General features: G+C 36.2%; 3 protein-coding genes across 5 annotated transcripts; 1 reads left to right on the forward strand and 2 right to left on the reverse strand.

Moving 5' to 3' along the window:
- Positions 1-15,775: 15,775 nt before the first annotated feature.
- On the reverse strand, positions 15,776-16,471 carry LOC113359984. Its single transcript, XM_026603539.1, has 2 exons — positions 16,330-16,471; positions 15,776-16,227 (listed from the first exon to the last, which is right to left on the reverse strand). Exons 1-2 carry the CDS (start codon positions 16,469-16,471, stop codon positions 15,776-15,778), a joined length of 594 nt encoding a protein of 197 aa, XP_026459324.1.
- A 9,831-nt stretch (positions 16,472-26,302) lies between these two features.
- Positions 26,303-27,821, reverse strand: LOC113359985. Its single transcript, XM_026603540.1, has 3 exons — positions 27,269-27,821; positions 27,058-27,162; positions 26,303-26,538 (listed from the first exon to the last, which is right to left on the reverse strand). The coding sequence occupies exons 1-3, from the start codon at positions 27,819-27,821 to the stop codon at positions 26,303-26,305; spliced, it is 894 nt and encodes a 297-aa protein (XP_026459325.1).
- Positions 27,822-28,698: 877 nt separating this feature from the next.
- On the forward strand, positions 28,699-32,981 carry LOC113357360 (protein BONZAI 1-like). Of its 3 annotated transcripts, none has more exons than XM_026600739.1 (16): positions 28,699-29,002; positions 29,060-29,114; positions 29,529-29,680; positions 29,815-29,863; positions 29,942-29,998; positions 30,180-30,362; positions 30,456-30,587; positions 30,687-30,748; positions 30,825-30,918; positions 31,003-31,114; positions 31,217-31,266; positions 31,371-31,508; positions 31,635-31,790; positions 31,872-31,985; positions 32,075-32,171; positions 32,362-32,981. In XM_026600739.1, exons 1-16 carry the CDS (start codon positions 28,971-28,973, stop codon positions 32,643-32,645), a joined length of 1,767 nt encoding a protein of 588 aa, XP_026456524.1. In that variant the 5' UTR covers positions 28,699-28,970; the 3' UTR covers positions 32,646-32,981. The 3 variants fall into 3 exon arrangements, with proteins under 3 accessions (XP_026456524.1, XP_026456522.1, XP_026456523.1); XM_026600737.1 differs by having other exon boundaries at positions 28,700-29,002; positions 29,073-29,114; XM_026600738.1 differs by having other exon boundaries at positions 28,700-29,002; positions 29,073-29,114; positions 29,945-29,998.
- The last annotated feature ends 39,108 nt before the right edge of the window (positions 32,982-72,089 follow it).

Genomic DNA, 72,089 nt, shown 5'->3' on the forward strand with positions numbered 1-72,089 from the left:
AGCATAGCTCGGTCGACCTCGCATGCGTTGCTATCTCAAGCATGTTTGTTAATGTTAGTGATCAAAACTATGAGTCTTGATTTCTAGCCTACATAGATAAGTCTCGGACTAGGATAAAAAAGTGTAGTTGAGCTCAAGGAATTCATGGCGATTCATCGTACAACGACGAATATCTACTCAAGGAACCGTGGAACTTCATCAACAAAAATGTATGTGGAGACTTGAACTTATTTATCACTCCAAAGGCTATCTCTTCTATTTCCTACTTCTTATGAGACAAAAGTCGTATGCTATATAGACTGGATCATACACATTTGATATTTCGAGCCGAGTATATCTCGCCTATCTATATCTCGAAATCATGTGTTGGTAAAGAGTTTCTCTTTGATCAAGTTTATCTTCACCTAGTGACGAAAGTCATGAAAAGTTTCAATCACTTTGAAAATTGGTTTGACGAGAAATAGTGTAACAACTATATAACGTCCTCTAACAATGTTTCAATGATTGGAATGAGAGTTTAGATTACATAACCATGTATTCCTTAATCCGAAGTTTTCGAACTTTGTTGATTGAGAGAAACCGGAGGAATTGGCTTTGCCAAGTCCGCGAACTGACGGAAGTTCTCGACCGAGAATTTCTGCTGGGATTTCCAAAAACTCGTTTGCGTGTTTAGTCTGCGAACTCAGTCCGCGAACTGGCGGAAGTCTCCTTGCCGAGATTTTCTGTTGAGTTTGGAAAACTCCGCCGGTTGTCTTAAGTCCGCGAACTTGTTTATGAGCTTAAGAGGTTATTATCTAAAGATGTGCTCTGAATATGAAACTTCAATTACTAAGGAATTATTTATGCAAACCGTGGATATAAAGTTCATGAGCCGACTCAATCGAATCGAATCATCTTTGTTTCAATTGTGTCTTGTGTAGTTACATAAGATCTCATTGCAATTGAACAACTCTTTAACTATTTCATTTGAGTCAATTGAACTAGTTATGGTGAAGAAGAACAAGTTTAATATGAAATGCTCATATGGTTAAACTTTTGGGTTACTATATTGAACCAACATACACGTACACGTTTGGGCATGGTTTCGCAAACCCATTAAACGTCTTCCCAAGTGTGTATGACAAGCTAAGTTTTCGATCTAACGGTTGAGAAATATTAGCTTGAATCTAAATCAGGTTTTTATCTAATGGTTAATATGGATTTCTATGTAACTAAGACGAAACCCTGATTTGAAGGCTATATAAAGGACACATCTAGCATTGTGCAAAACTAATACCCACACGTTTGTGTGATACTAGTGCGCTCGCTAGAGTCGATTCTCCTTTAACCTTTGGTTTTCTTTTCTAAAAACAGGTTAACGACTTAAAGACTCCATTGGGATTGTGAAGCTAGGCCGATACTACTTTTACCGTAGTTGTGTGATCTGATCTTGCATCTTCTATCGTACGAGTACAATCGATTGATTGGCTTGAGACGTGAGAGTTCTCCGATAGGCAAGATACAGAAGTCACAAACATCTTCGTCTCACTGTTTGTGATTCCTCGACAAACCGCCTGTGTAGTCAGGAAGGATTCTAGAGAGGTGATTGATTAATCTAGGCTGTTATTCAGGAATATAAGACCGGATTATCAATTGGTTCCTGTTCACATTGATTTCATATCTTAAGACGGAACAAAACCTAGGGTTTTTCTGTGGGAGACAGATTTATCCTCTTATAGACTTTTCTGTGTGAGACAGATTTGTTTATTATCAAGTCTGCGATTTTGGGTTGCAGCAACTCTTGGTTGTGGGTGAGATCAGCTAAGGGAATTAAGTGCGTAGTATCCTGCTGGGATCAGAGACGTAGGAGTACAACTATACCTTGGATCGGTGGGAGACTGATTGGGGTTCAACTATAGTCCAGTCCGAAGTTATATTGGAGTAGGCTAGTGTCTGTAGCGGCTTAATACAGCGTGTATTCAATCTGGACTAGGTCCCGAGGTTTTTATGCATTTGCGGTTTCCTCGTTAACAAAAACTTCTGGTGTCTGTGTTATTTCTTTTCCGCATTATATTTGTTATATAATTGAAATAATACATGTTGTGCGTTCGTGATCATCAATTGGAAATCCAACCTATGGTTGTTGATTGATATTGATTGATCCTTGGACATTGATCTTTGGTACAGTCCAAGTTATTCCTTGTATTTGATAAAGACTCGCTATTGTTTTTTAGCTTGAGTAAAAATCAAATCAAGAGATAGATATTAACTCCCTGAGATACTTTTATCTAGATTGAGTATGACTGTCTAGTTGATTCTCTAGCAAAGTATTTCGGAGTTAGTCCATACATATTTTTAATCGAATTATTGGGTGGTGTTGTTAGACCCCCGCTTTTTCATCTTGATTTCTAGTCTACTTATAGCTAAGTCTCGGGTTAGGATAGTAAGTGTAGTTGAGCTTTAGACTCCACGACGTTCATCGAATGAAGGCAAATAAATACTCAAGGGAACTTCTGGAACTTCATCAACAAAAGGTATGTGGAGACTTGAACTTATCTATCACTCAAAAGTCTATCTACTCTATCTCCTATTTGAGACAAAAGTCGTATTGCTATATAGACTTCAATTATACACATTTGCTATTTCGATCCGAGTTTATCTCGCTTATCTATTTCTCGAAATATGTGTTGGTAAGCTTTCTCTTTATCCAAGTTCATCTTTACTCGTGACGGAAGTCATGTTGATTATTTCAATAACTTGAAAGTCGCTTTGATGCTAATAGTTTGTGGATAACAACTATTTTGACATCCTCTAAGAAAGTTTCAATGATTGAAAATGAGAGTTTAGAACAAGTAACCATATTTGGATATAAACATAGTGTTTTCTCACATTTGTGTAAAAGTCCAAAACCGGGAACCTAAAGTATGCGTACCCGTACGCGTACTGGCGGTTGTTGGAAATCCGGGTAAGTATGCGTACCCGTACGCATACTGGCGGAAGTTTCACGTCCATGAATTTCTGTTGGATTTTGGAAGTTAAAAACAAACTCAATCCGGCTACTTAAGTATGCGTACCCGTTTGCCTACTTAAGAAGGTTACTTTCTAAAATCGGTTTGTTCATGAACTAAAACATTCATATAATAAGGAACACAATCTTTGCAAACCGTCGATATAATGTTCATGAATTGATTCGAATGAATCAAAATCTATTTTGCTTCGATTGTGTCTTGTATACTTCTATGAGATATAAGCAATTGAACAACTCTCTAACTAGTTTCATTTGAGTCATTTGAACTAGTTATGATAAAGATGAATAAGGTTAATCTGAAAGTGCTCATATGCCTAACCATTGGTTAACTATTGTTGAACCGACTAATTGTACACATTTAGGTACGGTTACTCTAACCTAAATGAAGTTACATTTCATTTATGTATAACAAGCTAATTAAGTTCGATCTAACGGCTAAAATATATTAGCTTGAATCTAATCACGTTTGCATATAACGGTGAATATTGAATGCTTTGTTACCAAGGTAACTTAGATTGCAAATCCTGATTTGCAATCTATATAAAGGAGAACTCTAGAAACTGGGAAACCTAATCCCCGCACCTCTTGTGTGATACTAGTTGCATAAGCTAGAGTCGATTCTCCTTTAACCTTAGGTTTTTCACGAAACCCTGTAGGTTAACGACTTAAAGACTTCACTGCGATTGTGAAGCCAGACCCAACTATTATTTTAGGCGTAAACGGTGTACATGAAAGGCTAAAAACCACGCATGTGAATGGCACACGCACAAACTACAAGTGTTACGACCCAAGTGTGAAAAAGCGTGTGAGTGGGATCAAACTGAAGGAGATGAAGAAAAGTTGCAGAGAAATTAAGTTAAAGAAGAAGAATTGTTGAAGTGAGAGTAATAATGCTTCAGAATATTCTAGGAGAAATATTCTTGTTATATAAAGAAGTGGAAACCGAAGAGGCAAGTGACCGGTCATAAAGGGGATATTGAAGATGTAGCAGTTACGTCCGAGGAATAAGGGACGTGGTGATGGTAACAAATTAAATTAAGAATATTTTTTTCCCATCTTACACTCGTTCAAATGACAAAGGAAGAGGCAATATATAGGTAAAAAATATCATTGCCGCTTGGAAGCATTTTGAAGTTCAAGCACAGTTAATCTAGATAGGAAGTGAAGCACCGAATACAATCATGATTGGTACTTTACCCTAAAACAAGATATCTACCACTGCTCAAAATGAGGCCATATGTAAAGGCTTAGCGAGATCAATGATCGATTTCGAAGTGGGTACATATGCATTGAATGAAAGTCAAAACAATTAGATTAGCAAAAATCTCATTAGGTATTTAAAAAGGGACTTGCTCGTAGATAAAAGGATAACAATAGCTTCGGCAAATATAACCTCCTATACTTTGTTGTTGTTATCTCTATGGCATATCCCCAGCAAGCGAAGGTAGCAATTATGGTTCGTTTAATACTCATCTTTTAAGTGCAATGAGCAAAATGAGCTGTCATCCATTATTTTTAGAGTTCTATATAAAAAAAGCGAGCATATTGGGAGATGGGTTGAGATATGTTAATGTTGAGAGACAAAGTGAGCTTGAAAGTATTTTGTTCTTTAGCACATGAATCCAATTTACTTGTAATCACCATCCACCATTTTTTTTTGCTCAATCAATTCAATTTTATTACTCATTTAGAGAAAATTACAAGATAAAGATCAACTGAAAATTATAAACTGGACTTAGACAAAGCCCATAAGCCCATAAGCTAGCAAAAACTATAGTAAATTCTGTCAGGTGATTCCATTGTAGATATAAAGCTTGCTCTGACTGTGAAAATCTGACTTGTCCCCCTCTCCAAACCTACACCTTTCTTTGCAAGAGAATCAGCTGAGAAATTTACTTCCCTCAAGCTATGTACAAATTGAATCCTCGATAGTATTTCTTTTATTATTTTCCATATTGCATGACAGATCCATGGTAGATTTCCAGAGGTGTATGCCTGTATTATTGCATTGGATTCAGAGTTTATACATATACTCAACTTACTATTTTACACTGCCCATTCTGCATCACCTATAATAGCCATAACTTTAGCGATGAAGTTAGTTGCAATACCCAAACCTTTATCTTCAGCATATATAAACTCACCTTGGTCTCCTACGCATATAAAACCATACCCATCTACCCCTGTGTTAGAGCATAGCTCGGTTGAACCCACCAAGCGTTGGTATGTCAAGTTTGGTTGTCATATTTTAGTGAATCAGAACTCATTTTAAGAGTGTACTAGAGTCAACTTCGTATAGGTTAGCTTGAAAGTATTAGGATATGAGACATTACAAGTATTCCGAAAACTTGAAGAAGTAAAGAAGTAAGAAGCTACAATGACAACATCGTCCTTCCACTTGAGGTTAGTGATATTTGACTTGAACTGTTTCATTCCCTAACGTATCTTTCAAATCGTGCATATTGCAAACAAAACTGTGAAGCATGAACACTCTAGATAGAAATAGTATTAAGGAATACAATATGAAGTTTATTGCTTAAACATTTAAATTTGTAGATAAGACATCGACATAATCCTTTAAATACTATTGTGATTATGTATGGGTATGAGGTGAGGATTTCATCCTAGGAAACAATGTTTTACATGTGTTTTAAGGAAGTAAGTTCATAAACTTGCTTATGAATCGAAAAGGAAATCTTCAGGCGTTATTGGGATTGTTATTCATTGCATATCTTGTGAAAAACTAATATGTGTTATTCAGTATAACCGCTCATGACTTGTTTTTGTTCTTGGTAAAACTATTCACAAATGCCTGACTTATGTATTGGTATAACTTTTATTAGCTAAACCGATCTTAAGTATTCACATGAGATGATATGATCGAGTTTGTGATTTGTGTATGACCGAATCTGGGTAAAAGGGAACCGATCCTAGTAAGAGGTGCAACACATCACAAAGGGGAGTCGATCCTTGTATGAGGTGCAGCAAGTTTGTAGCAGAAAGGGTAACCGATCCTATGGACATGTGCAACACGTTTTTAGGCAAAGGGGAACCGATCCTATGGACATGTGCAACACATATAAGTTAGATACCATATATATGTGGGTAACCGATCCTAGTACCTAGTCAACCGAATTTTTGAAAGCTAGTGTGACTATGCACAATACTCACATGGAGGTAGAACCGAAACTTGTTTTGGTAGAACCGTTAAACCCATGATTTGTGATTGAGTGTTCTTGATCAATCACATAGTTCTTGAAAGTCATATGAACCAATTCTAAACTTGTTTGGAAGTGTGGAAAATCGGTTTCAAGGTTGTAAGTATGAAAGAGGAATTACAAAGTAAGGATGTCGACATACTTTGAACACATAAAGTAATGTTTATCTTTTATTGTTCAAAGTTATCCTTAATAGCTAAAGGAAGAAAATCCCAGGATATTTTATTTAAGGTTGTTCATTTTATTTTAAAAATAAGAATTAGTAATGTGCATTTACTAGTTAAAGATTTTCCAAAGAGATTTTCGGTAAATATTTTGGACAGAGCATTTCCAGGAATTATGGAAATCGAATTTGGAATATATTGCATATCTTGATAATATTTTTGGTTTTGGAAATTCCTTGGTGTCCAAAATTCCTTGTCTATAAATACTTGAAGCTTGCATTTCTAGCAAACTAATCCTTCGTGACAGCAAACTTCCTCTGTTGTGTTGTTATTGGTGTGTAGCCGCCTATTCGGAGAGGAGAGTAACCTAATTAGGCGAAATCTCTTACGGCCGTTCAGTTTAAATTATTCTTTGGGATTGAGAAGCTTTATTAGTACCATTGGTGGGAAACTAGATAATTGCGGTTTATCTTGTGTTTTCAATTGATTTGATTGACTAACAGTGGTTGAACTTTGATTGCACCTAGTTTGTTTATGCTTGAGAATCTTCTCTTCTGATATAAGATTCACTCAAACTAGATCGAAGTTTCGACAGGGATCTTTAGACCTTTTTTAGTTCTAAAGACGATCTTGTGATAATCCATTGTTAACAGATTCCGTTCTGTGCGTGATTGATCACAGAAGATTCAAGTTGTTGTGTGCAGGTGTTTATTGAAGATCTAAGAAGATTTAAAGACAAAGAAGATATTGAAGATTTCTTATTTGGGGTTCATAATCTTTAGTGTTCACAATACTTGTTTCTGTATAAGAGGGTCCAACTATAATCGGTTTATCCTTGTGGTAGATTGGATTGATTAGTTGTGTAGATCGGCATCAATACAATTCTTTGTGATTAAAAGTATTGATTGCAAAATCTTAACAATTACTTCGGTAGTTGAGAATAAGATAGATCTAAGAACCCGAAGGAGTTTATTTGAGATAAATAGAAGAGCCTTTATCGAACTCACATCACTTGGTTGAAGAGAGTTAATACCAAACAGATTTGTTGTTCCTTTACTGTTTGGAATACGAACCAAAGGAATTGTTCCAAGTACGTGACTTATTCATAAGTTGGAGGCGTGGGAATACATACGGAACTAGGTGAACTAAAGGTTTAGTTGCTTGGTCTCAACTATACGAAGTTGGTTTATTTTTGTGTAGCGGCTTAATCCTGAGAGTATTCAATTCTGGACAAGGTCCCCGAGTTATTCTGCATTTGAGGTTTCTTTGTTAACAAAATCTTGTTGTGTCATTTACTTTTATTTTCCGCATTATAATTGTTTTATTATAATTAAAGCAAATTACACAAACGTTAATTCCTATTTACTTGATAAGAAATCCTATTATGTTTGGTTAAGTCTGAACCTTTTTATCAAGTAAACATACTTCGTTGTGGTATTGTCTCGATCTCGTATCCATAGACGATCACACGAAGTGTGAACCGGTTAGTTGCATTTTCTCGACTCAGTCCATAGACAATAAATTTCGGAGAAAAGGACTTATAGGTAGGAAATGTTTTAGATTGAGGAAGATTTGGGTACCCTCTCCTTTTCACTCTGGATTTCCTTTAAAAGCACCATCACAACATATCAATATTTGATTTATTTCAGGTAGATTAAATCTAATTTCCACAATCCTCTGGAATTTTATTGGAGGATTTTTCAGCTAAAAAAATACTTGAAGATCATGAAGTCATAACTACAATCCCACATAGAGCTTTTTATTTTTATAGCACAATCTTCTGTGTACCGTTTTATTCTCTGCTTGAACCTTCCCAAATCCACTTTATCATCTTCATAACATATTCTGTTTCTTAAGAACCAAAGTTCCACCATTGTTATTGAAGATGCTAATATCCACACTTCTTTTACTGCACCACTTTTCAGTTTTGCTAAACTCTTCACATCTTCATAAGATAAAGGATTATAGAATAGAAAAATATCCCCCAACCACTTCCAAATCAGTTGACTGAAGTTACAGTGTCGCAGAATATGTACAAGGTTATCAGTATTTTTCTTACAAATATAGCATTTTGAAGCCAAACTGAACCCTTTTCCTTGCATTTTTTCATCAGTTGCACAAATCCCTCTCACCAACTTCCATATGTTAGTAGAAGTTTTTGGATGAAGAACAGGGTTCCATACATATCTAGCCCATTCAACTTTATTATAATGTAATCTTATTAATTCTACAGCTGATAAGACTGTAAACTTACCTGACAATGTACCACTCCAAATCCTTGTATCCTCCTGCCTTGAGATAACTGGTAATTCATCTACCTGAAAATATTGCAGCATTCTTTGAGATATGAGCCATTTCCCATTCACTACTAGATCTTACACTCTCATGTTGTTATTCTGTTGAATAAATTCATCATTAGGAAATGGTTCAATGAGAGGTTTTTCTTTGATCCATGCATATTTCCATATTGATATTTGTTCTCCAGTTCTTGCAATCCATCTAGTGTTTTGATTTAGTTCTTCAATAACCCATTTCAATCCATGCCAAATTGAAGATTTCTTGTAACCAGAAACCCAATCACCATTTATAATGTGTTAGAGCATAGATCGGTTGAACCCACCAAGCGTTGGTATGTCAAGTTTGGTTGTCATATTTTAGTGAATCAAAACTCATTTAAAGAGTCGCTTGATTACATACTAGAGTCAACTTCGTATAGGTTAGCTTGAAAGTGTAAGGATATGAGACTTACAAGTATTACATGAAGACTTGAAGAATGAGAAGAAGTATGGAGCTACAACGACAACATCATCCTTCCTCTTGAGGTTAATAATATTTGAATTGAACTGTTTCTTTCCCTAATGTATCTTTCAAGTCGTGCATACTGAAAACATAACTGCGAAGCTGTGTATAAAACTTTAGTTAGACATAGAATACAATACGAGGTTTATTGCTTAACCATTAAACTTTGTATATAAGACATCGACATGATCATATGAATGTTATTGTGATTATGTATGGGTATGAGTGAAGATTTCATCCTAGGAAACAATGTTTTGCATTCGTTTAAAGGAAGTAAGTTCATAAACTCGTTTTGTGAATCGAAAGGGAAATCACTAGGCTTATTGGTATTGTTATTCATTGCAAATCTATTTTGAATTACCAATATGTGCGTTTAGTATAACCGCTCATAAGCTTGTTTATGTATCATGGTAAAACTATTCACAAGGCCTGACTTATATATTGGTGTGACTTTTATTAGTGAAACCGATCTTAAGTAATCACTCAAGATGGTATGATCGATGCCTTATAAATAGCAACTTTTATCTAGTCATTGGGGAACCGATCCTAGTAAGAGGTGCAACAAATTTTCAAGAGGGAATCGATCCTTGTAAGAGGTGCAACAAGTTTTTAGGAGATGGGGGAACCGATCCTATGAATATGTGCAACAAGTTTGTAGTTTTGGGGGAACCGATCCTATGGACATGTGCAACCGAATACAGGTAGTTACCATAAGTTGTGGGGAACCAATCCTAGTACCTAGTCAACCGAATTTTGGTAACTAGCGTGACTATGCATAGTACTCACATGGAGGTAGAACCGAACTTGTTTTGGTAGAACCGAGAAACCTATAATTGGTGATTTGATAGGATAATCAATCACATAGTTCTTGGAATTCAGACGAACCAATTCTAAACTTGTTTGGAAGTGTGGCAAATCGTTTCCAAGATTGTAAGTATGAAAAAGGACTTGCAAAGTAAAGATGTCGATATACTTTGAACATGTGCGGTAAATATTATCATTAATTATTCAAAGATATTCCTTAATAGCTAAAGGAGAATCCCATGATCGAAATAAATTGAGAATCTTTTAATTAAGGTTTGTTAGTTTTTATATGCTATTTAATCTCCAGCAATTAAATGCATATCTTTAGAAAATAATAATTAGTAATGTGCATTTATTGATTATAGATTTTTCTGTTGGGATTTCGTCAATATTTGGACAATGCATTTCCAGGATTTATGAAAACTGATTTTGTGTTTATTGCATATCCTTGAGAACATTCGGCTTTGGAAATTCCTTGGTGTCCAAACTTCATTGTCTATAAGTATTGAAGTTTGCATTTCTAGCAAACTAATCCTCAGAGCCAACAAAACTACCTAGTTGTGTTGTTACTGAGGGGGTCGCCTATTCGAAGAGGAAAGTAACCTAATTAGGCAACAAATCTTACGGCCGCCCAGTTTAAAGACTTCTTTGGGATTGAGAAGCTCTATTAGTACCATTGGTGGGAAAATAGATTGAAAAAGCAAAGGTCTAACAACACCACCCAATATTTCGCTTAACAATCTTTATGGACTAAATCCGAAATATTTTCTAGAGAATCAACTAGACAGTCGACTCAATCTAGGTAAAAGTATCTCAAGGAGTTAATATCTCTCTCTTGTTTTCATTTGCTCAGGCTAATATAAATCAACGAGTATTTAATCAAACACAAGGAATAACTTGGATGGTACCGAAGACCAACATCCAAGGATCAATCAATGACAATCAACAACCAAAAGTTGGATTACTCTAATTGATGATCTGACGCCCAACCTGTATTATTTCAATTATAAAGATAAAACAATATAATGCGGATATTGAAATAACACAGACACCAGAAATTTTGTTAACGAGGAAACCGCAAATGCAGAAAAACCCTGAGACCTAGTCCATATTGAACACACACTGTATTAAGCCGCTACAGACACTAGCCTAATCCAAGCTAACTTCGGACTAGATTGTAGTTGAACCCCAATCAGTCTCCCACTGATCTTAGGTACAGTTGTACTCCCTACGCCTCTGATCCCAGCAGGATATTGCGCACTTGATTCCCTTAGCTGATCTCACCCACAACTAAGAGTTGCTACGACCCAAAGTCAAAAAATTGATGATAAACAAATCTGTCTCACACAGACAAGTCTATCGAAGGATTAATCTGTCTCCCACGGATAAACCCTAAAAGGTTTTGTTCCGTATTTTGATAGTAATCAAGGTGAACAAGAATTAATTGATAATACGTTCTTATATTCCCGAAGAACAACCTAGAGTTATCAATCACCTCACAACAATCTTAATCGTATGGTAGCGAAACAAGATGTTTTGTTATATAAAATATAATGCGGAAAATAAATAACACGGACACCAGAAATTTTGTTAACGAGGAAACCGCAAATGCAGAAAAACCCCGGGACCTAGTCCAGATTGAATACACACTGTATTAAGCCGCTACAGACACTATTCTACTACAAGCTAACTTCGGACTGGACTATAGTTGAACCCCAATAAGTCTCCCACTAATTCAAGGTACAGTTTCACTCCTACGCCTCTGATCCCAGCAGGATACTACGTACTTGATTCCCTTAGCTGATCTCACCCACAACCAAGAGTTGCTACGACCCAAAATCGCAGGCTTGATAATAAACAAATTTGTATCACACATAAAAGTATATGAAAGGATAAATATGTCTCCCACAGAAAAACCCTAGTTTTGTTCCGTCTTTTGATAAATCAAGGTGAACAGGAACCAATTGATAATTCGGTTTTGTATTCCCGAAAAAAAACCTAGATTAATCAATCACCTCTCTACAATCCTTCCTGACTACACAAGCGGATTGTCGAGGAATCACAAACAGTGAGAGGAAGATGTTTGTGACTTCTTTATCTTGCCTATCGGAGAACTCTCACGTTCTAAAGCCAATCAAGGATTGTACTCCTACGATAAAAGATGCAATATCAGAACACACAGCTACGATAAAGTAGTATCGGTCTGGCTTCACAATCCCAATGAAGTCTTTAAGTCGTTAACCTGATTTTAGAAGAAGTAAACCAAAGGTTAATGGAGATCGACTCTAGCGGGCGCACTAGTATCACACAGACGTTTGGGGATTAGTTTTGCACAATACTATATGTCTCTTTTATATAGCCTTCAAATCAGGGTTTTGCCTTAGTTACAAAGCAATCCATAATCACCATTAGATGAAAACCTGATTTAGATTCAAGCTAATATTTCTCAACCGTTAGATCGAAAAACATAGCTTGTCACACACACTTGGTTAAACGTTTACTGGGTTCGTGAAAACCTCGCCCAAACGTGTACGTGTATGTTGATTCAACATAGTAACCCAAAAGGTCAACCATATGAGCATTTCATATTAACCATGTTCTTCTTCACCATAACTAGTTCAATTGACTCAAACGAACTAGATAGAGAGTTGTTCAATTGCTATGAGATATTATGTAACTACAAAAGACACAATTGAAACAAAGATGATTCGATTCACAGAATCGGCTCATGAACTTATAGCCACGGTTTGCATAAATCATTTCTTAGTAATTTAAGTTTCATGTTCAGAGCACATCTTTAGATCATAACCTCTTAAGCTCACAAACAAGTTCGCGGACTTAATTAAACCGGCGGAGTTTTCCAAACTCAACAGAAATTATCGGGAAGAGAACTTACGCCAGTTCGCGGATTGGGTTCGCGGACTAAGCACACAAACGAGTAATTGGAAAATCCCAGCAGAAATTCTCGGTCGAGAACTTCCGTCAGTTCGCGGATTGAGTTCGCAGACTGGGTTCGCAGACTTGGCAACCCAATTCCACAATCCTTCTGATTTCTCTTGATCAACAAAGTTCGAAAACTTCGGTTCAAGGAATACATGGTTATATAATCTAAACTCTAATTCCAATCATTGAGACATTCTCAGAGGATGCTATGTAGCCGTTATTCAAAAACTGATTCACGTCAGAACAATTCTCAAAGTATTAAAACTTTTCATGACTTTCTTCACTAGGTGAAGATAAACTTGATCAAAGCGAAACGCTTTACCAACACACGATTTCGAGAAAAGATAAGCAATGAATACTCAGTTCGAAATGTCAAATGTGTATGATTCATTCTATATAGCATACGACTTTTGTCTCATAAGAAGTAGGAGATAGAAGAGATAGACTTTTGAGTGATAGATAAGTTCAAATCTCCACATACCTTTTTGTTGATGAAGTTCCACGGTTCCTTGTATAGATCTTCGTCGTTGTATGATGAATCTCCATGAAGTCCTTGAGCTCAACTACACTTTTCTATCCTAGTCCGAGACTTAGCTATAATAGACTAGAAATCAAGACTTATAGTTTTGATCACTAACATTGACAAACATGCTTGATATAGCAACGCGTGCGAGGTCGACCGAGCTATGCTCTAACATCACCCTTCACTTTAGGTAATAAAAACAAGAAATTTGAATTAAGACCCTTAGGGATAAATCTACATCTCCAACAATGCTGAATTGCTTTTATCATATCTTCTCCAACTATTTCCCAAACAAATTTAAAGAAACTTCCAGGGAATCCATCTGGACCAGGTGAAGAATTTGCATCCATTCCAAAAAAAACATTTTTGATCTCTATACTTGTAGGAACAACATCTAATACTATATTATCTTCTTCAGTAAGTATTCTTCGGATTATATTAAAGATGTCACTTATAAGCTCCATTGTTTGTTTTTTAAACTTGTTCTGAAAATGTTCAACAATCATGTTAGCTAAAACCCTTTGATCAGTAACCACAATTCCATTCTTATCCTCCAGTTCACCAATAGTGTACTGAGCTTGTCTTATTTTCATATCAACATGAAAGAAGGCTGTATTAGCTCCACCACATTTAACCCATTTAACTCTAGACTTTGCGTGCATCAATTTATTGTATTGTTGTTCAGCTTTCTCCTGTCTCCCTCTGGCAGTACCAAATCATTTAAAAGTATAATATTCTTAGGATCTGCATCTGATAATAAAGAGGCATTAAAATCATCCTTCTCAGTAGTTTGAACTTTTTTCTTCAGATCACCAAACACATTCCAATTCCACATCTTCACACACTGTTTGAATCTTTTAAGCTTGTGCATAAATATAAAAGCTGCATTACCTTCACAAGGTTGGTCCCATGACTGCTTAATCAAGTGAAAGAAATATGGATGAGAAGTCCAAACATTTTGGTATCTAAAAGGAACATTTTGGGGTTTTGGAATTCCCACCACAGAACCCAATAAGACTCCATGATCTGAAACTCCTCTATTTCCAACCTGATAACTCCATCCTTCATGCAATTCCATCCACTTCACATTAACAAAATCTTTATCTAAGTCACATAAAATCCTTTTTTTTTCCAGCTCTATTATTACACCAAGAAAACTGAATCCCTGATCTTCAAGCTTGCATCAACTTGCATACATCTAAACATTCTCTAAAGTCTTGAATAGAAACTCTTAAAGGTCTTCTACCTCCCTTCTTCTCAGAATTAGTAAGAACCACATTAAAATCGCCAATCACTAACCAAGGACAGTCCCTATCACTTAAATCATCCAACTCTTCCCAAAGTTCCCTCTTATTAATTGTCAAACAATCAGCATGAACACCAGTGACCATAACATCTCCGATTGCGACTGTTATTGCTTGTTTGGTTACAGAAACCACAGTTGGAGAAACTAAAGAAACATGCATGAATAACCAAATATTAGCTTTTTCACCATGAGCAGAATTATGAATTATTGTCTTACACATACCATGTAACTTTAAGTCAGTGATAGATTTGCCTTTTACTTTTACTTTAGGCTCAACAATCCACACCAAAGCTGGAAAAAACTGATTAACTAAACTCTTCAATTTTTTTCTGGCCCTTAATCTTTTAATGCCCTTGAGATTCCAAAACAACACCTTCATTGATGAGAATTTGGTTGAGAAATTAAAGGACCTCTCACACCTTGTAAGTTAACTGAATTACTTGAAGCTGCTTGTTTCCTTTTTATTACATTAGGAATAGGTTTTGTATTCTTACCTTTAATAGTCCTTCCCATGTTCTTATTTTTTCCATTTCCAGCTACAGACATACTTGAGCCACTATCAGTTTGTAATTTCTCTGCCACATTCCTTAGTATTTGGAATTTGTTTGAAAATATTTGCATCTTACCACCATTACTAGAACTTTGTTTACCACCTGTAATTATATATTTAACCACTTCATTTCCTACTGCACTAGTATCTGAAATCTCTGGCTCTTGTATAGTCTGAAAAGTCACAGAAGCAACATTTACTAATTTTTCAGCTGATAAAAATGAGAAATCCTTTTGGATGTCAAGAGTAAATTGTTTATCCATTTTACTATCCAACTTCTCCTCAGAAGAGATTGTTGGAGGTACTAAAACCTCATTTATTTCATCTTCACCAAATAAAAGATTATCAACATTTTGATACATTGTTTTTTCAGCCTCATTGAAACAAATATCAAAACCTTCAGCATTTTTAACTTTAGGTCTCCATTGTTTTCTCTCCTTTTTCCCTTTCTCTTTGAAATATTATGTATTATCACGGTTTGATCTACATTCAGCTACCCAATGACCCACCACCTTACAATGATTACAGAACTTTGGTATATGAGGAATTTGCACTTCTTGAGTAAAACTCCCATACTTTGATTTTACCTCAATTTGGTTAGGAATATATCTTGACAAATCAACCTCCACAAGCACACTTGCATAATATCCTACCTCTTTTTTCAAAGTTGTTTCATCAACCTTGATAGCTCTTCCAAATCTTTCACCCAAATCCATGATAATCTTTTCCTTCCAGTACTCCATTCCCAGTCCAGGAAAATTAATCCACACAAAGTCAGTAGTAATTTTCTGAGCTGCAGGGTTGAAATTAGTCTCCCATTCTCTCAATTTTAAGACTTGAGTTTCCACAATCCAATATCCATTCCAAATATATCTCATATCAACTTCATTATCCAATTTAATAATGAAAAAACCTTTACTCAAAGGAATTATTTAACAATTACCAGTGAGCTTCCATTGATTCTTAAGTGAAGCTACATCAAAAGCAAATTTTAATTTCACTAAATCAAATATACCAATCAAACTAAACTTCCATTCATTGATACTTTCATCTATTTCCTCATCGGAGATGTATACCGATGGAGTTTTACTTGAAATATCATCATCAGATTGATTATTACCATTCCAAGAAGTAGATCCAAAAATAGCGTTATTCATTTCTACCCCAAACTTTTTTTCCAGAATTATCAGGTTTTTCAGAAGATATAATCATTAAAAACACATGAAAAACTACTTGAAACCATTAAGATGTAAGAATTAAAACAACAAAATCACCTGAAGATGATTGAATACGCACTGAAAACAAGATTCTAAAGAATATTTTTTTTCGCCGAGTTGTCGCCGATCCTCAGAGCTCGACTCGCCCGGTTTTAATCCAAATCCCCCGCAGCTATAACAATGAGAAAACATAATTCTCGATCATTGTTATACAGTGTCATAGTATTATTACACAATGTCAAAGTTCAATTGTATCACAACTTTAACAATAATACTATGGTGATATGTATCACTTCCCCTTAGTCAATACTCCATCTCACATGGAAACCACTCCCCCTTACACAATGATACGAAAACCATATGTATTTGTAGTGTGAACTACATATTAATTCTCCCCCTTTTTGTCAATAAAATTGGCAAAGGTACAAGAAAGGGATCATAATGAAATTTCCGTAAGAGACATTTCATGACTAAAAGAGAAAATACATACCAACTAATTTAGATGCAATCATAAAGCCGAATCTAAATGCATTCATCAATGAGTTTATAGATACAAGATAACCCCTCTAAAATTCCACAGCTGCACACCCCTCAAGATATGACCATTAAGCACAAGTTCAAAATAACTCTCCCTCATTTGATGTTATTCCCGAAAGAAGAACAACGAGCGACCTTAATTTCAAAAGAGAAGAAGGATTTTTATTGGACACAAAAACCATAAGAATGATTTTTATATCCAAAAACTCAATCAAATTAATCACAAGTGAACCCATGATTAATTTAATCGGAATACACAACCAAATTAAGCACAAAAAGTGATCAATTTAATTGATTATGCTCAACATAAGTAAACTTACGGATCTACGACTAAGTTTAACCATAAGGAAATGATTAGCTTAACCGTTCATATACTCAACACAAGAAAAACTTATGGAGTAAAAACTAAATAACCAAACAAGATGATTAATTTAGTTGAATATGCTCGACATAAAGTGCCTCACGGAACAACAACATAGCTAATCATAAAAATAATCAAATTGGTCGTTTAATGCTCAACAGAAGACACTTTACGGAGCCTCACAGTAATACATAAAATATGGATCAGGGAAGATCAATACTGCGGAATACACAAGGATTCATTCTATTTTCCATCACTATTCGCATAACGACATTCAATAGACATAATCCTTGCAAACAAAAGATTTTAACCTATCTTCCATCAATAATTGACATAATAGGCTTAACTTTTGTATTTGTCAAAAGTCTATTCATTTTTTTATCAATACATGCATATCGACATACGAAAGACTTTACTTTTGGCAAGGTATGGGACAATCATAGTTCGCGGACGCAAACACACATATCCCATAACAATACTGCAATATATAAAACCATAAAGATTAATACTGCAACAATCATCTTCCAAACAAATTTAGAATTTAAACCAATAAATCTAAAAACATGAAGATGAAAACGTTGGACATATCTATGTGTAATCACAATGATTATTATTCCAAACTCTAGTAATCCTTCTCAAAAACAAGAATAAATTCTTATAAGAAGTTTCTTAGGCATCAATACAAACTCGTAATGCACATATAAGATGATTTGTCCTTAGAGGGTAGAATCAATCTTTTTCACCCGGATTTACACCAAGAATATCTACCAAAGGTGTATAAAAATATTTTCTATTAACAAAGAAGAACATACAAAGTCAATAAAGACCATGCATCATAGTTCACACAAGATGATTGTGCACATTCAAGAATCTCATAGTAATACGTACTACGGACCATCTTAAACTTTCTTCTTTGTGATTTACCAACAAAATTATTGTAAAATCTACAAATGAGCTTATAAGAGTGGTACTACAAGAATCCAAGTGGCCAAGTCCAAGAGAAGTGGAACAAGTGCAACAAAATGGAGTAAAACACTCAAAAACAAGAGACAGGACAAATACCAACCTTAACTCATTCAAAATCAGGAATTCTCATATCCATTTTGAATAGAATTCAAATAGTAAGAGAATTCAAAAGGAATTAGGTCATTCCGAGTTCGGACGAAGAAGTTGCATCCAAAACAAATTTACTGAATATCGACGTCTACAGCCCAGTATGCATACCTGATATATGTATTATGAAGTCCAAACATCCCGAACTACTATTTTCAAACCTAAACATTTAAGAACCTTAAACACAGATCAAGTTAGGTAGAAATGAACGATAAGCAAGGGACATGGATCATTCTAAGTACTCTAAGCAAATAATAAATCTTGCTCAAGTTTATAGACATACCTTTTTTAGAAGAATCCAATAGAATTCTACAGCCTTACCGAACATAATTTGTGCGCCCCAATTCTTGTGCATTCCTCACCGTATACATATCAGGGCGTTCCTTGGTGAGGATGCACTTACAACACACTCAAGTTGTGTTGAGGTGAACAATGTCTTGCTCACCACAAGTGACTTTTGGAATATCATGAAAGATATTGATTTTAGAACCTTCCATATCCAAATCCAATTTTTCAAAGAACCTTTTAAGTTCCAACATCATGGATACTGCCTTCTCCATAGTCATGGAATTTTCTGGGAGATCATTCTTTTTCACACTCAAAACATCCTTGATTTTCTTTGGTACCCACTTCTGAGTGCGTTTAGGAACAATCAGAACCTTCTTCCCATTACTTTCTTCTAGATTTGTAGAAAGACAATTGGATTGACTATTCTTTTGCAAGTTAGTCTTTCTCCAATTGGGATCATCGGATCTTGTCTTCGTATTTACAAAGTTATTCTTTTGATAATCATTACAATTGTGAAAAGACTTCGTATGACGTTTATAGGCAAATCTAGGATTATCACATCACTGATTCCTTTGCCTAAAGGTTGGACGTTTACAACCCGTAATTTCATGAGTGTTATCCTTAACATATGATCCCGGTTTAATCACTTCTTTTGACACCCAAACAAGAATATCATGAAGTTTTTCATTCCTAATACGAAAACGACATCTCCTTTCCAGGTGACCTTTGTTTCCACAATAATGACAAATATAAGGAATGTTCTTACCCGGATTCACGTGTGCTGGTTTTGGAGGTTGATATACTTTGGTCTTTTGAACCTTAACTGCCGGTGAAGGTATTTCACTTTTTCCATCATTGGAAACCTTTTGTTGATAAGAATCACTAGCCTTGACAAATTTTACCTCTTTGCTAATATTTGGAGCATCTATTCCCTTATAGCCCAATCCTCGTGTATCACGATGATTTTTACTTGATCCTAGCATAGTGGTTAATTTGCTTGAACTAGTATTGAACTTTTTCAAGTCATCTTCCAACATCTTGATTTTATCAAGAGCGGTAGTTAAATCAACCTCAAGGAGTTTTTCTCGAACGAGACAAGCACTTTCTCTGTCATCAGAACTAATTTGTTGAGAGTTAAACCTTGCTTCAGATTCTGCAAGTTTCTCCTCCAACAAAAAGTACTTTTGATAAAGATTATCACATTAAAGTGAATTCATACATAGGGTATCCTCAGAATCCTTGAGGATCGATTCGTTAGAACGATTCGAAAAATAAACACATGCGTAACATCTTCTCAAGTTCTTGTTTTCTCGACAGAGAGGAGTCAGAATAGGTGAGACATGAGAAGTTGTAATCATCTTCATATTCCACGAATCCAAAAACTTAACATACTCTGAGACTTCCTCATCGACATCTCTATCAATATCTGAATCACCTTCATCAGAAAGTTCATCCAACTGTTCTTCTAGGAGAGTTTCCAATCAACAGTTTTTACATCAAGAAAATGTTTAGATATTGACTTAGATGTGACAGTTCTCTCAGGTGAATCCAAGCTTTTAGAATCATCTGGTAATTTCTGAACTGGTGCGTTATTAGAGATAGACTCGTCCATAATCATATCGCTACAAGCACATACTTATAAAGTCTTTCACATGTTTGCCTTCTCTGATACTAATTGAAAAAGCGGGGGTCTAACAACACCACCCAATATTTCGCTTAGCAATCTGTATGAACTAACTCCGAAATACTTTCTAGAGAGTCAACTAGACAGTCAGACTCAATCTAGGTAAAAGTATCTCAAGGAGTTAATATCTCTCTCTTGTTTTGATTTACTCAAGCTAATAGAAATCAGCGAGTCTTTAATCAAACACAAGGAATAACTTGGATGGTACCAAAGACCAATATACAAGGATCAATCAATGACAATCAACAACCAAAGGTTGGATTACTCTAATTGATGATCTAACGCACAACCTGTATTATTTCAATTATAAAGATAAAACAATATAATGCGGAAATTGAAATAACACAGACACCATAAATTTTGTTAATGAGGAAACCGCAAATGCAGAAAAACCCCGGGACCTAATCCAGATTGAACACACACTGTATTAAGCCGTTACAGACACTAGCCTGCTCTAAGCTAACTTCGGACTGGACTGTAGTTGAACCTCAATCAGTCTCCCACTGATCCAAGGTACAGTTGTACTCCCTACGCCTCTGATCCCAGCAGAATACTGCGTACTTGATTCCCTTAGATAATCTCACCCACAACTAAGAGTTGCTACGACCCAAAGTCGAAGACTTGATGATGAACAAATCTATCTCACACAGACAAGTCTGTCGAAGGATTAATCTGTCTCCCACAGATAAACCCTAAAAGGTTTTGATTCGTATTTTGATAGAAATCAAGGTGAACAGGAACCAATTGATAATCCGGTCTTATATTCTCGAAGAACGGGCTAGAGTATCAATCACCTCACAACAATCTTAATCGTATGGTAGCGAAACAAGATGTTGCGGAATCGTAAAAAATGAGACGAAGATGTTTGTGATTACTTTTTATAGATTGCCTATCAGAGATATCATTCTCAAGCCAATCAATATGATTGTACTCGTACGATAGAAGATGCAAGATCAGATCACACAACTATGATAAAGTAGTATCGGTCTGGCTTCAGAATCCCAATGAAGTCTTTAAGTCGTTAACCTGGTTTTAGAAGAAGAAAACCAAAGGTTAAAGGAGAAACGACTCTAGCACGCAAACTAGTATCACACGTAAGGTGCGGGGGATTAGTTTCGCATTGATGCTAGATGTCCCCTTATATAGTCTTTCAAATCAGGGTTTGCCATTAAGTTACCTTGGTAACAAAGCAATCAATATCCACCGTTAGATGAAAACCTAATTTAGATTCAAGCTAATATTTCTCAACCGTTAGATCGAAAACTTAGCTTGTTACACACAATTGAAATGCACGCTTCTAGGTTTGTTAACCGTACCCAAACATATGCACTTGTCGGTTCAACAATAGTTAACCAAAAGGTTAGCCATATGAGCATTTCATATCAACCATGTTCTTCTTCACCATAACTAGTTCACATGACTCAAATGAACTAGTTAGAGAGTTGTTCAATTGCAAGGAATTCTTATGTAACTACACAAGACACAATTGAAGCAAAGATGATTTGATTCACTTGAATCGGTTCATGAACTTTTATAGCCACGGTTTGCAAACTGCATTCCTTAGTCTTTTTAAGTTTAAGTTCAGAAATCATCTTCAGATATATAACCTTCTTAAGTTCGTAGACTTGGTTCGCGGTTTTAAGTTACAAGGCAGGGTTTACAAAATCCAGCAGAAATTCTCGGGATGAGAACTTTGCCGGTTTGCGGACTGGGTTCGCGTTCTGAGTTCGCGGACTTATCTTCACGCACTAGTTTGCCAACTCCAGCAGAAATTCTCGGGTTTGAGAACTTCGGCAGTTCGCGGACTTGGCTCACGCCATTCTTTCGGTTCTCTTGATCAACAAAGTTCGCAAACTTTGGTTCAAGGAATATGACTTATACATAAATGTGTTTCCACAACAATGCTTATGTCCACCATTGGTTATGTAATCTAAACTCTCATTCCAATTATTGAAACATTCTTAGAGGACGTTATATAGTTATTACACCATTTCCCCTCAAAGCAATTTTCAAAGTGATTGAAACATATCATGACTTTCGTCACTAGGTAAAGATAAACTTGGTCGAAGCGAAAAGCTTACCAACACATATTTCGAGATATAGATAGGCGAGGTATACTCGACTCGAAATACCAACTGTGTATAATCAAAGTCTATATATAGCATACGACTTTTTGTCTCAATAAGTAGGAGATAGAATAGATAGAATTTTGACTGATAGATAAGTTCAAGTCTTCACATACCTTTTTGTCGAGAAGTTTCATCGGTTCCTTAAGTAGTTCTTCTTCTTGTATGATGAATCTCCATGAAGTCCTTGAGCTCAACTACACTTTATATCCTAGTCCGAGACTTAGCTATAGTAGACTAGAAATCAAGACTTATAGTTTTGATCACTAACATTGACAAACATGCTTGAGATAGCAACGCATGCAAGTTCGACCAAGCAATGCTCTAACATAGATAATTGCGGTTTATTATTAGTTTTCGATTGATTTGGTTGACTAACGGTTGTTGAACTTTGATTGCACCTAGTTTGTTTATGCTTGAGAATCTTCTCTTCTGATGTAAGATTCACTCAAACTAGATCGAAGTTTCGACGGGGATCTTTAGACTGTTTTTAGATTTAAAGACGTCTTGTGATAATCCAACGTTAACAGACTCGGTTCTGTGTGTGATTGATCACAAGAGATTCAAGTTGATTGTGTGCAGGTGTTAATTGAAGATTAAAGAAGATTTGAAGACAAGAAGACTTTTTGGGTTCATAATCTTTGGTGTACAAAATACTTGTTTCGGCTGGAAAGGGATCCAACTATAATCTGTTTATCTTTGTGATAGATTGGATTGATTAGTTGAGTAGATCGACATCAATACACTTCTTTGTGATTAATAGTATTGATTGCATAGTCTAACAATTAATTCGGTAGTTGTTGAGAGATTGATCTAAGGACTCGACAAAAGAGTTTATTGGTTAAACGAAAGAGCCTTTGTCAAACTTATATCACGTTGTTTGAAAATAGTTGTTACCGAACAGATTTTTGTTCCTTTACTGTTTGGAATACGAATCAAAGGAATTTTTCAAGTGCGTGACTTATTAACAGGTTGGAGGCGCAGGGATACTGAGGAAACTAGGTGAACTATAGGTTTAGTTGCTTGGTCTCAACTATACGAAGTTGGTTTGATTTTGTATAGCGACTTAATTCCGAGAGTATTCAATTATGGACTAGGTCCAGGGGTTTTCTGCATTTGCGGTTTCCTCGTGTTGTGTCATTTACTTTTATTTTTCGCAATTATAATTGTTGTTATTACAATTTAAAGTAAACTACAAAAATGTTAATTCCTATTTTACTTGATAGACAATCCCTAGAGTTTGGTTAAGTCCGAACCTATTATCAAATGAACATACTTCGTTGTTGTATTGTCTCGATCTTGTATCCATAGTCAATCACACAAGTTATCTTGTTGTCGTATTGTCTCGATCTTGTATCCATAGACGATCACACGAACTGTGAACCGATTAGCTGTATTGTCTCGACTCAGTCTATAGACAATGACTTTCGGAGAAAGGACTTATAGGTGGAATTTTTTTAGATTGGGGTATATTTGGGTACCCTCGTCTTTTCATAGTTTAGAACTTTGCTCTCATAAATCTTGCCCATTCAGCATTTGAATTATGTATTTTCCATACTAACTTCATTAGTAATGCTTTGTTAACAACTTCCATTCTTGTTATGCCCAAGCCCCCTTCCTCCATTGGAGCACAAGTCTCATCCCATTTTAGAGTTACACATTTTCTTTCATATTCTTAATGAGTTTTTCACAAATCTTTATTACACTCACATGCCATTTGTACACTGACATGTTATATATTGGTATTCTGCATAATATTGACTTGATTAGAGTAAGTCTATCTTTGAAAGAAAATGTCTTACCAATCCAGCTAGCCAACCTATTTTAAAGCATTTCAACTACACCCCAAACAGTACTTGATTTTACTCTCCCAGGTTGAAGAAAGACTCCCAAGTATTTGTCAGGAAAATTAGATAGACTCATCTGACATTCACTTGCAATTTGTTGTTTCCTTGCTTCACTTACTCCACCAACAAAATTTTTACTCTTTAGTTGATTAACCACTTTCCCAGAGGATGATTGATAATCTTGTAGCAGTTGTAGCACCTTTTGGATATTCTTTTTGTGACCATTAAAGAATAAGAAAACATCATCTGCAAATAATATATGAGTAGGGTGAACCCCTCTGAAATTTACCATTGGTATTATCTTATTTTCCTCTACCATCTTAGTTAAGCACCTACCCAGAACATCTTCAGATAAAACAAAGAGAATTGGTGACAGAGGGTCACCTTGTCTCAATCCTCTGCTCACTTCAAAAAAGCCAACTGGTCTACTATTTACTAAGATTGAAATTCTAGCCGATATAAACAATTGGTGCAACCACTTCACACAATCTTGAGAGAATCCAAATTTTCTCATAACTTCAAATAGAAACTCCCAACTCAGAGAATCATATGCTTGTGTTATATCCAGTTTAAGCCCTACATTTCCTCCCCTCCTCTTTGTATCAATTTCATTAATCATCTCAGATGCCAATAAAATTTGTTCCTGTATGCATCTACCTTTCAAGAATGCTCCTTGCTGTTCAGATATGATCTTGCTCATCAAACTATACATTCTTGTTGTCATAATCTTTGTGAAAATTTTAAAAACTGAAGTTACTGGGGCCTATATGTATGAATTGGTTTGGTCTTCTAGCACACTTAACTTTTGTAAGTAAGAATAAAAAGTTAGAATTAAGACCTCTTGGGATGAAGCCTTTTCTCCAACAATATCTTATTGCATTTATAACACCACCTCCAATAATCTCCCATGCATATCTGTAGAAAAAACCTGGGAATCCATCAGGCCCAGGAGCACTATTTGGATTCATTGAGAAAACTTCTTCTTTGATCTCTTGAGCAGTAGGAATTTCTTCAAGCATTATGTTATCTTATAGAGTTACTATTTCAGGAATGGCACCAAAATTCCTTCAATGAAAACTGTTTCTTTAAATTTAAATTTTTCTTTAAAATGGTTCTCTAAAGAACAAGCAATCATACTCTAATCAGTTATGATAGTACCAGAATCATCTTCAAGCTATGTTATAGCATTTGCAGTTTGTCTCATCTTTATAGAATTATGAAAGAATCTGGTATTGGAAGCTCCATCCTTAATCTAGTGTTCTCTTGATTTTTGGTGAAGAACTGACTGATGTTGTTGTAATAATATTTCCTTCTTCTCTCTAGCCACCACTAAATTATTTAATAAAGTGATATTGTTTGGATCTTTATCTGAAATGATAGTAGCATTAATAACTTCCTTTTCAGCTTCTGCCAATTTGATTCTAACATCTCAAAAGATATTCCAATTCCAATCCTTTATTTTTATTTTCAGTTTCTTCAATTTCTGCATAAACACAAAAACATGATTACCATTTATCTCCTCATTCCATGCCTCATGAATTAAGTTCTTGAAATCTTCTTGTTTAAGCCAAACTTTTAACACTCTAAAAGGAACATTTTTTGGTTTTGGAACCATTGCACATGAACCCATAAGTGGATTATGATCAGAAATGCTTCTTACACCCACTCTATAACTCCAACCTGGATATTTCTCAATCCATTTTAAATTATTTAAAGCTCTATCCAAGGTACAAACAATCCTTTTACTACCTGCTCTGTTATTACTCCAAGTATATTGTAACCCTGAGTTTGGAGCTTGAATTAAGCTACAAGCATTCAACACTTCATGGAAATCTTGTATTGCCACCCTAAAGGACCCCTTCCACCTATCTTCTCTTCAATACTCAATACAATATTAAAATCACCAATTAAAAGCCATGGTAAATCCATACTACTAACATATTCCAATTCAGACCATAATGTTCTTCTATCAACAGTAAGTGAAGCGGCATGTATCCCTGACACTAAAACTCCTCCCAAATTCACAGTAATTACTTGCTTTGTAATAGAAACTATTGTAGGAGCAATAATTTGAGGCATTCCAGTACAACCAAATATTACCCTTCTCACTATTTTCTGGATTGTGAATTAACTTCTGATTCATACCTACTAACTTCAAACTTTTACAATCCTTAGAATTCCATCTGATTTTAGGCTCAACCACAAAAACTAAAGTAGGGTTAATTTTTTTTACTAAACTTCTTAACTTATCCTTGGCTCTAGGTCTCCTTAAGCCTCGGATATTCCATAAAAGAATCTTCATTTGGAATTGTGAGATTGAGAAGCAGAAGGACTTCTCACCCCTTTCTTCTCTTTCACTAAATTTTGATTACGTTTTCTTGTAGTTATTAGACTGATAGGTTTAGGCTTAATAATTTTCTTCACAACTTCTTGTATACCCACTTCCTTTTCAGGTTCCACGTTAACAACATTTATGATTGAAGTTCTACAAGATGCCAACTCCAGTAACTTATTCACACTTAAAGGAGGAAATTATTCATTAACCAAATCTTGTAGTAGATGAAATTTACCTGTATTATTACTTGCAGGATCAATAACTTTCTCAGCATCCTTCTCCAAGGGAGTGATAGCATCAACAATTGCCTCTTCATTATAGCTTTCATCCTCAACTTCCACTGGCTTTTGAGATGTTGGAGTATTACAAATATCAAACCCAATTGGTTGAAGTATCTTATTCTCCTTCTGTTTCCATTTTTTTTTTCTTTACTACATTAGGATTACCGCCTTCAACCTCTTGTTGTAATGGATCACTTCTCAACACTCTACATTCTGTGACCAAATGACCAAGCACCTTGCAATGGCTACAAAAACTTGGTAATTTTGGAATTTGTACCTCTTGTTCAAAACTGCCATATTTTGATTTAACCAAAACATGATGTGGAACAGTATTTGGTAAATCTACTTCAACAAGAACACTAGCATAATACCCTACTTCCCTTTTAAGACTTGTTTCATCAACCTTTATAGCTCTTCCAATTGCATCACCCAAAGACATAAGAATTTTTTCTTTCCAGTATTCAATACCTAAATCAGGAAAATTAACCCGCACAAAAGATGTAGTGGATTTTCGAGCAGCAGGATTAAAGTTAGGTTCCCAGAGTCTCAATTTAAAAATTTGTGATCCAATTTTCCAAAAACCATTCCAAATATACTTCATATCAACTTCATTAGCAAGTTTTATGATGAAGAAACCTTTACCAAGAGGGATTAGTTGGTAATTACCTGATGTCTTCCATTGTTTTCTCAAAGCTTCTTCTGCTACTGCAAATTTCATCTTGACGAAATCCAATCTCCTAATTAAACTAAACTTTCATTCATTCATACTTTCATCAATATCCTCATCTGGAATATATAATGATGGAACTACAAGGAATTACATTCTCACCACTTTTCTCTCTTGGATCAGAAGAAAAGTAACTAAAATTATTATTGTTCATCTTCGATCCAGTTTCCATGATTCGATAGAACACGAAAATAATCGAAATAATCTATAAAAAACTTATTCAGACAATGAACATAGTAGAAATCACCACCAATCATTGAAAACTGAACGACGAATTCTCCTGAATTAATGAAGAAAGAGATCGAAAACCAGATACAGACTGAGTTTGTCGCCCGATTCGCAGAGCTCAACTCAGCCCGATTCACTAAGGAGCCTTCTTATGTTTAACAAATTCATGCAAACCATCCACCATCAATACTTAGTGAATCGCTCCCGTGGATATAGGTTTTAACACTGAACCAAGTAGGATTGCTTGTGTCTCTTATTTTGATTAACCAACCAAATTCTTAGTGTTTAGCTTTTAGTTTTCACTTGAATCAACAAGTAAGATAACATTAGAGGTGGTCGTAGGATTTTCTGCAATTTATAGTGATACTAAATTTGTATCTAGGAAATTCACCGGTAAACCATGTATTTGAGGCTATTAAGCCCAAAATTCGGATCGTCTCGGCAAGTCGTGATAATTCGAAAACCTCTGTGAACTATGGTAGACGGGTTTTTATTACGCAAAACCGTGTTACACCGTTACCTTTGTGCACGCGGAATATACACGTTAAGTGCATTGGTGGATCAAAATTTGGTTGCTGTTTCCAGGAGAGTAAAAAAGAGGAGGTGGAGGGTTTCTGGAGCCTTCTACTTTCATTTGACTTTCTCTCACTGCTGCTCATAAATACTACTGCAGCCAAAATATTGTCTTCTTTTATCGAAACAAAAACAGTTCATTCACAATCACATCCATAACTTCTTCTCTGTTTGCCCTAAAATAGTGGGAGTGTGATAAATATTTGGATTTTTGTCATAATCAAGAGGAAAAAAAAAGTACAAGAATGGGCGGGCGTTCATCATCTCTGAGCAATAGAGGAAGTAATCAAGTGGCAGCAGCATCTATTCACCACAGTGCATATGATTACATAATGTCAAATGGTTCTCATCAAAAAGCAACCAACATTCAGGTATATTAGCATTGATTTCGTTTTGATGGATAGATATATTATCATTCTGATTCAAAGATTATCTTTGCAGTTCATCTTATCTGCTAAAGGTTTACGGAAGCAGCTCTCACAGGTACCTATATATATATATATATTTTGATTCAATTTTGAACTTTCTGTTAGGAGTGAGAAATACTATGGAGCTATGATTCAAAACTAGATAGTTGATTTGGGATTTACATTTCATCAAAATAAAATTGGGATTTACATAGTTGACTTGGACATAGTTAGCCCCAGGGTAGTCATCTGCTAATCTCGGCGAGATGAGATTCAGATGAAAAACTCGCCGAGGTCTCGCTGAGACTCCTGTTTGTGTTTTTTTATCGTGTTTGTTAATCACGCCTGGTAGACTTCTGCTATGGAAATTACACCATCGGTTCCTAAAAAGAGTTGCTAAAAATATAGGCCAAATTGAAAAAGCTATAGTAACTCTTTTTAGGAACAAGGTAGTATATTTTTCTACTTACTAATAATACTTTGATTCTAGAGTGGTGTCATGGCAGTTGTATACAAGAAGAACAGCGATGGAAACCTTAAGGAAATTGGCCGTACAGAGGTGATAAGGAATTCATGTAATCCTAATTGGATAGGAAATGTCTTCACGTATCATCAGTACTACTTTAGGCAACCACAATTGGTGTAAGTATCGCTTTCTTTATAAATGAACTTATTATATGATGTGTTTTGATGGAGTATTTCATTTTTAGAGTAACCTTCAATTATTACCTCTTCTGATTCTTTGCATTTCACTGCATATATATATACTTTTTTAGGTTCTGTGTGTATGAAGTTGGCAGCAAAGATGCTGGTTTGCCTGCTAATGTATACTGCCATCCTTCACTGTTTCATTTTAGAAAAATCTCGACGGGTGAATTTTTCACTAATGTTGGAAATTTGCAGCAGTTGAAACTGGACGAGCAAAACATCATTGGAGAGGCCAGTCGTTGTCTGTCAGTTGTAAGTTACTTGAATTCTAGTAGATTAAGATGGTGAAGTGCGTTCTTCTACTTCTTACTCCATGAATGAATCTGCAGTAATACTATTGGTAGCATGACTTGAGGTTCTGATAAATGCATACAACTGCTATTTGGATTTTTAGGAGTTAAAACTCTTACTTTAATATTTTTTTTGGCGGTAGATTATTAAGGAATGCGACGCAGATTTGAAATTTCCATTAATTCAAAGAAATGCACAAGGAGATGAGAAAAGTCGAGGGGACCTGATTCTCTGTGTGGAAGAAACAGTCGCTGCAAAGCAATCTGTTAAGATGGTTTTCCGTTGTTCCAAGTTGGTGAACAAAGATCTTATTATACCTAAAAGAGTAGGTACTTGTAGTATTTTTTTTTTGACATCTAACAGATAATCAAACATTTGGGTTTGCTTAACAGCTTCTTTGCCCCTTCTTTTGTTTTAGGGCCGTTTCTTACGAATTTCTAGATTTAAAGAAGGTGGAAATATCGCAATTCATCAAACAGAAGTAGTGAAGAACGAGCAGAATCTTACTTGGAACCCTATGTGTCTGACCACACAGCACTTTCGAAGAAAGGCAAGTCTGCCAATTCCAATCTTTCACTTTTGCACGTTTGCACCAATTCTATCTTAATATAAACTTTCTGGCAACCTGAAATATGTTAATATGGTGCAGGACACCCATTTGGTGATTGAGTCTTTTGCTTCCAGTAGCAGCGGTAGTCATGCTCTTATAGGGTAAGAGTGATATTTTGCTGTTCTCCATTCACCCGGGGTACAAATGCTATAACTTCGCTTACTCTCTGTTCATCAGAAAAATCGAAACAACAGTTGGTGACTTGGAAAAGCTTCACAACGAAAAAAGAGGAATGAATTTTCTGAAATTATCCTCTCGCAACCAACCGAAGGTAGTATCTGTGTGTTTGCTGCAAAGCGTCCAGACAACGTATTTATGTGTTGAACTCACCATCGGTTCAACCATTTCTCTGCAGGAACTGGAGTCACAGATCTTTGTCGAAACTTACACTGAGGAGACACTTTACACATTTTCGGACTACGTTGAGAGCTTGAAGCTTGAGTTTATTGTTGCTGTTGACTTTACAAGTAACAAGATCTCTTTGGTTTAAGAATCTATTTGTATTTCTTAAGCTTTAGTTAGTATTTAAATGATCGCGCTCATATTTAAAATTTTCCCCATTTGTGCAGCTTCAAATGGAAATAGTGATCCTTCACATCAATTGAATGCTTACCAGCAGGTGAACTTATGTCGCCGGAATTTACTTCTATTTATGAGATTAGACCCCAATTTCCAAAATGTCTTTCAAACTGTTACCGTTACTTATTTCATTGGTCTGCACAGGCTATATCTAAAGTTGGAGAGGCCATTAAGCCATTTGATTTTGATAAGCGCTTTTCTGCATGGGGTTTTGGTGGAAAACCAACTGGCGGTGTGGTTTCACATTGTTTTAATTTGAATGAAAGTCCTGGAGAAACCGAGGTATGCATCCTGCACAGTTTAGGACGTTGTTTTATCTCTCTTTTTTCTGCTAAAAGTTTATCGTACCGTCTTTGAGCAGTATTGTGCTTTTGTTCTCTTCTTCAATTTTCATAATGTCTCTTTCAGGTTGACGGGGTGGATGGTATCTTGTCTGCTTATTCACATGCCCTACAGAGGATCACTCTGGGTGATCATGCTGCATTTGGGGAGGTTATAACAAAAGCTGCAGAACATGCTTCCAATTCCATGCCTGATACACATTCCGTCTTAGTAATTATCACGGTAAGTAGAGGAAACTCTCCCAGTTTATCCTTTAACCCGTAATTCCTTAATTAAGCACCGGTGAACTGCATTGCTTTCTAGGCTGGTATACTTGCTGATATCCAGGAAACGATAGATGCTTTGGTGGGGGCTTCAGCATGTCCCCTATCAATTGTCATAGTCGGTGTTGGTGAAGCCGACTTCAAAGACATGCAGGTAATTGGTACTAGTATACTTACCTTTCTAATGCTGACTGTAAATTCATAGAAAAGACTGCTATATCCTTAGACTTCTGATGTGGGCAGATCCTGGATGCTGACAATGGAGGACGCTTAATCAGTAGTACGGGGATCGAAGTAGAACATGACATTGTGCAATTTGTGCCTTGGTGCGACCTTCAGGGTGAGTATTTTTGAACATGACACATTTTTTGTGCCAATATATATAGTTGTTAATTTATGGGCATTTGGTTTCGCAAAAAATAATGTTCATTAATTTAAAACCACACTTATCGACTGCACCAAACAAATGCTATGCTTGTGTCACGTTTGTAGGACTATTCAAGATTCTGACTGAATTTTTTTATAACCAGATGGCCACTGCATTCTTGAGGAACTATTTGCTGAGCTTCCTGAGCAAGTTTTAACATACATGCGAAGCAAGGGCATTAAGCCACCTCTCCATCAGCTAGCCAACAATATAGTTTCTGCCAGGATCAGGAAACAAAACCTTTTGATGAGGGGCTTTAACAAAATTTCTCAACCTTCAAGTTTTGTCCGTCCTATGGTTATGAGGTTGGCTGGTGCGGCAACCACTATAGCTCCATATTTTAGGTGGCTCCTTCCCAAACGGAGACGTTTTTCTTCTTTAACCTAAACGAAGGAAGAATTTAGACAAGAACTAGGTGTCACCTGGGCCTTAGGCCCAGGCTAAGCCACTGCTAATTTCAAAAATTGGGTTGAACATTCCTGAAAATAGGCCCTGATAGAACTTATAATAGGCTTGGCTGCTCGATAGGCTATTTTCTTAGTGATCTAATTATTTTTAAACAAGATTTTTTACAAGTTAATTCAGATCTGTCTGTATATAGGTTGTATGTAGTTAAAGGAGATTAGTAAGCAGATGAGTTGGTAGTTATGGTTTGTTAATTCATTTTGCACCTATTGTTGTATTGCTCTTGGTGTCCATATATAAATGCAACATTCATAATCATGGCAAATGCTACCCCGCACGACAGTGCGTTGCGGCTCTATAAGCCAGCCCACATCAGCTGTTGGATCACACAATTCTATGATCTAGACTGTGGTACATCAATCTTTATATAACAAGAATGTAACGAAGTCTCTTTTGATATTGGGATAGGATCCGTTGACATGGTTATAGTGACATAATCTTGACATTTTAGCGCAATTTTCTCTACCAAACCCATTTTAGCGCCATTTTCTCTACCAAACCCAACGGGCAATGAATTCGAGGCTAATTTTTTGCTGGCATGTTCTTCTTACAAGTCTCTACACTACCACCAAAAATGAGATCATTCCGAGATGTATAAGACCATCATCTATCATTTTGAATATCAATCGTTGAAGATTAACGGTTGAAATTAAAATATGTGGATGGTGAAGTTTCGTATTTCGGAACTCTCTCATTTTTAGTAGGAATGTAGATTTTTATACGAGGAACATGTCGCCAGAATATTAGCTTTAAATTCGTTGCCGGAAAATGAAAACCACGTCAACAGACTATGTCATTATGACCATGTCAACGAATCCTTCCCCTTTGATATTATCTCAAGATTTTAGTCGAAAGTCAAAACATTCTTATTCTGTGTTTGTTCTTCCTTCCGTGATTTTTTGCATTAACGTTTTTCATCTGCAACTAAAATCCAAAGATTATTTTCATTAACTGATATATAAGGATAAGAATTAGCAGAACCCTGGCTTAATCCGAGTACAAAAGAGGCACTTCCATATAACATCACACAATTTTTTTTCTAATTGTTTTGAAGTCCTTCAATTTAACATGTAAGGTGTTGTTGATGTACTTGCAAGGACGGGTTCTTAGCAGAGCCTCAATTTATGGAGGTAGTGAAGAGATATATTGCAAAAAAATTTTGATTAGGTGTTTGAAGACTTTCTGATTTATCATGTAATTATGATTCATGCTATAATATAGTAATTTTCATATTATTCTTGAAATATCAATTTAATCTAGAATTAACGTGATTCAATATTCCAATCTGTTATTATGAGTCGGTATAAATGTTTTGATTAGATGATTCATTAATGGAGCTAGCGAAGAACTGTATCTGTATTTAAGAAGAAGAACAGAGTTTGACTAGTCGATGATTTATTTTTATTTTTTTGTCAGAGTTGTTTTTGGACACCTGGCTAAGAGTAGTTAATAAACATTTTAATTTAAAAAGCAAAATACGAATCGAATGGCCAACAACCTGCTAGCTTATATAGCTTTCTTGCGCGACAGCGCAGGATAGCACGACCCCATAATCATAGCCTAAATTGTAGGTCTAACGCATCTGTTGGCATGTTGCAACATTAGGGTGTCAGCAGCCTTGATGGGAACAATCACCAACACATAATTTGGTACAGGGGTCAGTCTGTTGATTCCTAGTTTCAATTTTCTCTTTTAATATATAACCAAAAATCCTTTTAGGGTTTAGCGACTAAAAAAGACTTCACCTAAGGATTTGTGAAGCCGGACCCTTAAAACACGGGGTACTAAAATAAATCACCAACTTTTTCAAGTGGAGTACACGTGTGTTGCACGTCAGCAAATAACAGGCTCTTAAATACGATATTCCATGTTCGCAAAAATATGACGCTATAATAAAATATTGGGGGATTTTGTGTTCCCCTAAAGAAAGATATATATTTTGCATTATCCCTTTTCAAATCACTAATTAGTAAAAACCCCTTTCTGTCAGCTCTGCCATGACTATTCAGTTAATTATGCACGTGCAATACACGTGTACCATGATCGGTTTGATCTTATGGTCAAGAAACAATTGAGTTAGATGAAAGGTTCTGAATTTATCTTTGTTAACTTAATGTTGGCTTAAATCATTACACTCGCCGAACTTTCATTTTATCTCCCAAGAACTTTCATTTTATCTCCCAAGAACTCTTTTCTTCTTCTCAAGTCCCACCGCCATTAAATGCCAGGTCATCTCAATTACCTACATCAAAAATAGTAACCTTAAAGAAAATTTATTACCTTGTTAAACTCGAAAAATAGAAGATTTCTATTTAAATCAATTCGTTTTCTTCAATCACAATCACTGTTTCTTTATCTTAAAACACAAAATTTCTTCTTCCTTAGCCTCTGTTTCGAAGATGAATCTGTTCTTATTCCTGTTCCTGGAGATCATGGTAACGAGTTTCAGAAAACCCAAGATCATAAGGCCAAAGAATGAAAGGACGGACAAATAAGAAGTTCCGGTCTTGGTGTTTTGAAATGAACAAATCAAAAAGTTAATTATTTTGATTGTGGTGGTAGTAGATATATCGAGATGGTTGGTGATCAATGATTTGAATGGTGATAGTGTTGATTGTAATCTGCATAGTTGATTAGGTCTTTGGTATGCTAATTTCTGATGGTGATTTTGCTCGTAACCCGTTTGGTAGAATTCCTCATAGATGTGCATAAGATTTTGATCCAGATTTGGTGAAAATTTTAAGAATATGACAGTATGGGTATACTGAATCAGTTTGCACCAGTTTCTTTCCCATTTGATTCTCCAGATGCTAATTGGGTATGAACTATAATGATTTTACTTAACTAGTTGATGATGAAATAATGTTGTTTTCTTCTCTTTAAATAAAAACAAGGATGAATGGTAATGAAATTGGTAAATTAAGAGAATGGAAAAATGGTGGAGTTGTTCATTCGGTGGTGGTGGAGGAATTGGTGATGGAGTGGGTGGTGAACTAGATGATGGTGATGTTTTTAGGGTTCATCAAGAAATTTTTCCGGGGACCGTCGGATTAATTACCGAGCAGAATCTTCTTATTTTACACGCGCGTATTGCACGTGCTGACTTAACTGAGTAGTCACTGCAGAGTTGACAGAAAGGGGGTTTACCAATTAGTTATATAAAAAAGGGTAATGCAAAATAGGTATTTTTTTGAGGGGGAAACACAAAACCCCCTAAAATATTTCTCAGCAAGATACCAACAATTTTTTTTTTTTTTTTTTTTGCATTTAAGACTGTTAGAGTACTGCCCGGTCGAACTCGCAAACGTAGTTATCTCAAGTTTGTTTGTCAAGTTTAGTTGCCAAAATTATAAGTCTTGATTTCTATTTTACTAATAGCTAAATTTCTGACTAGGATAAAAAGTGTAGTAGAGCTCTACACTCCAAGGTGTTCATCATGCAAAGACGAAGAACTACTCAAGGAACTGGTGGAATTTCATCGACAAAAAAGTATGTGGAGACTTGAACTTATCTATCACTCAAAAGTCTACTTTATCTCCTATCTTGAGACAAAAGTCGTATTACTATATAGACTATGATTATACACATGCACTATTTCGAGCTGAGTTTATCTCGCTTATCTATTTCTCGAAAAATATGTGTTGGTAAGCTTTCGCTTTGGCCAAGTTCATCTTTACTAGTGACGAAAGTTATATTAATTTGAATCACTTGAAAATCGCTTTGACGAAAAATAGTTTGTGAATAACAACTATATAACGTTCTCTAAGAATGTTTCAATGATTGAAATGAGAGTTTATAATACATAACCATGGTTGGATATAAACATTATGAGACAACTCATATGTGTGTAAGTCCAATATCCTTGAACCAAAGTATGCGTACTTTTCTGCTCAGGATAAGTGGAACTAAAGTCCGCGTCCCATTATGCGTACTGTCGGAAGTTCACATCCCATGAATTTCTACTGGAGTTTGTGAGCTGAAAACAAACTTAATTCGGGTACTTAAGTCCGCGTACCAGTATGCGTACTTAAGTAGGTTATTTTCTAAAAACAGTTTAATTCGTGAACTAAGACATTTATATTTTAAGGAATGCAATATTTGCAAACCGTGGCTATAATGTTCATGAATCGACTCGAGTGAATCAAAACTTTTTTTGTTTCAATTGTGTCTCGTATACTTCTATGAGATCTAAGCAATTGAACAACTCTCTAACTAGTTCATTTGAGTCATTTGAACTAGTTATGCTATAGAAGAATAAGGTTGATATGAAAGTGCTCATATGGCTAACCTATGGTTAACTACCGTTGAACCAACGACTTGTACCCGTTTAGGTACGGCTACTCAAACCGAAATGAAGTTACATTTCATGTGTGTATAACAAGTTAAGATTCGATCTGACGGTTGAAAGATATAAGCTTGAATCTAATCAGGTTTTCATCTGACGATGAATATTGAATGCTTTGTTACCAAGGTAGCATTGATTGCAAACCCTGATTTGAAGACTATATAAAGGAGAACTCTAGCAACTGGGAAACCTAATGCCCACACCTCCTGTGTGATACTAGTTGTAAGCTAGAGTCGATTCTCCTTTAACCTTAGGTTTCTATCGAGACCATGTAGGTTAACGACTTGAAGACTTTATTGGGATTGTGAAGCCAAACCCAACTATTTTCTCTGTAGTTGTGTGATTTGATCTAGTTGTTACTATCGTATTTGAGTACAATCGTAAGATTGGATTGAGATTAATTTCTCCGATAGGCAAGATATAAAAGTAGTCACAAACATGTTCGTCTCATCGTTTGTGATTCCGCAATATCTTGTTTCGCTAGTCGATTAAGATTATTGTGAGGTGATTGACAATTCTAGGCTGTTCTTCGGGAATATAAGTCCTGGTTATCGATTGGTTCCTGTTCACCTTGATTTATCAAAAGGCGGAACAAAACTCGTAGATATTTCTGTGGGAGAAAGATTTATCTATTCCTGTAGACTTTTCTATGTGATACAAATTTGTTTATTAAAGTCTTCGACTTTGGGTCGTAGCAACTTTTAGTTGTGGGTGAGATCGGTTAAGGGAATCAAGTGCGCAGTATCTTGCTGGGATCAGAGACGTAAGGAGCGCAACTGTACCTTGGATCAGTGTGAGATTGATTGGGGTTCAACTACAGTTCAGACCGAAGTTAGTTTGTAGTAGGCTAGTGTCTGTAGCGGCTTAATACAGTGTGTGTTCAATCTGGACTAGGTCCCAGGGTTTTTCTGCATTTGCGATTTCCTTGTTAACAAAACTTCTGGTGTCTGTGTTATTTTTTTTCCGCATTATATTTTGTTATATAATTGAAATATCACAGGTTGTGCGTTGAATCGATCAATTGGTAAATCCAACCTTTGGTTGTTGATTGAAATTGATTGATACTTGAACAATGGTCTTTGGTACCGTTCAAGTTAATTTATGTTGTGTTCAATTAGGCTCGCAGATTTCTATTTGCTTGAGTAATTATTGAATCGAGAACTTGAGATATAACTCCTCGATATACTTTTCGTTAAGATTGAGTCTGACTGTCTAGTTGATTCTTTTAAAAGTATATTGGAGTTTGTCCATACAGATTGCTAAGTGAAATATTGGGTTTAGTTATTAGACTCCCGCTTTTTCAATTGGTATCAAAGCAGGCAAACACGTTTAAAGACCTTATAAGTCTGTGTTTGTAGCGATCTGACTCTATGGACAGTAAAGTCTCTATAAACGCTTCACCAGGGGTAAGTTATGATTGTAGAGAAAGTTCTGAAAAACTAGTTATTCTCCAGAAGAGTTTGGATAAACAAATCCGGATCAACTCTGATCTTGTTGCAGAAATTGCATTGTATAAGGAGTTGAAGTATGTAAAAATTCCTTCAATGGATTTGAATAACTCTGTTTATTCTTTTCTGAAGAATGTTCATAAGTCATGTGATAAACAAGGTCTAGGCTTTGTGAAACCTGATAGTACTCAGAACTATTCATAACAGATTAAAGATATTGGTCCATGTATGTTCTGTGACTCTTACAATCAATTTCAATATACTTGTATGTCCTTCCGGAAAAACCTAAAAGTTGCAAGTAATCTTCATAAGAAAGCTGGACAACGATTTGCTTCTCTAAAAGGATGTACAAAACTAACAAGAAATCCTAAACAGGATAGTAGTGTTAGTATGGGAGCCTTTGCTTTAAAATCAACATCACCCTTTCAATGGTTTCTTTATAGTGCATGTATCCGGCATATGACAGGTGATCTCACGTGGTTTGTTTCTTCAAACGACTATGAAGGAGGTCCGTGACATTTGGAGATGGGAGTTGCTGCTACATAAGCAAGAGGGGGACGATCAAACTTCCCGGCGTACCTGAAATCCATGATGTAGTATAGGTAAAAGGTATGACTGTAAATCTTCTTTCTATTAGTCAAATCTGTGACAAAGACCATAAAGTTGTCTTCAATGCGAATGGATGTGACATTGTAGAAAAAACTGGGAAAGTAATTTTTCATGGAACTCGTGGTAAAAACAACTATTATCATCTAGATACTCAGTTCAATAACTGTTGCAATTTGACTAAGATGGAATCTACACATCTTTGGCATGAGCGTTTTGGACACATCAATTATCGTCTTCGAACTAAGATCATTAACAAAGAACTTGTTAGAGGCGTTCCCAAAATAAATGCAAAGATTGATGGTGTATGTGGTGCCTGTCAAAAGTGTAAACAAACGAAAGTTCACCATAAATCATCTCGAGATATTCTCATTAAAGCTCCACTTGATTTAATTCATATGGACCTCTTCAGACCTATTCAATAACCCACGGTTGCCGGTAAGAAGTATGCTTTAGTTATGGTAGATGATTACACCAGATTCACTTGGGTTGCATTTTTATCTCATAAGAATGAAACCCTTGATGAATTCAAGATTATTGTTAATAGAATCCAGAACGAACAAGGTCACAAACTAAAGAAAATTAGAAGCGATCGTGGAACTGAATTCAAGGATACTAAGGTGTTTGAATTTTGTGACGAATTGGGGATTATTCAACAATATTCACGACCCATTACTCCTCAAGCCAATGGAGTTGCAGAAAGAAAAAACAGGAACATTCAGGAAATGGCCAGGGTAACAAAAACTTACAGTTAAGGTTTTGGGGAGAAGCTGTCTTTACAGCATGTTATTTGATCAACTGTGTCTACTTACGGTCTAAAACCCTAAACACTCCTTATGAGTTGTGGTACGTTAGAAAACCCAACTTGCACTATCTCAGAGTGTTCGGAAGTAAGTGCTACATTCGAAAAGATCGAGAACAAAGAGGGAAATTTGATACTAAAAATGATGAAGGTATCTTTCTTGACCATGCCTCTGATAGTCGTGGTTTTCGAGTGTTTAATCTCATAACCCAAGTTATGATGGAGTCCGCTAATGTTATTATCGATGATATTAGTAATTTTCATCATGATAATCCTCCCCCTGAATTGCCTCCAACTGAGATGATTGAGAAAGTCAAAGAAATCCCAGAATCAGTTGAAGTCATCCCAACTATTATTGATCCTGATATTTCTAGTGACGAGGAGAAGAGTATTGATCAGTCTACTCCTGTTGAACAAGAGTGTGTCCCTCCTCGACACCTATGGGTTCAAAGGAATCATGATCCCAACAATATTATTGGAGGTAGAGATTCTACTGCTAAGACAAGAGGACAACTTCAAAACATTTGCAATTTTGGTTGTTATCTTTCACAAGTAGAACCGAGAAATATTGATGAAGCTCTTAGCAATCCCTTTTGGGTGAATGCAATGCATGAAGAGTTAAATCAATTTCAAATACAAGACATATGGGAACTAGTACCTTGTCCCTCCAACATCATTATTTTTGGTACTAAATGGATATTCAAGAATAAGTACGATGGATTTGGCACAATTGTCAGAAATAAAGCCAGACTTGTCTCTCAAGGATATTCACAGATTGAAGGTATCGACTTTGACGAAACCTTTGCTCTTGTGGCACGCCTTGAGTCCGTTCCGTCGTTATTAGATCATGTTTGTTTTCTTAAGGTTAAGCTGTTTCAAATGGACACAAAATCTGCATTCCTAAACGGAAATTTAAAGGAAGAGGTCTATGTCGCTCAACCTAAAGGTTTTGAAAATCATGATTTCCTAGATCATGTTCTTAAGCTTAAAAAGGCATTATATGGGTTAAAACAAGCACCTAGAGGCTGGTTCGAAAAACTTACTACTTCTCTTCTTAGGAAAGGTTTTTCGAGAGGCGGAGCTGATAAAACTTTGTTTACCAAATGGAGTGGGAAAGATGTTTTCATTGCTCAAGTCTATGTATATAATATCATCTATGGTTCAACTTCTGAGAAACTTGCAAAAGATTTCCAAGTCTCTCTTGGCAAAGAATTTGAAATGAGCAATGTTGGTGAACTAAAGTTCTGATAGACACATTTTTGTGTCTAATTTGTCCTCAATGTCCGTATTGTTGGCACTCGATTTTGTACTAATTTTGTTATTTTATGTATTTGTAGGTATTTTTTGGAAATAAATATTTTAAGAAAATTCGGCTCGAAAAGTTGATTTTGGCACCCGGAGGACAAGTGTTATTCGGACTCTCGCTTTTGGATAAGGGGCGACCACTGGATAAGGGGCGACCTTCTTTCAAAATTCAAAATTTGTTTTGGCGGGAAAATTCTTTCCTTTACTGGCAGATTTTCAATTTGACATTTGAAGGTGTTTTAACGAGATTAAAGAGCTGAGACTTAATGGGTATATGTGATATGAGTCTATGAAGATATTATGGTGGTTGGGATAGATCAAATTTGTCCAGAAAATTAATTCCCAATCAAAACAGAGAAAAGAATATCGTCTCATTTTTGGAAAGAAAATCACGTAAAAGATGTTGCATGTTTGTGTAGTTAAGCCCAGATATTCTCCTAGGATGCGTATAAATCAGTTTATGAAGATTTCCAAGACAATTAACGTACACAGAGGAAGAAATAAGAAATTATTCTCAAAAATATTTTTCTTCATTGTGAAGATTTTTGAGGAGTTATGGCGAGATTCAATGAGGCTTAGGTGTATAAATAGGTTGCTACTATCACAGGGAAGGTCTGTCGAGAGTTGGGAGTCGAAAGGAGGGCCAGAGGAGCAGAAATCAGAGTTTTCAGAACTCTGTTGCTGCTGCTGCTGCTGCCCGTGAAGAACAAGGAATCGGCCACGGTTCCTTCATCCATTTGCAACTGTTTCTTCAACTGCTCTGCAACGTTTATCTTCATCGCAACAGTTTCTTCATCATATTTTGCAACAGAGAAGTAAACCACAGCGTTTAATTTTCCGTCACCATTTGTTTCTCTGTAACAGTCCAACATCGTCTTCGCAACAGGAACTGCTGTTGCGATTTCTCTGTTGCATTGTTTACTCAATTGTAATCAACTTTGGAGCAATAATAAAACATTTTGAGATTATGATTAATATGAGGAGCTAAACCCAACATTGGGACGATGGAGGGAGTCTATTTTCGTCATTGTGGTAAATTTAGTTTATTCTTTTTATGACTTTTGCACTGATTAAAAATTGAAAAATGATTTTAATTAATTAGTTATCATTTTATTTGATGCGGCATGCTTGCTTAAATGTTTGATGTCCCATGATTACGATTTATAACTAATATTCTGAGAATCTATTTTGGCAAAATAAGAGTCCATATATTTATGTTTTGAGCAGTAATTGTTAAGAATAAATAAAATATACCACATGCATGAAGAATTGGCCAAGTCCTTAGTCCCAATACCTCTCGAACATCTTCTGACAAATTTGTACATATATTTTCGTTTAAAAATCTATTCAAGTCCGAGCAACGAATCTTTACTTACCTCTTGAAAAATACTATAACAAAATGGCGCCGCCGACGCGGACTTGTATATAGATTGATTTATTTTTTTTAGGTTTATTATTATTTTATTTTTTAGAATTGTTTGTTCCCTTTTACGTTTCTTTTTGTCTTTATTTTGCAGGTTCAAAGTGAAAACTAAGGACTTGGAGAGGAAAAATCTTAAAGTGAAAAGCGAAAAGAGAAGAAAAAAAGGACAATTTTAGGATTTAATTTTTATTTTTTTTTTTAGAGTGTGTGAGGAAAACTGTAATTTTTTTCTTTATTTATTTATTTGGACTTTGGACTGGACTCTTGGACTTTGTTATTATTTTTTTTAACCCTACGGAAGGGTATTATTATTAAAAAAAATATTATATAAACTGTGTGCAGGGAAGGACGACGATTACTATATCGTCTCGGCCCCTCGGGTTCGTACACGGCATAGGATTCGTGGCCCGAGTCGACGACAACGGTTCATCGCCCGTCTGGTACGGGAGGTAAGTCCAATCGAAACACCCGCGAATCTCCTGCAAGCGGGTTACTGTCTGCCTTAAGGTGATAATTGTTTGAGGACGAACCGGACTGTCTTTATTTTCCTAGTAAAGGGCAAGGCCTGGCCTAAACAAGATAAGGGTTCGGATTTCATCACCGTTCTCTTCTTGCCCGCCTTAGGAAAACGAAACCGAACGCGAACCTAAGCTTTAAAATTTGGAATAGAACGAGACCGATAGGGTAACGAGCTTAATAGGAAACTCGTTCGAAAAATATTGGTTTCTCTTTAAGCACACTCCAAAGTTCATGATGGTTTCTGTGAGTTGAATGCGTGACTGCGCCGCCTTGTCATAGCGGTGAGGCCTTGGGTATCAAAGCTCCACTGAGCTTCCCTCGCCTCAATTCAACTTACTTTGACTCGGATTGATTCCAGAGGGGTTTGCTCAAACTGCAACGAATTCCCTTTCGAAAGATAAAAGCTGGTCTAGAAACAATCTAAGTGGAGCCATCATGCTTTTTGTTTGCTAGAAATCTTTAGGTTTGTTTTGGTGGAGTCGAGTCGGCCTTGTTTGTGATTTTGTAGAATTCCCTTGCAATTAAGAATGTCGAGCTGGTATGATAGAAGCCAATACAATGAATATCGACCCGAATTTGAATATGGACATCATCAGTTTCATTACCATGGTGGGAATAGTGGTTGGGAACGCCAAACTCTTCAAGGTTATGGTTCATACCATGGTGAGCCCAATCACTATCCTCACAACCATCAGTCATACGAGAAAAATTCTGCTAATTCCTCTTTACTTGAGTCGACACGTAAGTTAGCTGAGACAACACGTAAGTTCGCTGAAATGAATAACTTAGTTATGGACGAAAATAATGCAATGAGTGAACTTTCTTTACCTGATTTCCTAGATTACGTCAGGAATTCGTGTGAGTCGGCCCAAAATCTTTTGTTAGAGACCCAGAATAGAACTTCTCTAAAAGATCTAAATTTCCAAAATAGTGCTTCCAATTTTACCCTTGATGTAAATAGTGAATATTTGCCTAATTTAGAGGACGAGGTTAGAATAAAATACACTACTTATTTAGATAAGGTTCAATCATTTTCGTACTATGATGATGAGGATAGCAGTAATGAAGAATCTGAAATATGTAGGCATAGTGATCAGGAGTCTAGTAATCCAATTGAGTTGTATAGTGACTATATTATTTCTAGTTCAAATCCAAATAATTTTTATGATTATTCACCTATTCAAAAGGATGTGGATTTGATTAGAGATACCACCGTTTTAGACGATGTAGTTCATGATCCTTTAGCCTGCAGTATGTTGGATAATCCATTATTTGATGTGACTATCAGTGAATCGGAGGAGGTAACTATGATTAAAACCTTAGTTTATGAGCCTTTCTCTGATAATCCTTTATATGATTGTGATGATGGTTTAGAGGAAAGAGTTTACCCTGAGAATACTGTTTTAGAATCTAGCGATTTAGAAACACTAGTCTTAGAAGATGATAAACTCGTAGAAATGAGTGAGGATGAACCCAACTTAGAAGAATCTATTGACCATTTCCAGGAATCTAATGACCTAGAAATTAGGGAAGTTGTGACTAGTCTTTCTAGAGACACAGAAAACTCTAAGTTTGGGGGTGATTATCATTCTCTGTGTGCTTTAACTCTTAGAAAGTACCCTCCTATAGGACTTGACATTTGTGCCTCAACCATCTTACAAGATTATCTTCATACACGTTTTCCCGAACCTAATGATGTCCAGAAAGAAGCTCAGTTGTTAGAAACCCATCCTCTGGTTGATGTGGTTAACCCAGGCTATGATACCAAGATTGACTTTGTTTTCCCACCAAAAACTTTTCAACCAATTGTGGGAACTTTTGATTTTAAGATGTGTCTGTTATTAAGTTTTGAGACTAAACCTAATCACTTTAGGATATTAGGGTCGACACATTATCTTAAGAATGACCACCACTCTAACTGTAGTCAATTATGTAAGTCATATCTGATTGACTTAGAGGATCCGCAATTATTTAGGTTATTACTTTGTGATTCCAAGTTCTTATTTGAGTTTTTCCAGACTCTAGGACCTAATAATTTGGATCCAACCTATGAGGAAATGCATCCGAGGAAAATATTTTATTTAGACCCTTTCATAGAACCTGAACCTGAACCACAATTAGATATAAATATCTTAATCAGGAAACTAGATAAGGGCATGTTATTCTTGTTCACTTTCTTGGGTTATTTTAGTTTCCTTTGGTCAGCTCTTTTTCGTTTTGAAGACCCACAGTTATTTCGACTGTTACTTTATGGTTCGAGTTGACTAATCCTTTCCTAAGTCTGGCTGAAGACTTTAAACTTAGCACTTCTTGGGAGGTAACCCTATATTCTTGCGACACGGTAATATCCTTCCTTATCTCTTTTGCTTCAAGTGGTAACAGTTTCTCCTTGTTCATGCTTTTAGTTTCATCTTTAGAACATTGAGGACAATGTTAGATTTAAGTTTGGGGGTATGGGAGAAACTTTTTAGTTGCATAATAAATAAACTCCAGAGCCTAGAAATTTACGCCTATTAAGGATATCACTAATCAATCTAAGTGGATGGAAACATTTTTGTTTTAGGAGATGAGGAACCAATCTGACTAGATGGAAACATCTATAGAGTCTATTCATAAAAGCACAGAGCTCAGGTGTTAGAATTAACATGATAGTTTCGCCATATCTCGTCGAGTCCTTTTCACTTTCTATTTTTAGTTTTCTTTTATTTCAAGTGATTTGGTGGGGCACACGATTCAAGTTGTTACCTTCGTTAGGGTGAAATAGAGTGACTGAGTTACCTTTTCCAAAAAAAAAAAAAAAAAAAAAAAAAAAAAAAAAAAAAAAAAAAAAAAAAAAAGAAAGAAAAGACCAGACCAGTTAGACCAATCGGAATAAGTATTAACACTTGGATAGCAATATGCGTGTGTTCTCCCTGTTTCCGTCGCCTAAGCAAGCGTGGAATGCAGGACCCTTGGGAACTATCGTGTAATCTGCTGACAAGAAGCATGCGCTTGGATCCAAAAGATCTATTCATGCCGTTAAGTTTAAAAAAAAAAATGATTATTGTTATGTGTAGTCAACTGCTGGTTCCCTTGTATTTGCCAGTTTGTTGATCTAGATTTAAGTTATTGACCACTGGTTCCCTTGTATATGCGAGTGTGTTAATATTAGTCAGACCGGTATCTCAGTCATTTAGGTTAGGTTCATCTTGGCAGAGGCCTTCAGACAGATATGGGAAACACCGTTCGCTTTTCAACCATCTACATTTTTCTTTTTCCATCTTCTTAATCTTTTCATGTGATTAGTCTGACTCCGAGTGTGATGTCCATCGTGAAACTATCTTAGTAGAGCTCTGTCACTTATATGAATTTTAGTATGCTTGAGTGCAAACTCGTATACAGCAATTGGAACATCGCGTCAGGGTACTTCCTCCTGTAATTAATAAGTATGCCAACCAAGGAGGTTCTTTAGTGCTTTCCAAGATTTTTCGTAGATAGCTAGGGTCTGGAGTATTGGTTTTTGTGGGTACACCTCTGATAAACCCACCCGAGATTAACTCGGTCACTTTTCAAGAATAAATTTTGCTCGAGGACTAGCAAATAATAAGTTTGGGGGTATTTGATAGACACATTTTTGTGTCTAATTTGTCCTCAATGTCCGTATTGTTGGCACTCGATTTTGTACTAATTTTGTTATTTTATGTATTTGTAGGTATTTTTTGGAAATAAATATTTTAAGAAAATTCGGCTCGAAAAGTTGATTTTGGCACCCGGAGGACAAGTGTTATTCGGACTCTCGCTTTTGGATAAGGGGCGACCACTGGATAAGGGGCGACCTTCTTTCAAAATTCAAAATTTGTTTTGGCGGGAAAATTCTTTCCTTTACTGGCAGATTTTCAATTTGACATTTGAAGGTGTTTTAACGAGATTAAAGAGCTGAGACTTAATGGGTATATGTGATATGAGTCTATGAAGATATTATGGTGGTTGGGATAGATCAAATTTGTCCAGAAAATCAATTCCCAATCAAAACAGAGAAAAGAATATCGTCTCATTTTTGGAAAGAAAATCACGTAAAAGATGTTGCATGTTTGTGTAGTTAAGCCCAGATATTCTCCTAGGATGCGTATCAATCAGTTTATGAAGATTCCCAAGACAATTAACGTACACAGAGGAAGAAATAAGAAATTATTCTCAAAAATATTTTTCTTCATTGTGAAGATTTTTGAGGAGTTATGGCGAGATTCAATGAGGCTTAGGTGTATAAATAGGTTGCTACTATCACAGGGAAGGTCTGTCGAGAGTTGGGAGTCGAAAGGAGGGCCAGAGGAGCAGAAATCAGAGTTTTCAGAACTCTGTTGCTGCTGCTGCTGCTGCCCGTGAAGAACAAGGAATCGGCCACGGTTCCTTCATCCATTTGCAACTGTTTCTTCAACTGCTCTGCAACGTTTATCTTCATCGCAACAGTTTCTTCATCATATTTTGCAACAGAGAAGTAAACCACAGCGTTTAATTTTCCGTCACCATTTGTTTCTCTGTAACAGTCCAACATCGTCTTCGCAACAGGAACTGCTGTTGCGATTTCTCTGTTGCATTGTTTACTCAATTGTAATCAACTTTGGAGCAATAATAAAACATTTTGAGATTATGATTAATATGAGGAGCTAAACCCAACATTGGGACGATGGAGGGAGTCTATTTTCGTCATTGTGGTAAATTTAATTTATTCTTTTTATGACTTTTGCACTGATTAAAAATTGAAAAATGATTTTAATTAATTAGTTATCATTTTATTTGATGCGGCATGCTTGCTTAAATGTTTGATGTCCCATGCTTACGATTTATAACTAATATTCTGAGAATCTATTTTGGCAAAATAAGAGTCCATATATTTATGTTTTGAGCAGTAATTGTTAAGAATAAATAAAATATACCACATGCATGAAGAATTGGCCAAGTCCTTAGTCCCAATACCTCTCGAACATCTTCTGACAAATTTGTACATATATTTTCGTTTAAAAATCTATTCAAGTCCGAGCAACGAATCTTTACTTACCTCTTGAAAAATACTATAACAAGTTCTTCCTAGGATTACAAATTCAGCAACATAAGGATCTCAAGAAAAATATGTTAAGGATCTTGTCTCAAGGTTAGGTCTGGATAAGTCAACTCCAAAACTGACACCTATTCCCACCACTGGTAAACTACACAGAGATCAGAAAGGAGTAAATGTGGATCAAAAAATGTATCGATGTATTATTGGTAGCTGTTTATATCTTACAGCTACTAGACCCGATATTGCGTTTAGTGTTGGTTGTTGTGCTAGATTTCAGGCTAACCCAAAGGAATATCATCTTGCAGCTGCAAAAAGGATCATACGATATGTGAATCACACGGTCGGGTATGGTCTATCATACACTTTTGATACTAACACTGACCTTTCTGCTTATTCAGATGCGGATTGGGCAGGATATTTAGAAGACATAAAAAGTATATCAGGGGGTTTCTACTATGTATGACTGAATCTTGTGGCTTGGCATAGCAAGAAAAAAAATTTACAATCCCTTTTCACATGTGAAGCAGAATATATTGTTGCCGCCTCATGTTGTACTCAACTTCTCTGGATCAAAACAAATGTTGGATGATTATGGAATTGATACTGGAATAATGAAGATATTTTGTGATAACTCTAGCGCGATTCGAATCACTGAGAATCCCATTGAGCACTCAAGAACAAAGCACATTGATATAAGGTACCATTTTACTCGAGATCTCTATGAAAATGGTATCATAAATATGGAATTTGTGCCTTCCGAACAACAATTGGCTGATATTCATACCAAACCATTAGACAATGCTACATTTCAACACTTATGATAGTCTATTGGTGTTGTTTTGGTTCATTAGTTATTCCTAAAACTCTTGCCCCTGTGCTTATCTCAATCTTTTGGGAAATTGAGTTTGAAACTCCAGTAAGTGTTTACTTCAATTCTGCATTTGTTTCAATGGGTTGATTTTCTGTTAGGTTTCTTAGTGTAATTTTCCAAAGAAATCCTTCTATTCTTCTGAAAGTAAGGTCACTCTTGTTGTTCTTTCGGTAATGACATTTTATGGGGGAGAGTTCTTAATTGAACTTGTGCTTAATTTCCAAATCTTTATGGGGATTGCGGATGTGGAATATTATAGGGGTTATCTTGTATCTTTATAAACTCCTTGATGAATGCATTTAGCTTCGGCTATATGATTGCATCTAAAAAGTTGATATGTACTTTCTTTTGGTCATGAAGTGGCTCTATGGTAATTTCATGAGGATCCCACTAGTTTTCGTACCTTTGCCAATTTTATTGACAAAAAGGGGGATAATTAGTGTGTAGTTCACACTACAAATACATATGGTTATCAGATCATTATGTAAGGGGGGGGGGGGGGGGGTTCCATGTGAGATGAAATATGACAAAGGGGAGTGATACATATCGCCATAGTATTGTTGTCGAAGTTGTGATACAATTGAACTTTGATGTTGTGTAATAATACTATGACACTGTATAACAATGATTGAGAGCTTTTGTTTTCTCATTGTTATGGCTACGGATTTTCAACAACGATGATGCTGAACTTACAACCTTTAGAATCATTGGAGTACTTGGAAGTGACGAAGATTTCGAGTAATGTTGAAGAACCAAGGAGATCATGCATGTGGAACAGAAGCTGCAAAGTTTATTTATTTTAAATTCCATATATATTGATAGTTTTATCACTAAAATTGACAAAGGGGGAGATTGTTAGAGCACTGCTCGGTCGAACTCGCAAGTGTTGCTATCTCAAGCTTGTTTGTCAAGTTTAGTTGCCAAAACTATAAGTCTTGATTTCTAGTCTACTAATAGCTAAGTCTCGGACTAGGATACAAAGTGTAGTTGAGGTCTAGACTCCACGGTGTTCATCATGCAAAGACGAAGAACTAATCAAGGAACTTGTGGAACTTCATCGACAAAAAGGTATGTGGAGACTTGAACTTATCTATCACTCAAAAGTCTACTTTATCTCCTATCTTGAGACAAAAGTCGTATTGCTATATAGACTATGATTATACACATGTACTATTTCGAGTTGAGTTTATCTCGCTTATCTATTTCTAGAAATATGTGTTGGTAAGCTTTCGCTTTGGCCAAGTTCATCTTTACTAGTGACGAAAGTCATATTAGTTTCAATCACTTGAAAATCGCTTTGACGAAAAATAGTTTGTGAACAACAACTATATAACGTTCTTTAAGAATGTTTCAACTATTGAAATGAGAGTTTAGAATACATAACCATGGTTGGATATAAACATTGTGAGACAACTCATATGTGTATAAGTCCAATATCCTTGAACCAAAGTATGCGTACTTTGCTGCTCAGGATAACCGGAACTAAAGTCCGCATACTATCGGAAGTTCACATCCCGTGAATTTCTGCTGCAGTTTGTGAACTGAAAACAAACTTAATCCGGGTACTTAAGTCCGCGTACCAGTATGCGTACTTAAGTAGGTTATATTCTAAAAAAATCTTAATTCGTGAACTAAGAAATTTATATTTTAAGGAATGCAATATTTACAAATCGTGGCTATAATGTTCATGAATCGATTTGAGTGAATCAAAATTGTTTTTGTTTCGATTATTGATGTGTTTCAAAAGTTGTTGTAGTAGTAGAGTTGTAAAAGTTCGTTTAAGACTTGTGAAGGTTCGATTTTTAAATTTAATAAAAATAAATATACAAATAATGATAACAAAGTGGGCGAAAGGTACTGAGACTAGGATTCCACCAAATATTCAAATTCATGTGATTCACCTATTTATTTTAAACCATTATAGCTCATTCATCAAGTATTTTGACTCTATTTCTTTGCCTAAGGTAGATTCTTAAAATATTAATTGTAAATCTTAAGCATGGCATATCAAAAGAATTAATCCTAAGCATAAACCATCAAACGAAATGACAATTAATTAAGAATTTTTTTTTTAATTTTAATTTAATGAAAATAGTCAAATAAAGAATTAAATGAATTTACCGCATGATCAATTTTGGTTTCCTCCGTCGTCCCATCGTTGGGTTTAGCTCATCATGATGAAAACACGCTCAAAAGATTTATTTATAGCTCAAATGGTGTTTACAATGGTGAGAAAATGAGAAAATGGTGTGAAACTGTAATCTGCGACGTACAAAAGGCGTCAAAGAATAAACGATAAAGCCTAGGTGTTGTAGTCACTATTCCGCTGTCGTTGAAGAACTGCCGTAATTGAAGGTGAACTACGACAGTTAATAAACGACTGTCTCTGCAGGTCCGTTCTTCGTGTTCTTCATGTTCATCAGCAGCAGCAACAACAGAAACCGAGTTTGGGAAAACTCGAATTTCTTCTTCTCTGGCTCTCCTCAGCCCCCCCCCCCCCCAAACTCTCGACACCCTCTCTAGGACTCCCAGGGAATCTATTTAAAGAAAAAACACGCGTTGAATCTCCTCCATTAATCCCAAATAATCTTATTTTACTCGGGATATTTTCTTTATTTTTTTATCAATGATTTTGATTTTTGCGCATCTGCAGCTGGATTAAATTCCTTATAAATCTTCTTCACGTTCCAAAGTGTTGATTAAGGTTTCCAAACACGTGATAAACAATATTTCTATTTGGACTAAACCAAGTTATCCAGATAAATTTGATCGAAACAAACACCCATACTAGCTTTGTTAGGACATATCACAACTACCCATGAAGTTTCAGCGATTGAATCACACAAAAACTCCTCCAAAATCCGATCGAAAACTCTACCATTGTTGCTGCCATTTTTCCCGCCTTTTTTCATTTTTGAATTTTGGGAAGAAGATGTCCTCCCCTTAATCCTGTACGGGTGTCCCTTTAGCACTTTCCCTGGGGTGCAAATAGTATTTTTGGGCATAAATAGTAATTTTTCTGGGCCTTCAGCGCATTTCTGGGGTGCCTTTAACACATTTCGGGGGTGTAAAACACCACTTTTCGAGCCAATTTCGCTGCAAGAGCTTATTTTTCCAAAAACATCTACAAAAACATAAAACACCATAATAAGTACAAAATCGAGTACTAACAATACAGAACATTGAGGACAAATTAGACACAAAAATGTGTCTATCAATTATGTCTTGTATACCTCTATGAGATCTAAGCAATTGAACAACCCTCTAACTAGTTCACTAGAGTCATTTGAACTAGTTGTGGTAAAGAAGAATATGGTTGATATGAAAGTGCTCATGTGGCTAACCTATGATTAACTACCGTTGAACCAACGACTTGTACACGTTTAGGTACGGTTACTCAAACCTAAATGAAGTTACATTTCATGTGTGTATAACAAGCTAAGATTCGATCTAACGGTTGAAAGATATTAGCTTGAATCTAATCAGGTTTTCATCTAACAGTGAATATTGAATGCTTTGTTACCAAGGTAGCATTGATTGGAAACCCTGATTTGAAGACTATATAAAGGAGAACACTAGCAACTGGGAAACCTAATGCCCACACCTCCTATGTGATACTAGTTGTAAGCTAGAGTCGATTCTCCTTTAACCTTAGGTTTCTATGGAGACCCTATAGGTTAACGACTTGAAGACTTCATTGGGATTGTGAAGCCAGATCCAACTATTTTCTCTGTAGTTGCGCGATCTGATCTTGTTGTTTCTATCGTATTTGAGTACAATCGTAAGATTGGATTGAGATTAATTTCTCTGACAGGAAATATAGAAAAGTAGTCACAAACATATTCGTCTCATCGTTTGTGATTCCGCAATATTTTGTTTTGCCAATCGATTAATATTATTGTGAGGTGATTGATAAGTCTAGGTTGTTCTTCGGGAATATAAATCCGGATTATCGATTGGTTCCTGTTCACCTTGATTTATCAAAGTACGGAACAAAACTCATAGGTATTTCTATGGGAGACAGATTTATCTATTCCTGTAGACTTTTCTATGCGATACAAATTTGTTTATTAAAGTCTTCGACTTTGGGACGTAGCAACTCTTAGTTGTGGATGAAATCAGCAAAGGGAATCAAGTGCGTAGTATCCTTCTGGGATCAGAGACATAAGGAGCGCAACTGTACCTTGGATCAGTGTGAGATTGATTGGGGTTCAACTACGGTCCGTACCGAAGTCAGTTTGTAGTATGCTAGTGTCTGTAGCGGCTTAATACAATGTGTGTTCAATCTGGACTAGGTCCCGGGGTTTTTCTGCATTTTTGGTTTCCTCTTTAAGAAAACTTCTGGTGTCTGTGTTATTTATTTTTCGCATTATATTTTTTTATATAATTTAAATATCACAGGTTGTGCATTGAATTGATCAATTGGTAAATCCAACCTTAGGCTACTTGCTTGAGTAAGCATTGAATCTAGAAATTGAGAAATAACTCCTTGATATACTTTTTGTTAAGATTGCGTCTGACTGTCTAGTTGATTCTCTTAAAAATATTGTTATAGCATAGCTCGGTCAACCTCGCATGCGTTGCTATCTCAAGCATGTTTGTCAATGTTAGTGATCAAAACTATGAGTCTTGATTTCTTGCCTACATAGCTAAGTCTCGGACTAGGATAGGAAAAGTGTAGTTGAGCTCAAGGACTTCATGGAGATTCAACGACAACGGAGAAGATATACACAAGGAACCGTGGAACTTCATCAACAAAAAGGTATGTGGATACTTGAACTTATCTATCACTCAAAAGTCTATCTATTCTATCTCCTACTTCTTATGAGACAAAAGTCGTATGCTATATAGACTAGATCATACACACTTGATATTCCGAGCTGAGCATTCATTGCTTATCTTTTATCTCGAAATCGTGTGTTGGTAAAGCGTTTCGCTTTGATCAAGTTTATCTTCACCTAGTGACGAAAGTCATGATAGTTTCAATCACTTTAAGAATTGCTCTGGCGTGAATCAGTCTGTGAATAACGGCTACATAGCGTCCTCTGAGAATGTCTCAATGATTGAAATAAGAGTTTAGATTACATAACCATGTATTCCTTGAACCGAAGTTTTCGAACTTTGTTGACCAAGTGAAATCGGGAGGATTGTGGAATTGGTCTACCAATTCCGCGAACTGACAGAAGTTCTCGACCGAGAATTTCTGCTGGGATTTCCAAAACTCGTTTGTGTGCTAAGTCCGCGAACTGGCGGAAGTTCTCTTGCCGAGAATTTCTGCTGAGTTTGGAAAACTCAACCGATTAACTTAAGTCCGCGAACTTGTTTGTGAACTTAAGAGGTTATGATCTAAAGATGTTCTCTGAACAAGAAACATTAAATTACTAAGGATTGCTTTATGCAAACTGCTGGCTATAATGTTCATGAGCCGATTCAATCGAATCGAATCATCTTTGTTTCAATTGTGTCTTGTGTAGTTACATAAGATCTCATAGCAATTGAACAACTCTTTAACTAGTTCATTTGAGTCAATTGAACTAGTTATGGTGAAGAAGAACAAGGTTAATGTGAAATGCTCATATGGTTGACCTTTTGGGTTACTATGTTGAACCAACATGAACGTACACGTTTGGGCATGGTTTTCACGAACCCAGTAAACGTATACCCAAGTGTGTGTGACAAGCTAAGTTTTCGATATAACGGTTGAGAAATATTAGCTTGAATCTAAATAAGGTTTTCATCTAACGGTGAATATGGATTGCTTTGTAACTAAGGCAAAACCCTGATTTGAAGGCTATATAAAGGAGACATCTAGCATTGAGCAAACTTAATCCCCACACGTCTGTGTGCTACTAGTGCGCTCGCTAGAGTCGAACTCCATTAACCTTTGATTTTCTTCTCTAAAATCAGGTTAACGACTTAAAGACTTCATTGGAATTGTGAAGCCAAACCGGTACTACTTTATCGTAGTTGTATGATCTGATCTTACATCTTCTATCGTACAAGTACATTCGATTGATTGGCTTGAGATCGTGAGAGTTCTTCTATAGTCAAGATAAAGAAGTCACAAACATCTTCGTCTCACTGTTTGTGATTCCTCGAGAATCCGCTTGTATAGTCAGGAAGGATTGTAGAGAGGTGATTGATTAATCTAGGATGTTCTTCGGGAATATAAGACTGGATTATCAATTGGTTCCTGTTCACCTTGATATTATATCAAAATACGAAAAAAAACCTAGGTTTTATCTGTGGGATACAGATTTATTCTTCGATAGACTTTTCTGTGTGAGACAGATCTATTTATTATCAAGTCTGTGATTTTGGGTTGCAACAACTCTTGGTTGTGGGTGAGATCAGCTAAGGGAATCAAGTGCGCAGTATCCTGCTGGGATCAGAGGCGTAGGAGTACAACTGTACCTTGTATCAGTGGGAGATTAGGGGTTCAACTATAGTCCAGTCCGAAGTTAGTTTGCAGTAGGCTAGTATCTGTAGCGGCTTAATACAGTGTGTATTCAATCTGGACTAGGTCCCGTGGTTTTTCTGCATTTACGGTTTCCTCGTTAACAAAACTTCTGGTGGTCTATGTTATTTCTTTTTCGCATTATATTTTATATAATTAAAATAATACAGGTTGTGCGTTAAGATCATCAACTTCTCTAATACAACTTTTGGTTGTTGATTGTAGTTGATTGATCCTTGAACATTGGTCTTTGATACCGTCCAAGTTATCTCTCTTTGATAAAGACTCGTTATTGATTTTAGCTTGAGTAAAAATAAAATCGAGAGATTCAAATATAAACTCTTTGATATATCTTTTTATTGATTGAGTCTGACTGTCTAATTGATTCTCATAAAATGTATATTGGAGTTTTTCCATACAGATTGCTAAGCGAAATATTGGGTGGTGTTGTTAGACCGCCGCTTTTTCAATTAGTATCAGAGCAGGCAAACATGTTTAAGACCTCATCAGTCTGTGTTTGTAGCGATATAACTCTATGGGAAAGAGTACTATCTCTGATAACGCAACATCAGTTCATGGTTATTCAGATAAGCTTCAAAGATCTGAAACCTTTGAGAGAAACTCCTCCCCATCTCCTTCTGTCGAATTTGCATTCAACTGGAAAAAATCTCTTGATAAACAGTTGGATGATTTTTCGGATGATAGTTATTCAGAAGAAGAACAGAGCATTGATGAGGAAGTTTCTCAATACATCATGAATTAAAAGAAACAAATATAACTGCTTCCCTGAGAAAATTCATGGGTCATCTCTGTCGAGAAAACATAAAATTGAGAAAACTCTTCAAAGGTTATGATGGTGGATACAAACTGTTACAATCTACCGTTAAAGATCATAAAGAAGAGGTTCGCTCAAAAAAATCTGAATGTGATAATATTCTTCGTAACCTCGGTGTGTTAAAAGAAAGGCTTTCCAAAACTGAAGCAAGATATGAATCTCAGCGTAAATGTTTCAATGACAAAGAACATCAGTTTCTTGCCAAAGAAAAATCCTTGGAAACTGAAATTGCGGCTGCAGTTGAGAAGGTAAAATCTCTGGAGAAAAATCTAAAGAGATTCAACACTAGCTATACAAAGCTATCATCTATGCTTGGAGCATGTAAAGAACATCTTGATACACGTGGTCTGGGCTATAAAGGTATAGACGCTCCAAACACTGGTAAGATTAACTTTGTTAGAGCCGTTAATAATTCTTCATGTGAAAGACCTGTGTCAGCTTGCAAGAACAAGGATTCTACTCCGACAAAGTCTGCTAGTAAGAGAACCACTGAATATAAATCCTTTCACTGCTATTTCTGCGGGAACAAAGGACACTCTGAGCAAAGGTGTCGTCTTCGGAAAAGGAATGAAAAACTTCATAACATTCTTACATGGATGTCTAAAGAAGTTTTTAAACCTGTATCACAGATTGGCAGAATTAAGGACTTTCGCTATCAAAGGATGAAGTTTGATAAGGTTGATCCTTTCCATGTTCCTTCGAAGTATTTCTACAAAGGAAGAAGAAAGAATGGAAAAAGCTTAACATATCTGTTAAATCAGTCTGAAAAGAGAAAAAAGGAACAGAAGGAAGAAAAGGTCAAGTTCCTCTAATTCTCTCAAAAAGGACTGTGAATCCAAGACTTCCAATTCATAATTCTTACATGTCAACAATCGAGTCTCTGATCTGAAGATTCACATAAACAAACTGAGACGGAATATCAAGAAAATATGGAATGGTGTTAACCCAGGTACCCCCCAAATCTTCTCTTGATAATGCTTCTCCAACTAAATTAGGTAGCTTAATAAATACCGATGAAAAGGAAAAATGAGAAGTAAATAATGATGAGCAAGATGCTCATCTTATTACGCTCTGATATGTTCATGCTTGCATCCCTTTTTGATGATGATTTGTTAAAAAGGGATGCTCATGATTCTCAGGATTTTCATCTTGGGAAAGCTGTCAGAATTGTACTGCGTCTGGTGTTACTTTATTCCGTTTTCTCCTCAACATCTTTTTCATTTTACTTCTTGGGCTTCCTTGGGCTAACTTAGGGTATTGTCTATAGTTCACGCACCAACCCACACGAACGTCATGTTCCCTAGGGTTTGATGGAATTTCGTGTATATATAATGAGTTCCAGAGGTGCAAAAGATTTTTTAAAAGTCTTTTTGGTGCACAATGGAGGAAAGCTTCAAGGTTGATGATGTTGAGTTATGTCCAATTGATATCTCGTGCTTTCATGCTCTTGATCATGAAAATGAAGACAAACTGCCAGTTCAGATTTCTTCACAACTGGTAGGAAATCTTCTTGAAGACTTTAAGGTCGTACACGAACAACTTGGTATCGCAACACGGAACCTCGATTACATAAAGGGAGACTTGAGGAAGGCAACTGAGGAACTCGTTCTTGTTCAAACCCTGGTTGCAGACATGATTTAGTTTTTTCGTCTGATCTTGATTCCAGTTTGTAGCCTAGTATGTCTTCTTTTTGGATTAGTTGGAAGAATAACTAGTGCTTTGAATAGCGATGATTGTGACTACACATAGTTATTTTTTTTCCCATCTTCTTGTGTTATTTCTTAGGTTTATTGGTTTTAAATTCTAAATATATTTGGAGGATGATGTTATTGCAGTATTTTAATGGTTTGATATATTGCAATATTTTTATGGATATGTATTGTTTGCATCCGTGAACTTGAAGGTCCCATATTGCGGTCAAAAGTAAAGTCTTTCATGAATTGATATTCGTATTGATGAATTGACGAATTGACTTTTGACAATTACAAAAGTTAAGCCTATGCAGTCATGTGTTTGATGGAAAATAGGATAAAATCTTTTGTTTGACAAGGATAAAGTCTATTATGTCGTTATGATGGAAAATAGAATAGATCCTTGTATGTTATCCACGGTATTTATCTTTATTGATCCAGTTTATTATGTATTACCATGAAGGCTCCGTTGTGTGTCTTATGTTGAGCACGATACGACTAAGTCGATTTCTTATTGATTTGGTTGGTTGTTCCATAAGATGCTATATGTCGAGCATTAGGAACTAAATTAATCAACTAGTTTGGTTATTTATTTTGTACTCCATAAGCTCTCTTTCTTATGTTGAGTACATGTACGGTTAAGGTTGTCATACTCTATGATGAACTTAGTCGGGGTTCCATAAGTTCTCTTATGTTGAGCCCAAAATAATTAAGTTGATTACTTCGGTGATTAGTTTGGTTATTTGTATTCCAATTGGATTAATTATAGGTTCTCTTGTAATTAGTCTAGTTGAGTTTTCATATATTCCACAAATTCTTGTGTTGAGTATATGAACGGCTATACTAATCATGTTCTATTGGTTGATGTAGTCGTATATTCCGTAAGGTTATCCTTATGTTGAGTATGTGAACGATTAAGTTAGTCGTCTTCGTATGATTACCTTAGTCGTAGCTCCGTAAGTTTAATTATGTTGAGCACCTTCAATTAAATTGATCACTTTTGTGGTTTGATTTAGTTGCGTATTCCAATTGAATTAATCATGGGTTTACTTGTGATTAATTTGTTTGAGTTTTGGATATAGAAAATCATTCCTATGGTTTTTGGTGTCCAAAGTAAAAATCCTCCTTTTCTTTCAAAATTAAGGTCGCTCTTGTTGTTCTTTCGGGAATGACATCAAATGGGGGAGAGTTCTTTTGAACTTGTGCTTAATGGTAATATCTTGTGGGGAGTGCGGTTGTGGAATTTTATAGGGGTTATCTTGTGTCTTAAAACTCCTTGATGAATGCATTTAGCTTCAGCTTTATGATTGCATCTAAATTAAGTTGGTATGTATTTTTCTTTTAGTCTATGAAATGTCTCTTGTGGAAATTTCATTATGATCCCGTTCTTGTACCTTTGCAAATTTTATTGACAAAAAGGGGGAGAAATATTGTAGTTCGCACTACAAATACATATGGTTTTCGGATCATTGTGTAAGGGGGAGTGGTTTCCATGATCGAGATGGAGTATTGACTAAGGGGGAGTGATACATATCACCATAGTATTATTGTTAAAGTCGTGATACAATTGGACTTTGATGTTACATAATAGTACTATGACATTGTATAATAATGATCGAGAATCTCGATTTCTCTCGTTGTTATAGCTACGAATCTTCAACAACGGCGATGCTAAACTTACAACCTTTGGGATCATTGGAGTACTTGGAAGGACGGAGATTTTAGGGAACGTTGAAGATTAGACTAAAGTTTATCTTTTTTGTATTCCATATGTACTAATAGTTTTGTCACTAAAATTGACAAAGGGGGAGATTGTTAGAGCATAGCTCGGTCAACCTCGCATGCTTTGCTATCTCAAGCATGTTTGTCAATGTTAGTGATCAAAACTATGAGTCTTGATTTCTAGCCTACATAGCCAAGTCTCGGACTAGGATAGGAAAAATATAGCTGACGTCAAGGACTTCATGGAGATTCAACGACAACGACGAAGATCTACACAAGGAACCGTGGAACTTCATCAACAAAAAGGTATGTGGAGACTTGAACTTATCTATCACTCAAAAGTCTATCTATTCTATCTCCTACTTCTTATGAGACAAAAGTCGTATGCTATATATAGACTAGATCATTCACACTTGATATTCCGAGATGAGCATTCATTGCTTATCTTTTATCTCGAAATCGTGTGTTGGTAAAGTGTTTCGCTTTGATCAAGTTTATCTTCACCTAGTGACGAAATTCATGATAGTTTCAATCACTTTAAGAATTGCTCTGGCGTGAATCAGTCTGTGAATAACGGCTACATAGCGTCCTCTGAGAATGTCTCAATGATTGAAATAAGAGTTTAGATTACATAACCATGTATTCCTTGAACCGAAGTTTTCGAACTTTGTTGACCAAGTGAAATCGGGAGGATTGTGGAATTGGCCTGCCAAGTCCGCGAACCCAGTCCGCAGACTCAGTCCGCGAACTGACGGAAGTTCTTGACCGAGAATTTCTGCTGGGATTTCCAAAACTCGTTTGTATGATAAGTCCGCGAACTTGCGGAAGTTCTCTTGCCGAGAATTTCTGCTGAGTTTGGAAAACTCAACCGATTAACTTAAGTCCGCGAACTTCTTTGTGAACTTAAGAGGTTATGATTTAAAGATGTGCTCTGAACAAGAAACATTAAATTACTAAGGAGTGCTTTATGCAAACCGTGGCTATAATGTTCATGAGACGATTCAATCGAATCGAATCATCTTTGTTTCAATTGTGTCTTGTGTAGTTACATAAGATCTCATAGCAATTGAACAACTCTTTAACTAGTTCATTTGAGTCAATTGAACTAGTTATGGTGAAGAAGAACAAGGTTAATGTGAAATGCTCATATGGTTGACCTTTTGGGTTACTATGTTGAACCAACATGAACGTACATGTTTGGGCATGGTTTTCACGAACCCAATAAACGTATACCCAAGTGTGTGTGACAAGCTAAGTTTTCTATATAACGGTTGAGAAATATTAGCTTGAATCTAAATAAGGGTTTCATCTAACGGTGAATATGGATTGCTTTGTAACTAAGGCAAAACCCTGATTTGAAGGCTATATAAAGGAGACATCTAGCATTCAGCAAACCTAATCCCCACACGTATGTGTGCTACTAGTGCTCTCGCTAGAGTCGATCTCCATTAACCTTTGATTTTCTTCTCTAAAATCAGGTTAACGACTTAAAGACTTCATTGGGATTGTGAAGCCAGACCGATACTACTTTATCGTAGTTGTGTGATCTAATCTTGCATCTTTTATCGTACGAGTACAATATATTGATTGGCTTGAGATCGTGAGAGTTCTCCGATAGGCAAGATAAAGAAGTCACAAGCATCTTCGTCTCACTGTTTGTGATTCCTCGACAATCCACTTGTGTAGTCAGGAAGGATTTTAGAGAGGTGATTGATTAATCTAGGCTGTTCTTCGGAAATATAAGACCGGATTATCAATTGGTTCCTGTTCACCTTGATTTTATATCTTAATACGGAAAAAAACCTAGGGTTTATCTGTGGAAGATAGATTTATCCTTCGATAGACTTTTCTGTGTGAGACAGATCTGTTTATTATCAAGTCTGTGATTTTGGGTTGCAACAATTCTTGGTTGTGGGTGAGATCATCTAAGGGAATCAAGTGCGCAGTATCCTGCTGGGATCAGAGGCGTAGGAGTACAACTGTACCTTGTATCAGTGGGATATTGATAGGGGTTCAACTATAGTCCAGTCCGAAGTTAGTTTGCAGTAGGCTAGTGTCTGTAGCGGATTAATACAGTGTGTATTCAATATTGACTAGGTCCCGGGGTTTTTCTGCATTTGCGGTTTCCTCGTTAACAAAACTTCTGGTGTCTGTGTTATTTCTTTTCCGCAATATATTTTATATAATTGAAATAATACAGGTTGTGAGTTAAGATCATCAACTTCTCTAATCCAACTTTTAGTTGTTGATTGTAGTTGATTGATCCTTGGACATTGGTCTTTGGTACCGTCCAAGTTATCTCTCTTTGATAAAGACTCGCCATTGATTTTAGCTTGAGTAAAAATCATATCGAGAGATTGAGATATAAACTATTTGATATATTTTTTTATTGATTGAGTCTGACTGTCTAGTTGATTCTCATAAAAAGTATACTGGAGTTTGTCCATACAAATTGCTAAGCGAAATATTGGGTGTGGTTGTTAGACCCTCACTTTTTCAAGGACTAAATCAATCCGAAATACTCATCCAACACTATCATATAATTTCAGAACATCTTGAAAAACAACATTTCTGGTACACGTTCCTATTACATCTGGAAGAGCCCTATTCTTAACTAATACTTTTATTGTGGTTCTTGAGACTCTCGGGGACAAAGCAACATACAACTGTCCATGACTAAACACATATTCTTGTAGGTAAACACCAACATGTGGTATGGTCTGCCCTTGAGACTTGTTTATCTTTAGAGCAAAACTTGCACGACCTGGAAACTGCTTTCGTGTAAGCTTAAAAGGAAATTTCGACTCTTTTGGAGGCTCCATGGGTATCCTCGGAATCAACACTCTCATCCCTGAAAAACTACCTGTAACAATTTCTGCATTGATGAAGTTTGTGAATAGTCTTCGACACAATAAACTTGTGCCATTGCAAAGGCCACACTTTGGATCAAGGTGTATACATATCGTGCTCAAGGTACTATGTATCACAAGATTGGGAGTCTCATACCAGAACCAAGTGATATACCTAGGTTCCTTCAAATATACATATACGACACCGAACATGAATCTGAGAACCGAATGAAAGAGAAACAGTTTGCTTCCAAGAATGACAAGGGCAAGGATCAGGCTCAGGAGTCAACAATAATTGAAGAACCACTTAACAGGGAAGTGCTAGATATATTAAAAGGAATGTTGGACAGATGCAACTCGTATGTACGTGTTACTCGCCAAATTTCACAAGGTAATGACTTGCATGATGTTCGTCAACATAGAAAATAGTATCCAACGTATCGTTGTCAATATAACATGCCAACGTCACCGCAAGTAGCTGCTATCTTAGTTGGCGGAGAAGAACCGAGTGAAGTGCTTCCCAGGGACATCATCGTTGAAACAAACTCCGGGAAACTTCTGAATGTACCCGATACGACATGTTTCTACGATACACTTCAATACCCATTGCTACTTCCTTGGGGGAGTTTTGGTTGGGATTTGACAATTTTCTCCAATAACGCTAGAAGGATCAGTTGTCGAGCATATTATGCATATATGTTACATGTAATGTTAATTTACTTTGAATTAGTAAATTCTCTAACCCAAGATTATTTGACTGCATGTGAAAAACTAATTGACCTGGTGTCATTAGATTAGAGAAAATGATGACTCGATTTTGTTACGTGCTTGAAACTGCTACAGTAGTACGTGGTTGATAACTACGTGAAGATCTCAACAACGAAGTTGAGATGGGTTCGAGATAACCAAAGGACATTCCGAGCTGATTGGTACTTCGGCGCTCTTGACGCCGTAGATGCAAACATGGGTAACAATAATTCAAAGGCTATGATTATATAAGTTAGACTGCAATAACTGACTTCGCATTACAAAAGTCATGTGAAAATGTCATTTATATGATGATTATATAGTTGAAGTTTTGAATTACAGAAACTGTCATTTCTATTGTAGATTAAAATTCCTCTGATTTTCCTTTCATAACCAACTTATTTACAACTTCTCCTACTTCAGTATTACTTTTGTAATTCAGAACCGTATACACATATGGGTTCGAGTAACTTCCCTTAGAATCAGGTGGTTTTGAATTGGACTGTCCCTTTCTCTTTCAGATTTCTCTAAAATTGTGGTGGTTCTTTGCAGGTGATATTGGACAGCATGTTATTCTGCCTCCAAGTTACACAGGACGCCCACGTGATATGCATCAAAGGTATTATAACGCCATGGTATTGGTTCATACGTACGGAAAGCCTATTTTTTTTATAACCATGACATGTAATCCTAAGTGGGAGGAAATCCAGAAGAATTTAAAACCAGGGCAACAGGCACATGACATGCCAGATTTGACAACGAGATTGTTTCATTATAAGTTTGAAGAACTTAAAACAGATCTGTTCGCTAAGGGGGTTCTGGGAAGTTGTTGCACATGTTCATGTTATTGAGTTTCAGAAAAGAGGTCTACTGCATGCACATATTTTTATCATTCTCGATGAAAGAGGCAAGCTACGTAGCCCAGATGACTATGATACAATTGTTCGAGAAGAAATACCCGATCCGAATGTTGAACCAGAGCTGTACGAGGCTGTCTTGAAACACATGATACATATGCCATGTTTGTTGTCGACTGATAGTGTTTTTAAGAAGAACGGGAAGTGTAAGAAATTTGCACCAGCAACTCTAGAAGGCGAGATGATGGTAGAGAAGTTACACTCCACAATGGGAAAGTGGTGAATAACAGTTGGGTCGTACCGTATAATCCGTGGCTTTTAAAGAAGTACAACTGCCATATAAATGTGGCGATTTTCTCAAGTGTGAAATCTGTGAAGTATTTGTACAAATATGTTTGGAAAGGAGTAGATTGTGTCTGCATGGAGGTTTCGAGCGAGAAAGGTGTCGAAGATGAGATCAAGCAGTTTGTAGATGCCCGTTGGATCTGCCTGCAAGAAGCACTCTGGAGAATATACAAGTATCATATGAATAAGATTTCTCCACCCGTAGTATCATTACAAATACACCTCAAGGATCAACAAAAGATTTTACTTCCGGAAGGGCGGACCGTGCGAGATGTACTGCAGTGAGAGAAGGCATCCCGTACAAAGCTTACCGAGTTTTTAAGAAAAACGCAGAAGATGATTTTGCAAGAACCCTTTTATACAAGGAATTTCTGGAGCATTGTGCATGGAATCAGTCATTAAGGCAGTGGAATAGAAGGCGGTGTAACAACAGAGTCATTGGAAGAGTTAATGTTGTTTCAGGTTGCACCGACAATTACTATTTGAGACTTCTGCTGAATAATGTTAGGGACCCAACTTCTTTTGAGGACCTACTAAAGGTAGGTTCTGTTACATTTTCGACGTGCAAAGAAGTGGTGCAGCATCTTGGTTTGTTAGACAGTGATATTGCCATGCGTGATACACTTCTTGAAGCAACACAAGTGCAGATGCCTTCGTCTTTGAGAAGGCTTTTCTGTACGATGTTAGCCTTATGGAACCCAACCGGATTCCGCGGACTATGGAATGAATTTCTTTCACACCTGATTGAAGATCACCTCCGCTCCAACACAGATCAATGTGTTATTAATCTTCTATTGCAGAAACTTAGTTCTACTCTTGATCCAGATTTGATGAAGAAGAATGAGTTCCCAACCATCACCGAAAACGTAGTGTTAGAGCATAGCTCGGTCTAGCTCGCATGCGTTGCTATATCAAGCGTTTTTGTCAATGTTAGTGATCAAAACTATAAGTCTTGATTTCTAGTCTATTATAGCTAAGTCTCGGATTAGGATAGAAAAGTGTAGTTGATCTCAAGGACTTCATGGTGATTCATCATACAACGACGAAGATCTATACAAGGAACCGTGGAACTTCATCAACAAAAAGGTATGTGGAGACTAGAACTTATCTATCACTCAAAATTCTATCTCTTCTATCTTCTACTTCTTATGAGACAAAAGTCGTATGCTATATAGACTGTGAAAAAGCGGGGGTCTAACAACACCACCCAATATTTCGCTTAGCAATTTGTATGGACTAACTCCGAAAAACTTTGCTAGAGAATCAACTAGACAGTCATACTCAATCTAGATAAAAAGTATCTCTAGGAGTTATTATCTCAATCTCTCGATTTGATTTCTACTCAAGCTAAAATCAATAGCGAGTCTTTATCAAAGAGAGATAACTTGGACGGTACCAAAGACCAATGTCCAAGGATCAAACAACAACCAAAAGTTGGATTAGAGAAGTTGATGATCACGAACACACAACCAGTATTATTTCTATTATACAAAATATAATGCGGAAAAGAAATAACACAGACACCAGAAGTTTTGTTAACGAGGAAACCGCAAATGCAGAAAAACCCCGGGACCTAGTCCAGATTGAATACACACTGTATTAAGCCGCTACAGACACTAGCATACTCCAAGCTAACTTCAGACTGATATGTAGTTGAACCCCTACCAATCTCCCACTGATACAAGGTACAGTTGTACTCCTACGCCTATGATCCCAGCAGGATACTGCACAATTGATTCCCTTCGCTGATCTCACCCACAACTAAGAGTTGCTGCAACCCAAAATCACAGACTTGAAAATAAACGAATTTGTCTCACACAGAAAAGTCTATCGAAAGGATAAATCTGTCTCCCACAGATAAACCCTAGGTTTTGTTATGGCTTTAGATATAAAATCCAGGTAACATGAACCAATTGATAGTCCGGAATTATATTCCCAAAGAACAGCCTAGATTAATCAAACACCTCTGTACAATCCTTCCTGACTACACAAGCGGATTGTCGAGGAATCACAAACAGTGAGACGAAGATGTTTGTGACTTCTTTATCTTGCCTATCGGAGAACTCTCACGATCTCAAGCCAATCAATCGATTGTACTCGTATGATAGAAGATGCAAGATCAGATCACACAACTACGATAAAAGTAGTATCGGTCTGGCTTCACAATCCCAATGAAGTCTTTAAGTCGTTAACTCGAGTTTAGAGAAGAAACTCAAGAGTTAATGGAGATCGACTCTAGCGAGCGCACTAGTAGCACACAGACGTGTGTGGATTAGGTTTTCTCAATGCTAGATGTCTCTTATATATAGCCTTTCAAATCAGGGTTTTGCTTTAGGTACAAAGCAAACTCTATCCACCGTTAGATGAAAACCTGATTTAGATTCAAGCCAATATCTCTCAACCGTTAGATCGAAAGACATATCTTGTCACACACACTTGGGTACACGTTTACTGGGTTTGAGAAAACCATGCCCAAACGAGTACACGTATGTTGGTTCAACATGATAACCCAAAAGGTCAACCATATGAGCATCTCATATTAACCATGTTCTTCTTCACCATAACTAGTTCAATTGACTCAAATGAACTAGTTAAGAGTTGTTCAATTGCTATGAGATCTTATCTAACTACACAAGACACAATTGAAACAATGATGATTCGATTCGATTAGAATCAGCTCATGAACATTATAGTCACGGTTTGCATAAAGCATTTCTTAATAATTAATGTTTCATGTTCAGAGCACATCTTTAGATCATAACCTCTTAAGTTCACAAACAAGTTCGCGGACTTAAGTTAATCGGTTAAGTTTTCCAAACTCAGCAGAAATTCTCGGGTCGATAACTTCCGCCAGTTCGCGGACTTAGCACACAAACGAGTTTTGGAAATCCCAGCAGAAATTCTCGGTCGAGAACTTCCGTCAGTTCGCGTACTGGGTCTGCGGACTGGGTTCGCGGACTTGGCAAGCCAATTCCACAATCCTACCAATTTCTCTTGATCAACAAAGTTCGAAAACTTCGGTTCAAGGAATACATGGTTATATAATCTAAACTCTCATTTCAATCATTGAAACATTCTCAGAGGGCGATATTCAGTCGTGAAGAACAACAAACCTTTCTCGTCAGAGCAATTTCCAAATTGATTGAAACTTTCATGACTTTCGTCACTAAGTGAAGAAAAACCTGATCAAAGCGAAACGCTTTACCAACAGATGATTTCGAGTAAAAGATAAGCAATGAATACTCAGCTCGAATTATCAAGTGTATATGATCTAGTCTATATAGCATACGACTTTTGTCTCATAAGAAGTAGAAGAAGAATAGATAAACTTTCGAGTGATAGATACGTTCAAGTCTTCACATACCTTTTTGTTGATGAAGTTCCACGGTTTCTTGGTATAGATCTTCGTCATTGTCGTTGAATCACCATGAAGTCCTTGAGCTCAACTACACTTTTTCTATCCTAGTCCGAGACTTAGCTAATAGGCTATAAATGAAGACTTAATAGTTTTGATCACTAACATTGACAAACATGGTTGATATAGCAACACATGCTAGTTTGACTGAGCTATGCTCTAACAATCTCCCCCTTTGTCAATTTTAGTGACAAAACTATTAATACATATGGAATACAAAAAAGATAAACTTTAGTGGCTCATATTCCATAGTCCAATCTTCAACGTTCCTTGAAATCTTCGTCCTTCTAAGTACTCCAATGATCCCAAAGGTTGTACGTTTAGTATCACCGTTGTTGAAGATCCGTAGCTATAACAATGAGAGAAATCGAGATTCTCGATCATTATTATACAATGTCATAATATTATTATTAACATCAAAGTCCAATTGCATCACGACTTTAACAATAATACTATGGTGATATGTATCACTCCCCCTTAGTCAATACTCCATCTCGATCAAGGAAACCACTCCCCCTTACACAATGATCCGAAAACCGTATGTATTTGTAGTGGGACCTACAATATTTCTCCCCCTTTTTGTCAATAAAATTGGCAAAGGTACAAGAACGGGTTCATAATAAAATTTCTACAAGAGACATTTCATGACCAAAAGAAAGACAACATATCATCTTAATTTAAATGCAATCTTATAGCTGAAGCTAACAACATTCATCAAGGAGTTTTAAGACGCAAGATAACCCCTATAAATTCCACAGCCGCACTCTCCGCAAGATATTACCATTAAGCACAAGTTCAAAAGAACTCTCCTCCATTTGATGTCATTCCCAAAGGAACAACAAGAGCGCCCTTAATTTCGAAAGAAAAGAAGGATTTTTATTTGGACACCAAAAACCATGTGAATGATTTTTTATATCCAAAACTCAACCAAATTAACCACAAGTAAACCCGTGAGTATTCTAATTGGAATACGCAATTAAATCAAAACCACAAAAGTGATCAATTTAATTGAAAGTGCTCAACATAAGTAAACTCACGGAGCAACAGGCTACGACTAAGTTAATCATATGGAGATGACTAACTTAACCGTTTAATCACTCAACATAAGGAAAACCTTACGGAATACATGACTACATTAACTAGTAAAACATGATAGTGTAGCCGTTCATATACTCAACACAAGAACTTGTGGAATATATGAAAACTCAACTAGATTAATTACAAGAGAACCTATAATTAATCTAATCGGAATACGAACAAATAACCAAACTAATCACCGAGATAATCAATTTAATTATTTTGGGCTCAACATAAGAGATTATGGAACCCCGACTAAGATTATTATGGGACATGACAACCGTACATATACTCAACATAAGAAGGAAAACTTATGGAGTACAAAACTAAATAACCAAACTAGTTGATTAATTTAGTTCCTAATGTTCAACATATAGCATCTTACGGAACAACCAACAAAGCCAAGGTTAATCGAATTAGATGTAAGGTGCTCAGCATAAGACACACAATGGAGCCTTCACGGTAAAACATAATAAAATGGATCAATGAAGATCAATACCGTGGATAACATACAAGGATCTATTCTATCTTTGCATCATTATATGCATAACAACATAATAGACTTTATTCTTGTCACATAAAAGATTTAATCCTATTTTCCATCAAATACATGATTGCATAGGCATAAATTTTGTGTATGTCAAAAAGTCCATTCGTCCTTTCATCGATAAGAATACCGATTCATGAACGACTTTACTTTTGACCGCAATATGGGACCTTCAAGATCACGGACGCAAACAATACATATCCCATAAAAATATTGCAATATAACAAACCAAGAAAATACTGCAATAATAATCATCCTCCAAATATTTTTAGAATTTAATACCATAAACCTAAAAAATAACATAAGAAGATGAAAACAAAAATAGCTATGTGTAGTCACAATCATCGCTATTCAAAGCACTAGTTATTCTTCCATCTAATCCAAAAAGAAGACATACTAGTTATTAATGAGCTTTTCCAAAAAAACCTCCAGAGAGCTCCTTCTCGTTATTGAAAAGTTCTTTGTAGATTGATACAACATTCGTTCATAGTGAACAATATCATCTAAGGATGCAGAGATCCGAGATTTTAAGCTGTTTCTTTTGCAGATGAATTCTTTTACCAGATTTCTGAAACATTCATCACCATGATAAGAAGACAAGAACCAGTTTAAGGAAGTATTTTTACCATTTGTTATAGTCTTCACTTTCTTCAATCTTGTGGAAGATATTCTAGAGCATCCACGAACGCTAGCTGCAAGAGCTGTATTCCTTCTTGTGCTGCATCTAGTAACCGGTGCCATATAAAGGACGACTTGAGATACATGTTCGCGGACAACAGAAACCCTTGACAAACAAAAGCTTTTGTATTTCTTAGTTATTTAAGATTATATATACAACAAATATTACCAAAAATACACTTCTTGAGCCAAAAGACGCAAATCCCCTAATTCCTCAAGAAAAATATGGGGAGGCGAACGTCTAGGGTTAGGTAGAACCGATGGGACCAAAGAGCTCCCCTTGTTCATCCCATAGTGGATTTCTAGGATCAGATTCATGAGTGGAAATTCTTCTTCTTTTTTTTCTGGAAGAACTCATCACATAGGACCTGTAACAATGTTGAAGGAACACAGAAAAACTTGTAGTAACATGTGTGTCAACTTTTTTAACATGTGAATGTCCTTGAGGAATGATCTTGAGAGTTTCTACGAAATTGTCTAAATAATCTCCCTTATTCCTGGACACACATTGAGAACCAATATTATAGACTTTGGACATGCATGGAACAAGATTCCACACAGCTTGTCTATGAAGATGTTTTAACTCATCATCCATTAACTTTTCCCAATATTCAGTACTAACACACAATCTTCTGGTTCTAATTGAGAGGAAACACAACTAATTGGAGATTTTTCCTTAGTTCTGATTGTAGTGTTTGCTCCTCTTTTAGAGATATTAGATAGAACACACAGTGGAGAATCGCCTAACACATGTAGAAACGGACCACAACGACTGTCACTACACTATTGAAGAGAAGAGTTAGCACACAAAGCAAGATTACCCACATTATCAGTACTTTTGGAATTTCCTGACAGAGTAGTATGTCCCTTTTGAGTAACACAAGGTTGTAGAGAATACTTTCAAGGGTTACTTGTAGTCTACAGACTCTTTAAAGAAGACATACAAGTTTGTTGAGGATAATCGAGTGAGTATCCATGAACAGACTCTTGACCATTGTCTGAGTGGTTTCTAGTCACCTCAGTTTTCTCAACAAGGGTTTGTTGAACTTTATCTGCATGGTGACAATACATTGGAAAGGAACAACTGGATTCTCTCTGAGACAAGAGACTTTACTAGATATCAAATCCTTAAGAGTTGCAGTTTCTACAACAAGATCATAATGGATCCGGATTTGTTCTTCCAATCTCTTTTGAAGATTGACCAGTTTATCAGACCTCTTCCAACAGTTGTTTTTAACTCCTGGTAAAGCGTCAATTGAGACAATATGGTCCATATAGTCAGATCGCTTACAAACACAGACTTGTTAGGTCTCTAATGTGTTTGCCTTCTCTGATACCAATTGAAAAAGCGGGGGTATAACAACACCACCCAATATTTCTCTTAGAAATCTGTATGGACTAACTCCAAAAAACTTTGCTAGAGAATCAACTAGACAGCCAGACTCAATCTAGATAAAAAGTATCTCTAGGAGTTATTATCTCAATCTCTCGATTTGATTTCTACTCAAGCTAAAATCAATAGCGAGTCTTTATCAAAGAGGGATAACTTGGATGGTACTAAAGACCAATGTCCAAGGATCAACCAACTACAATCAAAAACCAAAAGAGAGAAGTTGATGATCACGAACGCACAACCTGTATTATTTCTATTATATAAAATATAAATAACACAGACACCAGAATTTTTGTTAACAAGGAAACCGCAAATGCAGAAAAACCCCGGGACCTAGTCCAAATTTAATACACAATGTATTAAGCCGCTACAGACACTAGCCTACTCCAAGCTAACTTC

The sequence above is a fragment of the Papaver somniferum genome, chromosome 3, assembly GCF_003573695.1.
Source record: "Papaver somniferum cultivar HN1 chromosome 3, ASM357369v1, whole genome shotgun sequence".
In the NCBI taxonomy this organism is placed as follows: Eukaryota; Viridiplantae; Streptophyta; class Magnoliopsida; order Ranunculales; family Papaveraceae; genus Papaver; species Papaver somniferum.

Bases quoted from the DNA above. Each gene is read 5' to 3' on its own strand.
- LOC113359984 (XM_026603539.1), bottom strand. From the start codon at position 16,471: ATGAATAACGCTATTTTTGGATCTACTTCTTGGAATGGTAATAATCAA. The intron at 16,228-16,329 runs GTATATTTGATT...CTTTGAGTAAAG, and splicing joins ATGGAAGTTTAGTTTGATTG to GTTTTTTCATTATTAAATTG.
- LOC113359985 (XM_026603540.1), bottom strand. From the start codon at position 27,821: ATGAAATTTGCAGTAGCAGAAGAAGCTTTGAGAAAACAATGGAAGACA. The intron at 27,163-27,268 runs GTAATCCTAATG...CTCAAAAGCCAG, and splicing joins ACAACAAGAGGTTGAAGGCG to TGGAAGTTGAGGATGAAAGC. The intron at 26,539-27,057 runs GTAAATTTCATC...CTCCTACAATAG, and splicing joins TCCTGCAAGTAATAATACAG to TTTCTATTACAAAGCAAGTA.
- LOC113357360 (XM_026600737.1), top strand. From the start codon at position 28,877: ATGGGCGGGCGTTCATCATCTCTGAGCAATAGAGGAAGTAATCAAGTG. The intron at 30,749-30,824 runs GTAAGAGTGATA...TCTGTTCATCAG, and splicing joins GGTAGTCATGCTCTTATAGG to AAAAATCGAAACAACAGTTG. The intron at 31,267-31,370 runs GTGAACTTATGT...TGGTCTGCACAG, and splicing joins AATTGAATGCTTACCAGCAG to GCTATATCTAAAGTTGGAGA.